The sequence below is a fragment of the Alosa sapidissima genome, chromosome 7, assembly GCF_018492685.1.
Source record: "Alosa sapidissima isolate fAloSap1 chromosome 7, fAloSap1.pri, whole genome shotgun sequence".
NCBI classification, from domain to species: Eukaryota; Metazoa; Chordata; class Actinopteri; order Clupeiformes; family Clupeidae; genus Alosa; species Alosa sapidissima.
Genome location: NC_055963.1, coordinates 18,280,414 through 18,352,502, shown reverse-complemented (window position 1 = coordinate 18,352,502; position 72,089 = coordinate 18,280,414). Strand labels below are relative to the sequence as shown.

Genomic DNA, 72,089 nt, shown 5'->3' with positions numbered 1-72,089 from the left:
CAAACTCGGATGGTGGTAGACTAAATCATGTCGTCGTGGTGATGGGCGGAGATGACGTAAGGGACCGTGTGAGGGGGACGTACCTCGGATGCCCTTGGAGCGCGTCCGCGTCCGCTTCTCGTCTGCATCCTGACTCATCTGCAACACAGACACAGTCAGAGACGTTACAAAAACAAAAAAAAATGTCTCAGTCTCTCCCTCCTGGCCTGCCTTGGTCTGCCCCTCCCTTAGCCACTCGATTCAGAATACAACTTTGAGACAGATGACATTGTATATTTCAATAAAACTTTGATATAAAGCCTTAGTTACATGGCAACTTCACTTGGTTTATGTAAATACAACGTCTTGATGAACCGACTGATTCTTCATCAGTCAATACTTGATTAGGTATGGTAGGTACTGTATATTGTAGCTATACCTTGTAGCTAAAACACACCTCCTTTATTTCTTCAGATGGTTCCTTCTGTGTGTCAACCACCAGTTTCTTACCTCATCTATTCTTAGTGCATTACATCCCTCTGTTTCTCCCTGCCCTTCCTCCTGTCTGTCTCTAACCTTTGTTTCATCTTCCTTTCATCTGTACATCTCCTCCTCTCTGCTTCTCATTCTCCTTCTCAAAGATCTCCCCATAAGTGGCTCCTCAGATACAATTGTTTTCACACCATCTGTACCATACTGTAACGCTCCGTAGCCATTTAAAAAAAAAACAGATGTTGGGATCCATCCCTTGCTGTTAAAAGGGAGGTATCTAATTGTTCTGTTCAGAGGAGCTTTCAAGCTCAAGTTACAGCTGATAAAGACACACTCCATCCTTCTAAATATGCTCTCAAACACCCCAATCAATACCAACCCACTGTACAGTTCCTTTTCAAAAGGAACTGAAGGAGGGACACATAGAGAGAGAGAGAGAGAGAGAGAGAGACAGAGAGACAGAGAGAGAGAGAGGGGGTGGGTCCTATAATGTCCAATAAGCACCATAGCACCATAAGCACTAATACTCTAATACAACATATGTACTCATGATAGTGCTACAGTCAAAATATAATGCAGGGCATTCACAACTTTCCTCCTGTAACAAAAGGCATTCTGTGTTATTTGTGTGAGTGTGTGTGTGTGTGTGTGTGTGTGTGTGTGTGTGTGTGTGTGTGTGTGTACGTGTGCGTCTATGTGTGTGTGTGCGTCTATGTGTGTGAGTGTGTGTGTGTGTGTATGTGTGTGTGTGTGTGTGTGTTGACTGAGAAGTGGAATTGTCCTCACTTTGCCTCTCCTCGTCCTTTTGGTCTCACAGCTGCTGTCTCTGTCTCCTCTCGTCCACCTCTGGTTCAGCAGCTGTCCTCTGAACTCATTTTCTGTAAGGGGGTACAGCAATTTGTTACTCCCATTGTCTTAACAGCCTTCACTATAATGGTATCCATTAATGGGAAACTCAGTTAGGATCAGACCTACAATATAGCAAATGTCTGGTCATGGAAATTGTGCCATTGTTCAAAACGATGATGAGAAAGAGTTTGGTAATGCAGGTCACTCATATAACCCAATTAAGGAGAACATTAGTACAGAACTGAAAGCACATTTCTCTCTCTCTCTCTCTCTCACACACAAACACACACACACACACACACACCACACACACACACACACACACACACACACACACACACAAATATAAACTAGTGGTCCACTAAAAAGAAGGCAAGCAAAGCAAGGCAGGGAGATACCCCAAGAGACACACATTCTGTTCTCTTCTCTAGTCTTTGAACACTATACATCATCATATGACACGACTTGCGTGCCTTCACCGTTCTGGTGTCGATTAGGACTCTCCAAAAGAGAGGAAAGCCGCGTCCCAGCTGTTTCACTCGATTGCTCATTACTGGCCGCCTAATACGTTCCAAGAAGCACCTGGTGCCCTGTCGCTGTCAAAACGGTTTCGCATGAGAAACCCCGGAGAAATATGATCAGTGAAATAAAACGTTTATTAGTGGAATAAACGAAGTTTATCACGGAAAACTTTCGTCAAATTAGATACATCTAAGATATGACTATCAATTAGATACATCTAGATATGACTATCTAAACCGATGAGCAAGGCAACCTTAGATCAAACAAACTTGATCAATAAAAAAATATGTAGCCTACTGTTCCACAAAGCGGTGAAAAACAGAATTCATCACAATTCAATATGGCTGAATGCAATATGCCGGAGGCACTAGTACAGTAGCCTAGTCCAAGACCATCTTGGACATTTATTTTTATGGATGGATGGAATAGCTTTTTCATGGAATTTTTACAATTAACCACAAATTGAGTATTTTTTGTAACAAAAGACATCATAATTGCAGAATTGGTACAATTTCATACAGAACACAATATTTATTAATCGAATATGTACGTCTGAAGTCTTTTGTTCCGTAGGCCCCGGCATCGAAAGCGCAGCATCCAATTGCACGTAACCATTCCTTTCACAGTTTGTACAGTACCACGCCTATGAGCGATTTCCATCAACCGAAAAGCAAAAAACCTTCCGCGGTGATAGAATAGGGGTGGACCTACAAATGCTAGTCTTTTGATCGGTTCGCTTTGATGGTTTCCCCTTTAGCGCTAGCGGAGAGCTACCTGTCATTCTAGCGTAGCCTGGACGCTTTGTTTACCCTGGGCCACAGGCTTCTTTGGGTCCCTAGCTAACATCAGAACAAGTTCTATCCATGCATGGTATCAAGCATAGATCATGCTGCAATATACACGAGAGCACCTGCTGCCAAACTCAGAAGCCTACCAGGCAGATCACTTCGGTAATGCAATAACGTTTTTTGTAGGCCTCGGCCGTGGTTCAGCAGAGTCGGTACTCCAATGAACACTGTAATGACAAAACATAGGCTTAAACTTGCGTTTAAAGACGCTGTCTGCTTCGACGGGTGTTTAGTTTGGCCAGACTTTCCCATGACGCACACATCCAAAGCGTCTCTAAAGGCTTCGACAGAGCGCCATACTTGATGCTTCCCACATAACAGTATTTCTTATAACTTGCATAACCATTTCAGTCGATAAAAGCCATCACAACAAATATTGTTTTTACACAAAGCAGTAGGCTACAACAACTTCAGACTATCAAGTGCTTCACACAGGATAGTTTTCTGTCGTTATATAGACAGGTTAGACCTTTGGCCGTCATAAAATGACCACACAGCTTTAATTTAGACCAAAAGGCCTTAGAAAACTGTTAATCTGCTAATAGATTATAATAAATATGAATATCAACTCTACACCTCTCTACGCCTTCAGTAACTGTCATTCAATATGCCAGTCAACACACTTAAAAGGCTTCTGGTAATGAATTGCATCCCCATCATACAGCTAGACCGTGTATTATAGTGAAATGACAATGGAGAATGAAATAGTAATATACACACAAAAGCTACGAGCAACTGCTTCTTTAAGAGATTACTAGCCGGGCGTCCATTAGGTTACAAAAAACAGCAATGGTGGGTCCGTTAACGCACCGAGGTATAAAATGAATATAAACGCACAATGAGAAAAACTACATTTCTGCAACATATGGTGATGTAGACTATATACCATATTCCACAGTGTTCCATAGAATCCTTTATCAAAGAGATGGCCTTTTTGATCCAACTTCAGTGTTGAACACCGTCTTTAGCGCTTCGGTAAGTCGCTGTCTGACGTTCAAAAACTCAGACGTCTCGATCACATCCAAACCACAACGTCTCCACGGTATAGATAATGTTATTCACCTATTCTAAATCGGAATGTTACAAATGAATACCGATTCCATCGTCTCCATTGCTTTGTCGACGAGAATAATATAACTTACCTACCGTTCACGGGCCATTGTTCACCCCTCCTCTCCCCTCTTATGTTGTGACATCATCATAGTAAAACCTACAGCATAAGATGGGCAGGGCTTCTGATATCGCCTTGCACCCCCACTATCGTATCACACAACACACAACGGCTCTATCCTTTGAACATAATTCTTATGCATATACTTGGATTTGCTGATATCAGACCCACAAAAGAGATAAGGGTAACAACCATTGCAAGCGTGCAAAATCGCAAAATACTATGCTCTATAATTTTTGAAGTGCCATTTGTAGGCCTATCATTTGCAGTTAACAGTTAACTTTTGGCATCCGCGATCGCATTACAGAAGAGGGAATCTGTTACAGTTGTCATTTGAGAACCCCCATCGTTATACACAATGGTACTGCCCAACCATTTCAATACATCAACACCGAAAGGACACGAAAAGAGTTTGGGCAAAAGCATGTTTGCCACTTATTTTACATTCATACTTGTAATATAGAACACCAACTATTAAACCTAAAGTTTATGAATGCGATCAGCAATATAAAGTCGTCCTCCTCTGTAATGAGAGATTTTGTTAAGATTCCAGGAACAATGAATTCATGTCGGTGCTCGAAGTGAACGATGTAGCTCTACGGAAATTCAGGACCCAAGACAGCGCGAGCAGTGATTTCATTTCAGTACCATGGACAGAAACGCACATTGCTCTGCGCAGCCGGTCAAAACGGTCTGTTCTGATCCACTGTGCTCCTAATAATATTCGTGCTGTTACCTATGCCACATGGCCTCTGATCTGGACTGTTTAGGCCTTTATGTTTATCGAAAAGAAACATGTGCCGTGTTGCCTACACGTGTGAGCAGAAATGTTAACTACGATTTAATATAGCCTAGGTTTATTTCGGTGCGTTGTTTTCCGTAGACCTTCCAATTTATGATTTCTGTTGCCTGGGTTTTATGAATATTGGTTTACGTTTACACATGGCGAATGTCGTTTTTTAACAAAGAACTACTTTGTTCTGCGCAGTAATACCGTGGAATGAAATAGGTCTGCTGCGGAATAGACGAACGACAGTTATCTAGCTGGGTTGTAATGACTTCCATTTTCAGCATTTTGCAACTCATTGCCTGAGTGCAGAACTTGCCATAGGCTAGTTATTTCAGCATGACTTAAAATATTATTTAGTTATTAATAAACAGGGTATAATAATTATTTGTTGAAGGCTATCATATATGTTGTTTTAAACATACACTTGTTGTTATTAATTAGTCATAATGTTAAATTGAAGTTGTAGAAAGTGTAGAAAAGTTTGGCATAAAGTCTGGTGAGGTTGTTGTCAAAAGCAACTCTGAAAGACTTTTTGAATATTTAATGAGGCTCAACTTCTACGATTACCAGCTGGGACTTTTTTTCTACTCGGCCACTTCGTAAAGCTCATCACAGATGGACAGCCCTGTTGCAGTCGCATACAATTAAAGCTGCGGGCTGCTACTACGGGTCTGAGTAGGAGTATAAATATTGCATACGGTGCGGCTGAATGAATAGGATGAGGGAACCCCCGACTCACCCAAGTCCCCTCCCATCAGAGACAGATGGAGTGATCTGCCAAGCCGGCTGGCCCTCCCTCCTCCTTCCTCCACTCCACCCCACCCCTTCAACGCACACACACACGAACTTTTAATACGCCGGAGGACTGACTTCGTCCCTATAGAGTTTGAAACACATATCCTCGAGGGAACAAAAGTTGCCTTTGTCTGAAAACTGTCTGGACTGCTTTGAGTTTGGGGAGTTTTGCCCAGCACAAAGAGCCCCGGGTCAGCTGCTGATTTAGCACAAGTGTTTCATTGTAGAAAAAATATATCATCGTGTTAGGTTGACCGTGCCACCAGACAAGTTACCATCGAAATAGTTATGACAGAAATCTGAACGAGTGTTAATCGACAAGGGCAATAGTTCTGTAGAATTGTTAAACTAATAAAAAGGCTGATAACAACGCCACTATGTCATCACATCGTTATGATAATAGAAACGTAGGCCTATGTATACATAGTGGAAACAACAAATAAACATCTTTAAATAAGACCATTTTAAGTTGGTACAAAAGCTGAACAGGCCTACCTAAATACAGAAACTAAAGTTTAACAACTTTCAGATTAGACCATCTGTTTCTAGCGTCTAGTTATGACACGCCGAAGAAACATTTAGAAAAAAACAGAGTACTGACCTAGAAAACTTCCGCACAGCTTCATCTTTGCGGTGATTTTATCGTCCCTCACACCGCCCTCAAACTCTGAAAACTTACTTCACTCCAGAGAAAGTTACAAAGGGTAAACTTACAAGACTGGGCGGGGATATCACCAAACTCTGCGCCTCCACCAATCAGAGCCTCACTGGCGATTTATTGTCTACTTTGTCGGCCTATCAGAGCTGAGAGCTCTGTCAGTGTCTCAAAACAATGACCATTGAAAACGAAAACAAAAGGTTAGTAGTGTCTCCTGCAAGTCATATGGCAAATCCAACGACTTCCTTTTTCTTTCATCACGATTCCCATCAGCTGCCTCTGCATAAGTCAACCAGAGTTTTCACTTGTAATGTAAGTTCTCGAAATATGTAGGCCTACGTGTAAAGAACTTTTTGTCCTCACTGATTAAAGCTGTATGCCCTTGTGGGCCAGTTTTAGCAAGTCATGCCTTCTTTTATGCTTTATGTATATGTATACAGTATTTATCACACACACAAGGTCGAGGATATCTTCCATTCTGTTTGCTAGCATGATGAAAAGAGTAGGCCCTACACTGGGATAAATAAATAAATAAATAAATAAATACATAAATAAATATGTAAATAAATAAATAAACGAATAAATAAACAGTAAAATAAGTCCACATCAAATAGAAGAGAAAAAGAAGGTAAATAAATAAGTTACCAGTAGGACAGTTTCTAAATGTATCAATGGATAAATATTAACACACATAGTCATATCAAGGAAAGAAAACAGATGAACCAACATATGGGTGACAGTTGTGAAAATGGGGAACTTCTGTTTAATTCTGGTGTCATGTTATTTGGAGGCTGCAGGGCGTGATGCTATCCTTCTTTTGCCCCTGGCCTGGAAGACTCCCCTAGTTCACTCAGTTCATCAAGAGTCCAATCAATCAATTACCCAGTATATCAATAGGCATCCTATCACTGACAGACAGCCATCCGCAACCACTCTCTCTCTCTCTTTCTAAAATCTATTTACCCTCTCTCTCTCTCTGTCTCTCTCTTACACCCACACCATCTCCATCTGACCAAACTAAAATCTGCTACTCTCTCTCTCTCTCTCTCTCTCTCTCTCTCTTTTTCTATCTCTCTCCTCCACTCCACCCTTCCACCTCTTGGCACTCTGCGAGCAGGGCTGTGCAGTACAGAGGGGAGCAGCATATGCCCCTAGTTAAAGCTGGAGCTCTCTCCAGTATGGGAGTTGAGCTGAGACTGACGACCCTGATGACAGATGGCTCTGCTGATAATGATGGCTGGGTGCCCCCTCCATTCTGTTACCATGGTAAGTCAGCAGAGGGGGAGGTTGGGGGGTCCAGGATGAAGGATGAGGATGGGGGGGGGGGCAATGCTTATTATTGAGGCATTCCCTACTGAATGCACCACAGGCCTAAAGAAAGTGTGCCAAACTTTAAGAGGCTGTTCGCAGCTTAGCAGAATGTACAGGAGAGATAGCACTCGGTGTGTGTGTGTGTGTGTGAGTGTACAGGGGTTTGTGTGTGTACGGGGGTGTGTTTGGCGGCTAATGCGAAATAGCTTGCTGCTCTTCACCAAGCGCTTCGCTGATATCACGCTACAGGAAGCCACTTGAAAACATGGGTGTTGTAAAAGTGTTTGTGTTGCCATGGGGATTGCATTTTGTCGGTGTTCCATAAAACTATTAATAAAGTCTTTAAAGCTCAGTGTGCTGCTGACACATATTTGGCAGTGTGTATGATGCGTATAACCCCAGTCTTTCATTAAACATGTATGATGTGGGCCTGGGACAGAGACTCTTGGGAGACACCAAAGATAAAATCAGTTTCCCCTCATCACATCACCCACACAGATTTGTCTCCAAATGACGTGTAGCAACAGAAGTTAGGTTCACTGGGTAGATGAATGGAGAATAGCTTAATTATTAGGTAAATTAATAATTTCAATAATTAAGCTTTCAATGATTCTATTGGTGCAACTGATATAATCAGTGAAGTTTAATATACCTGATTTACTGAAGCACATCAGTTTAAAACTAGACAACACCACCTCAACACAAACAAAAAAATAATAGCACATAGTAAAATTCTGATCGTGGAAATACCTTTAGTCAGAGCTTTCATGCACACATACAAGGACACACACACACACACACACACACACACACACACACACACTCAGAACATACAAAGCAACACACTCGTCTCATCCCCCTCCTGTCTGGCACACAGCCCTGATTAGAATAACAAAGAGTGCCCACACTTTGGGGCGGAGCTTAGAGCCAGATTTCCAGCCCAGTGAATGAGGGGGCTCTTATAATGAGCTTTGTGTGTGTGTGTGTGTGTGTGTGTGTATGTGTGTGCGTGTGTGTGTACGTGTGTGTGTGAAAAAGGGCTCCTCGCTACAGCTGTCAGCCGGGAGAGTGATATCAGGGCCGAGCAGCTCCCTCTTTTTGTAAGATTAGGGTGAGAAAAAGAGGGAGGGGGGGCATGGCACAAAAACATATAGCCAAGCAATTATATCAGTCTGCTCAGAGGAGTAAAAGTCTGCCTGACTAAAGTGCGTCTGCAGTGATTTTTAAACTTTAGTCTTGAAATGTTTATACATTCACAAAATACGTTTAGGAACAAAAATGGATTACTGATTTGAACTAATTTGATTTTTTTTTCTTTAAAAAGTCAAATGAAAACAAGAAACAAACAAACATAAATTAAATTTGGAATTAAGTTTAAAACAACAATGAATTAAGTAACAGCCATAAAAGAGAGTAAAGAGATTACTTCAACACAGAAATCAAATACTTTTTTAAGGCTCTACATTTATCATACAATTCCTCTTTAGAATATATATTTGATTCATTTCAAATTTCAGCAATCAGCAGGAAAGTTTTTTTTTCTGCTAGGTTAACAAAGAATCTCAACAATAATTCATATGTTACAACATTGCTGCACTGGCAAAATGCCCAAAAAAGTTCTTCATAGCAGTTACGGTCAAATTTGTCAGCACACTCCCTCATTTCAGAGTTGTAGAAAACTGCAAAGTTTCAACAAAGTTTTCAGGCCACAAAGATGAGTGTCTCAACTTTTCTGTTCAGTCCTTTGTGTCCAGCAGGCCTGCCGTCCAGAGACGGGAAAATGGGCCAGCAGATGTCCTCTGGCATCAGGTTTTTCTTGTCTTGAAGTCTGAATAAGACAAAAGTGAAGGAGAAGGGGACAAAGTCCATTCATTCCTTTCAACCCCCATGCAACCCCCCCCCTAGTCACCGCACCAGTTTTTAGTCCCTTCAATAAGACAATCTCACTTCATCTCACACACCCACCTGCCCTCACACACACACACACCACGCACCACACACCACACCACGCACCCCCATCTCACTAATTAAACACACTCACTTTCTAGACAGTAGGCAAGCCTTGATTGGTCAGCAACCCCCTCCCCCTCCCCCTCCTCCTGCCTTACTGCTAATATGCCCCCCCTCCTCTTTTTTTCAAATGGCAGTCCCCACTCATTCTGATTGAGCCCTGCTATTACATAACCCTACATTACTTGCCCCCACTTTAAACATTTGAAAAGTTTAATTGCTATTTTTTTTTTTTGGGGGGGGGGGGGGGGGCATAAAAGTAGTCCCACTCATAGCCCCCCTCCGAATATCCTCGGTAATTTAGTTGCCACCTGTGCCTTTCCAGTGATCAGAGTTTAGTCACCATGGAGCTGGAAAGTATGGCTGAAATTATGGGCTAGCTCGGCAAATCCTATGGGCCACGTTGCCAAGGACGCGGGGGTAGGTACCTCCCCAGCCTTTTCTCTGCCAAAGTGGCGGCTGTGTCTGCATCTGTATGCAAATAGTCTGAATGGTATAGAAAGTATGTATGGTGAGATTGCACAGAGTCCTCTCACCAGGGGACATCATAGCTAAATTGGATAATTTTGGAAGCAATTTTGTGGGCAGTAAGCTGTTGACCGGCTGTTATGGGAGACACTCATTCAGATGTCTGTGCCCGAAAGTGCCATCTGCAACAGTTCAAAGAATGTTAATGCTTCAAAATGAGTGTACTCTTTGCCTGCATGGCACATGTGGCATTCTGGGAAATTCTGGCATTCAGCTTTCTTCTTGTTGATGCAGTACATGTTATAGATAGATAGATAGATAGATAGATAGATACTTTATTGATCCCCCAAGGAGAAATTCAAGGTCCCAGTAGCTTAAGACATCACACACAACATACACATACAACATAAACAGTAAACGGTATGATAAAATAACAAATCCACATGAATAATATGGACAGTAAAATATACTAAATCAAAGATCCACATGAATGTACTAAGGGATGTATAAGCATGAGGCGCTTGCAGTGATAGGGCAGGGACTGGCCCTGTGATTCAGTATGGTAAGGTGCTCTTGAAGTGTGTGTCATGGTGGTAGTGCAAATAAGTCTAACAGTGCAACAGTGTAGGGACAAAGTCCAGCAAGAGACCAGCATTAAATATGGACAATATAAGAGAAACATGTAGACATAGTTATATAAGAACTACAGCAGTACAAGTATACGTTTGAAGTAATAGGGTAACGGTCATTGGTCAAGTAGGCCACAGTCCAGACTGGGGGATGGAGGGAGGGGTTGTGCATATGGGCTAATATAGCCAGTAAACAGTGTAGACAGTGTAAGCAGTAAACAGTGGGCCAGTGGACAATCAGTACACAAACATTCTTATAGGTCAGGAGGTAGTGGAAGTGGAGGAGTAGGTGGAGAGGCAGACAGACTATGCAGAGAAGTCTATCTCTAGTCTTCCCTTTAGTGAAGCATTGAAGAGTTGTATGGCCCTGGGGGCAAATTACTTCCTCTTTCTGACCCTCAGTTACCAGTTGCATGGGTCAAAATTAAGCTAGGTTTTGTGTTTTACCATAAAAGAAGCTTTCAAATGATATCAATAATATTGACCAACAAACTACAGAGATAGACATAACATAGACAAGTTATGTTTGTACATGTGACAAAAAGTCAGGAATAATGCCTGTGAAGTTTACTAGTGGTGAGATGCTATCTGCCTTTTTGTTTGAGTGTTACTATGATTACATGTCAATGGACTTGCATTCACTGTCAGAAACGTCATGTAATGTCTGCTGCCATTATGTACTTTTAAAAAGCAAACAAAATGTCGCCATCATGCCAGTTTTGATCAGTTTGTCAAGTGCAAATAAAGTGATTACTAGAACTCTGGCCAAACTAATCCAGTCTATTAGCTATAACATTAGCGGTAATTCATCATGTCTAGCATGCATTTATGACTGAAATAATGGTAGACTTGACTTGATACATAGATATATCTGAAAGTGGACGATAATGGTAATCAGACAATTTTGAATAGATGACTAGTATGTTAAGATGTTTATCATCATTAAGCTGTGTTAGGTCAGCTGGCATGCAAAGTGATGTTAGATGCGGTTTTGAACACATTGTTATATATAGGTGTAATATATGCATAATATATAGGTGTAATATATGTATAATATTAAATTATATAAAGACAAAACTCAATTCCAACAACCACAATGTTCTCTCACTGCACTTTAGTGCAAGGGAGGCACTTCCGGGTTGTGTTCCAGTAAAGCACGATAGAAGCACTCGCTGGTCATTGTTTGACCCCTGACCACCTGGAGGTGCATGGAACACAAGGGTCATGACCCAAAGTGACCTTTCTCTTCATCTCCTCAGAGGAGCAGGTGCTGCACATGCAATGACCCCAGAGGGAAGCTGGAGCTGAGGCATCAAGAGAGCTTCTGATTCCCTGGGTTTAATATGCCACACGTGCCATTCTCCCAGGAGGCTGCAGCACATATAACATTTCAATTACGATGTAATGATTGCAGGGGTGAGAGTGTGGTCACTGCATCACTCCTGAATTCCTATTTTAACCATACTGACCAGGAACAAAACATACGTTGCATGGGCCCTCCACAAGGGCATCACATGTACCATACATATAAGGGATAATGTATAGAACGCTGGTCATTATGGGGAAAATATGTCCCGACAGGGCGAACCGGACCCTGACACGCCAGCGGAGGGGTCTTGTTTCGCCCTGAAGGGACTTATTTTCCCATAATGACCGGCGTTCTATACATTATCCCGCTTATTATACGGCTACTTGCCAAAACGAAAAAATAAACTCCACGATATGTCTCTTTACACTTAATTGTTACCGTTTCGTCGTGGCTTTTGCTGAGAAACAAATAGTTTGCAACACACGCTGAACTTGAATCAAACATTCTTTATAACACAGCTGATCAACCGTCTGCTTTCACTTTTGAATGAAGTTCCAATGCAAGAAGTGACCGGAATACTTGCGGAGTGATATGATCAGCAGCACAAACCCCGTTGCCATTGACAGCGGTAATTATAGACCCTTTCAAGAGAGTTCCATTATCAGCAGCATAGTTGGCCCCACAAGACTTCCTTTTAGATAGATAGATAGATAGATAGATACTTTATTGATCCCCAGGGGAAATTCAAGGTCTCAGCAGCATACATACAACACAAACACATTTTTTAACATTCCATATGTTATCTTAATGCAGAGGAAGTAGATTGGGGCCCAAATAGAACGTTCAAGCATTGTTTTTGTTTTTATTGTTGAAAGGGTCAATATGTTTGCAGAGGTAATTACATGAATTTATTTTACCGTAGAACGTTGGGAAATCCCATTCAAGTCAATGGAGCATTCTACTAGCATTGTGAAGAGCCGTATAATAAATATTGATCATATATGTGTGTGTATGTATTTAATTAATGATTGACCTAATGATAGTGCTCATTGTTCTAGTGATAGTTTTGGGATCTTCTGAAAACATCTAAAGACTTATATGTTTATCTAGTTTCTAACTAAATCATTTTCCTTACAGACTCCAGGTTTGTACAGTATGTTTATGGTTATTGTTATTATTTGTTTCATTCTGTGAAGTTTCTATTAATAATTTTACAGATATTTTTTAGACTCTCTATTTAGAGTAGACCATATGACATAACTATAAACTGATCATTTTAATGTAATTGTAATGTTTATTGATTTGTCATTGTAAGTCGCTTTGGATGAAAGTGTCTGCCAACACTAAGACTAAATGCATGAACATAAACATGTAACATACACACACATACACATTTTAATTATCTTAAATACTTACACAGACTTTTGATTAAATTGTTCTCTCTTATTTCTGTCTCTCTTTTTATCTCTCTCTCACATACTGTATACATGCACTCACACGCTGTCTTTCTCTTTCTCCCTGCCTCTCTCACTCTATCTCTCTCTCTCTCTGTCTGTCTCTCTCTCTCTAACTGTCCCTGAGTTGCAGAGATAAGACTGCTTTATGACTGTAAATCTGTGCCGGTCACAACAGAGCCAGGAAGCCAGGAGTGAGAGGCTGGTGTGTGTGTGTGTGTGTATGAGAGAGAGTGAGGAGTGTGTGTGTGTGTGTGTGTGTGTGTGTGTGTGTGCCCGTGTGTGTGTGCATGCTTGTGTGTGTGTGTGTGTATATGTGTGTGAAAGAGTAAGGAATGTGTGTGTGTGTGTGTGTGTGTGTGTGTGTGTGTGTGTGTGTGTGTGTGTGTGTGTGTGTGTACGTGTATGTGTGTGAGTGTGTGTATGTGTGTGTGTACATGCATGTGTGTGTGTGAGTCTGTGTGTGTGTGTGTGTGTGTGTGTGTGTGTGTGTGTGTGTGTGTGTGTGTGTGTGTGTGTGCATGCTTGTGTGTTTGTGTGTGTGTGTGTGTGTGTGTGTGTGTGTGTATGTGTGTTTGAGAAAGTAAGGAGTCTGTGTGTGTGTGTGTGTGTGTGTGAGTGTGTGTGTGTGTGTGTGCGTGTGTGTGTGTGTGTGTGTGTGTGTGTGTGTGTGTTGGAGGTGGAGGGTGTGGGGGGAGGGGGTGGGGGTGGTAGGGGTAGATCATGAGGAGAGGACCACCCGAGGTAAACTCATTAAGAGCCCCATAAAAACCTTCTGCTCGGACGGCAGGACTCTCACAGATACTCCAGCAACAATGCGGCCAATAACAGCAGTGGCAAACAATACGGCCTTCTAATTAGCGGAGCACTTCCCTGTGACATATGCTCCTGGGCTCTGAGAGAAGGATGAGAGAAAGATGGAGAGAGAGAAAAGGAACATAGAGGAGAAGAGAAGAGAAAAGGGGCAAGAGGAGGAACGGCCTCGGGCGCACAGACAGCAGGGCAACCACTGTGAAAGAGTTTGGCCCCCATAAATACATCGCAACACAAAAGCACACAAGAGCCAGTGCAACTTTATCCTTGAGATAAGAGGAGACTCATTTTTTATCTGTTCCATTTTCTCTCCCTTCAATGGGAGAAAAGACAAGGTCCCATTCTCTCTCTAACCTTGAGCAACATAGAATTAAGGGCGAGCGGGCAGTGCGTTAACAGAGTTTGACATTTTAAATTTAGAATCAATTATTCAAGAAATGCCTGGAAATAGCCTTACTGGTGACAAGTGGACAGGACCTTGAGTACAAAGTAGTGAAAAAAGCTAATTCTGTAAGTGCAGGTCAGGGCGGAACCATTCTCGACATAGACCCAGCAGAAACTCCATTTCCTTGCCAGATATGAGGTTTACTGTAGCTGCAGGTCAGTAACGTCCGCTCCTGTGCCTCTTGCCCCCTCCCATTCTCTCATTTACACATGCAATTTCACCCTTCCTGTTCACTCTATTTTCACTCGCTCACCACTTCCACTCTCCCCGGTGTGAACACGTAATGAGATTTTGCTTGAAAAAAAGGAGTTTTTCCCGGAGTGATCACACAAGGGATCTTGCTTTTCTAAGACCCTTAAGCCTCTGTCTGATGCTGCAGTAACACATTTATGAACATGAGGCCTGCAGAATACAATACATTTTTATAGTTATCTGACATCCAAACTATTGCGATTTTTCTCAGTTTTGACCTGAAATGCTATCATCGTTTGGAGGAACAGCTCATATTTGAATCCTTCTTTTTTCCAAGGATGTCAAACACAGTACTTCCAAACAGTCCAGGGCATTTTACAGCTTCAACAATGTATAATAGGAAGTCAATCATCTGGAAATGAAACCACTGCAATAAATGAAAAGATATATTTTGTTAGAGGCATTTTATTCGTATTGTCAAGTACCTAAGAATTCACAGTGCCAATTCTCATAGTCAGCATTTGCTCAGACAATGTCAGGTCACCCTTCGCAATCAATCATGCAAAACTCGGTACTGGAAACCCCAGCATCAAACCCACATGCCCACACCCCCTACATGGTGTGAACTCCCTCTAGCTCTCTCACACTGCTGACCTTTGATCCCTGTGCTGACATGACCCTGTCCCCAAAAGGTCAAAGATCCCCAGGCTCATGAAGTAATATGTTGCACACAAGTCTTCATAAAGGCCAGAGCAAAAGTACAGATCCGAGGGTGGACATCTGACCTCCGCCACAATACAGGAGCACCTCAAAGCACCGGCACATTTCATGATTTATGAAAGTGTCTTATAAATGACATGTGGTGAAGTCCCTTTATGTCATATAGCACAAGAATTGACAACTGAAAGTGGAATTCAATAGGGATTACATTACACACCTGACTGTAATAGTATAGGGATATGATGTGATATCATTCTAAGCCACTGGGTTGTGTTGTTGAGTTGTTCTATATTGTGCATAAAAGTCAACAGACATCCAAGCTCTGTACTACAATGAGTAACGTTTACTTAAAAGAATTTAAAGAACTTTAAAGTTCCGTCCCTCTTTGTCTCTGTCCTGAACCAAACTTCAGACTCTACTAAGACGAGTCCCAGCTGTGCAACTCACACCTGAATGGAGTTGCCCTATAGTTGACAAATACAATATCCTGAACTTGAGCCTGATTAATGGTTGTATTTTCAGTGTTTGATTGTTGTTAGTCTGCTTAGATGCAGTGCTGGTGCTCTAAGTAATCCTTTAATGTGGGGGTAATATTTCAGAATAACACTGAGGTCACACAATCAATCACAAATTGCTTGAAGGAATATATGCAAATGCCATGCAAAAACATGAATCATTATGCAACCAGTCTAGTAAGGCTAAATTATTCAGTGATTATCTTTTATGAATAAATTGCACTTCCTCTGAAACCATTCTGCATAATTTGTTGAATGAAATGAACATAGAAATGTTACCATTACACCATTTGTTGGTCACTGAAACTGTTTCTATGACAAAGTGCTGATTTTTATGGATGCATATATTATTAAATCAATCATGAAACCAATGTGAAAATCAAAGAGAGTTTATCAATGTTCTTAAAAATAACACAGATGGATGCAGCTGATGCTGCAATGCAACAAAATAACACAAAAGGATGTGTGTCCTGTAATTTCCTCCCCTTCTGGTGTCTGTTGCCTGTGCTCAGCAACATGGCTGTGTCCAGCTCAGCTCAGTCCTAATGTCTGACCCTGGGTGTGCTAAAAGCCGTTACCAGCTGCCCCCTACTGGTAGAAGAGCGAAATCACCTAGAATAGACAAGAGAAAGGCTCCCGTATTGACTACGTATGGTAAATGTGATTAAAATGCCTTCATATATTGCAGGTCTGTGTGTGTGCGTGTGTGTGTGTGTGTGTGTGTGTGTGTGTGTGGGTGGGTGTGTGTATCCATGTTACTGTGTTATGTGTTATGCATGTGTGTATGTGTGCAGGGATGTAGTGAAGGCAAAACACACGTAAACACCGTTTACGCACCTCTGTAAATTCGGAATAGCGTTTACTCAACTCTAAATTGCGTTTATCCACCTCTGAATACAGTACATACGGAAAGTATTCACAGCACTTCACTTTTTCCACATTTTGTTATGTTTCAGACTCATCTTAAAATGGGTTCAATTCATTTTTTTCTCATCAATCTCTACACACAATACTCCAACACTCTACAAAAAACAGGTGTTTTGTAAATTTATAAAAAAAGATAAAAGACTGAAATACTCAATTTACAAGTATTCAGACTTTGTTTGACGCTTGTAATTGAGCTCTGGTGCATCCTACTTGAGATGGTCCTTGAGATGCTTCTACAACTTGATTGGAGTCCACCTTTGCCTAAGTTAATTCACTGGACATTATTGGGAAAGGCACACATCTCTTTACGTTCTCATGGTTGATGGTGTATGTCAGAGTTAACCAAGCCACAAGGTCGAGAGAATTGTCCGTAGACCTGCAAGACAGGGTTGTGTGAAGACACAGATCTGGGGAAGGATACAAGAAAATGTCCAGAGTAGACCATTCATTCTTCATTATCAAATGAAGAATGAATCATTATCAAATAGAAAAGTTTAAAACCACCAACAGTCTTCCTAGATCTGGCCGCTCAGCCATACTGAGTAATCCGGGACGAATGGCCTTGGTCAGACAGGTAACCGGGACCCAATGGTCACCATGAATGAGATCCAGAGTTCCTTTTAGAGGATGAGAGAAGCGTAAAAAAGGACAAACATCAGTGCAGCTCTGTGCCTGGTTTCTTCCACACACACCGTTGGGAATTGTGGCCAAATAGTTCAGTCTTCGTTTCATCAGACCAGATTATTTTACTTCTCATGGTCTGAGAGTTGTTCAGGTGCTTTTTTGGGAAACTCCCGGCTCATCTGTCCACTCTACCATACTGTAAAGGCCTGATTGGTGGAGTGATGCACTGATGTTTGTCCTTCTTTACGCTTATGCACCAGAGCTCAATTACAAGCGTGATAACAAAGGGTCTGAATACTTATGTAAATGAAACATTTCAGTCTTTTATTTTTTATAAATGTATAAATGTTGTGGAGTGTTGTAGTACTGTGTGTAGATTTATGTAGTGTGGAATTGAATCCATTTTAAGATAAGTCATTCTACTCTATGTGCAAGCTTTCGGTCAGATGACCTTCTTCAGGCAGAGTAAAAACACATTAAGGCTACGTTTATACGGTGACGATGAAAAGAGAAGACGCAGAAGTGGCGTCTCGTCTTCATTTTTTTATTCGCGTTTAGACGAGCATTCTCAGGGGGAAACTAATTGTTTATATGAAGACGCAAGAGTATGTGATATTCGATTGGATATGCATTCCAGACCGCTGGGTGGTGGTGTGATAGAACCCCGGTACGTCACGCGCAGACATTCTAATTTGACAGTTTAGCCAGAGAGGTAATCAAGGATTTTTGGTTTAGCCGTTTAGACGGAGGCGCAACCCGGGTCGTCTTCAAAACTCTACACTCTGAAAGGAGTCTTCAGATTTTTGCGTCTTCAAGCCCCGATGGCGGGGTCGCCGTGTAAACGAAAGGCACTTATGATAAAATATTTTGTCGTCTTTCTTAGCAATCGTCCTCATATAAACGGCCCCTAAGTGAAACAGTGCATGAGGTTACATATAATCATTGATTCATGACACCTGTGTCAGTTTCAATGCATTCTAGGAATTGTAGTCTTTTACAGAGTCATGGCATCCAAAAAAGCATCATGGGAAATGCAGTCCATAGATAGATGATGAAGCTTATCTAAAAACAGGAAACAAGAAACAAATCAATGCAATGTGCACATCAGGCTTCAGCCGTCATAAAAACAAAGCATAAAAAACATTTCATTGTTTATAGGAATACACTCATATCAAAATCGTCATTTAGGCCCAAAGGTTGTAATGTCTCCAAAGTATGGATCCAAAAAAGCTCTCGTTGGCAGAGCTTTCTGTCAACATCACCCCCTCTATGTAAAAATACTTGCTCTATACCTTGGAATCTAAGGGAGGAAATAGGATGTGAACAATCATTAAAATGGCAAGCGACTGGATAATTTTCATCTCTCCGTCTAATTGAACTTTTGTGTTCACTTATTCTTTGTTTAAGTGGACGGGTAGTTTTACCAATGTACATTTTATCGCATGGACATTTTAACAAATAAATTACATTTTTTGTATTACATGTAATAACTCCCTTGATTTTAAATGTCTTTCCAGTTAGAGGATGTTTAAATGAATTTGTTTTCTCTGAATTATGACATTGGGCACAATTCCCGCAGGGATAGTTCCCAGGTTTGACTGGGGCTAGTAGTGCCTGTTTAGGGGGAGGCAAAATAGAGGCTTTAACAAGTTTGTTGCGTAGGTTAGGGCCTCTTTTATGAACAAAAAGAGGTGGATCCTGAAAGTTTTTGGACAGGGCTGGATCTGTGGCTAAAATGTGCCAATGTTTTTGAATGTTTTTTTTAATTATGTGAGCCTGAGGAGTATAGGTAGTGATACAAGAAACTGAAAAGTGCCTTTCCTTTACTTTTTTTCAAAAGGTCAGCTCTAGACTTAGAAAGTGCAACATCATAAGCTTCATCAACACACTGAGCTGTATAGCCTCTTTCTACGAAGCGCTGTTTCATTTCTACTGCTTTATTCATCAGAGTAGCATAGTCGGCGCAACCTGTAGTCTAGAGCTGAGCTGCAAATGCTACACCGATTTCTGAAGCGTCAAGACAGCATCCCTCCTGTCGATTATGCCAGAAAACGCCCAGATGGGAGTGAGCCCCAGAAACAATACAAAACTTTAGTTTTTTGAGGTTAAAGGTGCTCTAAGCGATGCCATGTGTTTTTTAGGCTAAAACATTTTATGTCACTTACACCAAACCATCACCAACCACTAGCTGTCTGTGTCCTGAATACACTGTAAAAAACGCAATCTCTGTGGACAGCCCAGGCTCCAAAAACGGCAACAAAAACAACCATAGAAGACGATCAAAGACGAGATGCGCGTTTAGGAGAGTTTCAATTGCACTTGAGGGAGGGGGAGGAAGTAACAAGCTAGCTCTCTGTTTTGTTTGAAAGTCAACAGAAGTGACGTTACCCAGCATCACATTTACAGTTTTTTCTGATTGCTTAAGCACATTTTTTGTAACTATGGCTTTTTTTGCAAAACTCTACACACAAATGGCAAAACCTCTCACCCAATCAGCAAAACATTGTAGTTCTCTTGCAAAAGCTAACACACCTTGCTTACAGTAACTCTTCACACCTTCGTAAAAATGGTGTTTTCGTATCTAACAGTAAACACAAGCAATCACAATAGTAAGCACACAATGTGCCAACAACACACTGATGGTATGAATAAAAAACACATTTGGCTTTTGCTTTCTCTGTGCACAAGGTAGACTATGTCAGTTTGAGGTCATACTTTTGTCATAGTTCTGTAAACATACAGGGATCCCAACTTCAAGTATTAGTGTTTATTTACACACATCAAAACAAACACAAGTGTGTTTTTCCAAGTCAAAACACAAAATAGCATTTCACTGAGACAAAACAAATCAGTCTACATCGGGTCGTCTCTCTCAAAATTCTGTCTACATCACATGCAATGTCCTAGTCCAAGGCACCGGGAAAAAATATATTCTGGAATGACGTATCCAGGCCTGACATGACAATATCCCCACATGTAGACAGTTTTTTTGTCTGTTTTTTTCTCTTCTCACTCTTCCTGCTCACTCCATCGTACCCATTGTACATTACCTGTGGCTTATTTATAGTGCTTAGGCTGATTGCAAAGTGAACTACAGTTTTTTCTGATTGCTTAAGCACATTTTTTGTAACTATGGATTTTTTTGCAAAACTCTACACACAAATGGCAAAACCTCTCACCCAATCAGCAAAACATCGTAGTTCTCTTGCAAAAGCCAACACACCTTGCTTAACTCTTCACACCTTCGTAAAAATGGTGTTTTCGTATCAAACAGTAAACACAAGCCATCACAATAATAAGCACACAATGTGCCAACTACACACTGATGGTCTGAATAAAAAACACATCTGGCTTTTGCTTTCTCTGTGCACAAGGCAGACTATGTCAGTTTGAGGTCATACTTTTGTCATAGTTCTGTAAACATACAGGGATCCAAACTTTACTGTAAGTATTGGTGTTTATTTACATACATCAAAACAAACACACGTCTGTTTTTCCAAGTCAAAACACAAAATAGCAATTTCACTGAGACAAAACAAATCAGTCTACATCGGGTCGTCTCTCTCAAAATTCTGTCTACATCACATGCAATGTCCTAGTCCAAGGCACCGGGAAAAATATATTCTGGAATGACGTATCCTGGCCTGAGATGACAATATCCCCACATGAGACTGTTTTTTTTGCTGTAAAAGGGCTATTTCTTTCTCTTCTCACTCTTCCTGTTCCCTCCATTGTACCCATTGTACATTACCTGTGGCTTATTTATAGTGCTTAGGCTGATTGCAAAGTGAACTAATTATCTAAAACAGTTTTCACATGAGAAAGTGTGCCAGAGAGTTGGCAAAATAGTGTAAGTGCAGTGAATTGTGCCTACAGTTGTGCAAAGTGTGTGTTACAAAATTGCAAACTGAGTGCAAAGCAGTGTTTGTGCTTTTAGTTTTGCAAACTCAGTGAGTAGTTTTGCTATAAGTATTAATAGTTTTAGAAATTGTGCTATAAGAATCACAGTTGTGTTTAAGCATTCAGAAAAAAACTGTAATAAGCATTCAGAAAAAACTGTAAGCCACTGGAAGCTATAGTGACAAACTCCCTTTGCTAGTAAGCTAGTTACAGTTTTTTCTGAATGCTTAAACACATTTTTTGTAACTATGGCTTTTTTTGCAAAACTCTACACACAAATGGCAAAACCACTCACTGAGTTCGCAAAACTAAAAGCACAAACACTGCTTTGCACTCAGTTTGCAATTTTGTAACACACACTTTGCACAACTGTAGGCACAATGGCTATTATTTACACTATTTTGCCAACTCTCTGGCACACTTTCTCATGTGAAAACTGTTTTAGATAATTATAATAATTATATATATTATAATATATAATATTATAATATTATAATATTATAATAATTAATAATAACTGCAGCTCCTCATGGTTTTTCTGCAGTGGCTTTGGCTGTGGGTCCAGGATGTGAGCACACTAGTCATTCAGTTTTTGTGGGTGGTGTGTGCGTGTTTCCTCCTTGTGCTTGTGATTGTTTTTGTGCTTTTTTGTTTGCATCTTTTTTATGCGTTTTTGTTTGCATCTTTTCAGCTATTTTCAGATTTATATATAGGTTAAGTCAGAGTTTTTTTATTTCGGATTTGTTTTTCCTTTAGTATTTTTGTCAACGACTCCTAGGACACTGAAAGACCAGGCTGCACAAGGACACGGAACCATTGATTTTCGTTTTGATCCATCCATGTTTTGTGGAATTCCGTTCATGGGGGGCTATACAATAAATTCATTTATGTGTACATTTAGTGACTGTACACCAATCGGCCTGTAAATGACCGGACAGTTTTCTGTTAATGTCTAAAGAAGTCATGGGCCTAGGATGACTTTTTTTTTTTGTATGTTGACCTCCAGGGGCCACGTTAACCCATCCCATATCCACTCTTTTGATGTATGGTGCCACCTAGTTAAATAAAAAATAAAAAAAATTCATGGAGGACCATACAATAAATTAATATATGTGTACATTTGGTGACTGTTCACTACGCACACACACACACTCATAAACACACACAAACACACACATAAAGGTACTTGCACACACATGCAGGCACACACACACACACACACACACACACACACACACACACACACACACACATAAGCACAGACACACTCACACACAGACACACAAGCACACACATACACACACATACACACATTAGACATGCCAGGGGGGTATTCCAGAAAGGAGGTTCAACAAACACTGAGATAAAACTTAACCTCTGGGTTGTCTGAACCTGTGGTGACTAAACCCGAGCTGTCGGTTCCAAAATACCGGTAACCAGTTAGTTCAATCGGTAACACCTTATAATAACTACACACAATTCATCATTTATTAAGCCTTTTATTAGTTAATGGTTTGTTCATCATTAGTCATTTCTTGTTCATACATAATTTATCATCAGTAAAGCATTTGTTCACACAGTTATAAATGGTTTGTTCATAGTAAATAAGCCTATTTCTAAAATATGTACATTATTGTTAATACTTAATAAATTATGCACTAATTTACCACTAATTTACCACTTCCTAATACTATAATTCATGATTAACTCAGGAGTGGTTAGTTAATGATATTTTGTGAGCTCATCTAAAGTGAGGACGTTTTATGCCTTGCAACACTTTTACAAATGTGTTATAAAGTACGAAAATATTTTAGATATAGGCTTATATCTAAATATTTTAGATATAGGCCTTTCTGACAAAAGGACCCTGAACAAACTGATCAACATCTTGGACAATGAGTGTCACCCACTCCACAGCACTATTGTTAAGCAGAAGAGCCTGATCAGCTGGAGACTTCGCTCACTGCCTTGCACAACTGACAGACTGAGAAAGTCATTTGTCCCCAGGGCCATTGAACTGTTCAATGCCTCACTTAAGGGAAGAGGAGAGATAGACTTCTCTGCATAGTCTGTCTGCCTCTTCACCCCCTCCATGTTTGGTACTGTCTGTCCACTAGCCACTTGTACCACTGTCTTTATGCCTCACTGTTTGCGTGCTATATTAGCACATTAGCACATATGCATAACCCCCCCTCCATGCAACAGCCGAACTGTGGCCACACTTACTTATACATTTTCTTGAATAGTTAAATATATAGATATATAGACTTTACTTTACTTTATTTCTGCATTGTTGCACTGTTGACTTACTCATTTGCACTATCACCATGACCACTATCACCATTGCACTACCACCATGACACTCATTCATTCATTCACACAGAGCACCTTAGAGCACCTTACCATACCTTACTATGCACAGAGAATCACAGGCTCAGTCCCTGCCTCAGTCATTGCAAGCGCCTCTGATTTATTAATCACCACTATGTGGATACAGTTTTTAGAATTGATTTAGATTAAGTGTTAGTATAATTTGTATTTTTGTAATTTGTATTTTAGTATATTTTTATATATTGTATTAAGTGTTAGTATAATTTGTATTTTAGTATATTGAGCTTAGTTGTGTTTTTATATTATATACTTTAATTACTCTTTCTGCTGTTAAAGAAAGAATGTGTTTGTGTTGTATGTATGCTGCTGCTGAGACCTTGAATTTCCCCTGGGGATCAATAAAGTATCTATCTATCTATCTATCTATCTATTCACTATGAACAAACCATTTATAACGGTGTGTACAAATACTTTATTTATGAGAATTAACAGGAGCAATGCTTTACAAATGATGAACAAAGCATTTTGTAATAGTTTGCAACTTGTTTATAATGGGAAACTTATTTCATTTATAAGTGGTTGTTTCATAATAAATCATAAATCTTAATGATGTACCCACCGTACCTAATTCTTTAGTTGATGTGTTGTTCATGCATGAGGTCATGAATGAGAGACTATGAACTCATGTCAATTCCTGATGGTTCATAAGATATAAAGGAATGAAGTAATAGTAATGCATAAATCGTGAATTAATTCATGCATGCATTCATGATCATTCATATTACCCTTACCGTAAAGTGTTACTGTGCTTTCTCTCCAAACATAGCATACTTCAGAAACTGAGGCAAGCCAGCGGATGCCTACCTACTGTACACACTCATATCAGTGCCCTCCACATCAAATTAGTGCTAGACAACAGCCAGCCAGAACTGTTCCAGGATCAGAGGTTATCTGAGCGTGGGCTTTTGGACATCAATAATTTCTCACGTCAGCCTGTCTCCCTGCAGAAGTTTTAAGGCAGTCCTTGGCTGTTCTTGTTCGCTGAAAAGATCACAGTTGCCCTTTGAGCTGGGTCCCCTGGTGCCTCTGAACATATTATTGCCACAGTTTATCTGTCAGGGACTCAGCTTTGCTTCTCTACCAAAGGACATGTTTACTTTAGAAAGCATCCATTTTTCCAGACTGAAACTCAATACTTCAAAGAACTTTTTTTTTTTTCAACAGAGGTAACCTTTAGCTAACGGTGAGACTGCTGTGCATTACTTAATTCGGGGCTAGCGCAATGTTCAATGTCTAGTAGTTATAATGTTCAAGGCAAAAGAAAGCCTTTTAAGACACTGAAAAGGCATAATCTATTCAATGCCCAAGGCAGAAAAATTACTTTGTATGTTCCTCATTTAGAGCTCTTTCCCAGTCTTTTTGGAAGTATAGCAAACACATTGCAATTGAAAGCTTTTAAATGCAGTTGTCTACTCAATTCCAAAAGAAAATCCATATTGTATAACACTGATGCTATCAGCGCAGCCATTGGTTGTACTGAACAGCACTGCTAACTCCACTGTCTGTGATCGTAAAAAGAAATTGCTAACAGATTCATCTAGGTTCACTCAGGCTACATTCAACTGTACTGAAGCTCAGTGTCTGTGAGTCTGCAGTTGATACTCAGCATGGCCTCTTATCTGTTACATAACGAACAACCAGTCAGCTTTGAGAACAGCCTTGAACAGCTAATACAAACATGAATATCGTCCTACTGTTATTCATTTTTTTTGTCATATTTTTTGCACCTGTATTAGTGTTACTGTATCCAATGGCATCAATGCACAGTAATCTTATACTAGTGGGATACGATAGCACAAAATATATTGCATGAAATTATTATTTTTTTAACTTTTCCAGGATGGAATATGAAAGCAACTTACATTTACATTCATCTGTGTATATTTCATGTTTTTGCAATCAAAGCTATTGATTTGCTATGAAATATTGAGAGTGACTGATTGCAATGTACATCAGAACAGCAAGGAATGTTCTCCACATGCCTAGACCAGTCTCAAGGCAAGGCATATAAACCGCTCCAGAGTCCAGATTCAGTGATGATTTAAGAGAGGTTACAGTCTATGAAATGGCGAGTAGTGATATTAGTGATATAAAAGGAGAATTCCAGTGATTATTCACATAATAGCTCTGTTTCTCGAGGTCACCGAGTACTGTCAGTACAGAAAACAAGGGATCTTCCTTTATATGATATTGAACACAGCCTAGAGCCAGCATGCAGCATATATTATAGCATGATGACATAATGCCTGTGGAATGGAAATGCATCTCATCGCTGGTATTGTAAAGCCGCCTCCTTCCCTGTGACCTATACATGAAGGTATCTGAAATGGATTATCTGAACAATGTCACTATCTCTGCGTATTGCCTTTCCACTGATCTACAGTAGGCTACAGTCTTAATTCGGGGCTAGCGCAATGTTCAATGCCTAGTGATCATAATGTTCAAGGCAAAAGCAAGCCTTTTAAGGCACTGAAAAGGCATAATCTATTCAATGCTCAAGGTAGGGAAATTGGTTTGTAGGCTTTCTATTTAGAGAAGCCTGGATAACACCAGACCGCTTCTCAAATCTCAATTAAGATTGGGTGTGGGGACCCTTCATTTGCTTCAGATTTCCAAAGAGCGTAACCAGCAATGAAATTAAACTTAAACTGGTACATTAAACTCTTACCCAGTCTTTTCGGAAGTATAGCAAACACATCTTTTTTTTAAACGAAGGCTTTAAATGCACGCTTTAAATGATGCTATCAGTGCAGCCATTGGTTGTACTGAACAGCACTGCTAACCGTACTCCACTGTCTGCGATCGTAAAAAAAACTGCAAACAGGTTCATCTAGGTTCACTCAGGCTACAGTACATTCAAAGAGTGCTGAAGCTCAGTGCTGTAAAGTGTCTATGCATCTGCAGTTGATACTCAGCATGGCCTCTTATCTGTTACATAACGAACAACCAGTCAGCTTTGAGAACAGCCTTGAACAGCTAACACGAATATCATCCTGTATTCATGTAACTTTTGTCCTCTACTAAAAAGGGTCATAGATGGTCGTAATGGTGAGTATTCCCAAGGTTCTGGTTGGGGAGGGAAGCACCATACAAAAATAAGTTGCAGCTCATGTCGTTCATAAAGCAGGTCATGAGAACATTGATCACTCGTATATTCATCTTCATTCAAGTTAGTATAGATAGATAGATATAGATAGATGGTACTTCATGTGATTAATTGTTTGCAGTTTTTTTGCCTCTGTGCTCTGTGCGCTTCTTGTTAAGCTCCACTGCTCTGTGTGTGTGGGGCTTGCAGTATGTCAGCAGAAGTGGACCCTTGAGCATCTCTCCTCTCCACCAACATGAATTTCAAAGAGAACTGTTGATGACCGCTACACAAAGTGTCATCCACTGTAGCTCACATCTCTCCCTAATGTGATGCGCATTGTGACCACAGTGACCCAGTCGGCTGAGGGTCCACTAAAGGTTATGTTTTATCCACTTTACCCAGCGGCCGCATCAGCCCTGAATGACTGCCTGAGCTTTCATATAAATCTCAAATATAACGACAGTGGCCTAATCGAATTACATGCGGCCAATTTCTCTCTTATTTGAGCAGTTTGTGCAGTTTGGCTCAGCGCGTGGCGAGTGACCATTTGGTTTGCTGACTGGCTGAGCAAATGTGTTCTCCTGGGGGGGGACTGGGCTTGGATCGGCCTGTATGTGTTTGGACTTCTTGGGCTCAGGGGGATTCTGTGTTTGGATTTGGGTCAGACCCTGTCTGTTCCCTTCACTGATTCCAGACACAAATTATCTGCAGTTTACCTAAAGCACACACACACACGCACGCCCAAACACACACATACTGCACATGCACACACACAGACACACAGAGAGAGAGAGAGAGAGAGAGAGAGAGAGAGAGAGAGAGAGAATCACAGCACACATGTTTAAGCATACATTACACTCTAGATAGACACATAAACACACACACACACACACACACACACACACACACACACACACACAAATAAACAAACAAGGCCATTGGCATCAAACACTGGGTCACTTCAATATACTATTATTGAATTATATTGCACAAATAGGCTGACACCAGACATAATTTCACTGCATTTCTTACTTCCAGTAACTATATGCATGTGACAATAAACTTCCTTGTATCCTTGTATCCTTATATAAGCCAAGTAAACATGCATAAAAATGTATGTGCACTTGGACCACAACACACTCACACACACAAAAACACACAGATGTGTGCACACAGTGAATCAGTGGAACTGCCACGGGCCTATGCATATGTATGAAAACAGTGTTTAATGCTGGTCTCTACCCAAATCATGAGACTTCTGGACAGCCGAGCAGTGAAACAAACTGCCCTAATGTATGAATCCATCAGTTTTATAGGGTCATCTGCTTAAGAATCCTATGTAGGATTATGTATTTTGAGTAGATCAAAATGTCTTGCTAGCTTGGTTGTCTAACTAAGTGTGTATTTGTAATTTAAATGTGTGTGTGTGGGGGGTGGGGGTCTGTGTGTGTGTGTATGTGTGTATGTGTGTGTGTGTGTGTGTGTGAGAGAGAGAGACAGAGCGAGAGAGAGAGAGAGAGAGAACACAATCTGACAGACAGTGCCTCAACTGTTAGCAAGGAAGGACACTGAACTGCACTTTCTGACAGCACACAAAAATATGAGGACATTAGGAGACTTTTCTAAAACAAGTCCTCCATGAGTTTCTGTTAGCCTGCGGTGAGGAGAGGCTTTAACTCCTCATCAGAGAAAATGAGAACTGTCTCATCCTTGTTGTACAGTACATAACTTCCTGCCATAAATAAAGGGAAAACATTTGTTTTTTACATTTGTGTCCCCTGAACCCATTCCCCTCAGAAGTATCTATTGTAGGCTACCTTGTGTCTCATCATCCTCCGATCTAAATGCTGTGAGAGATTATGGTCATGCCAATAAAGCCTCTTTTTCAACTTGAAATAGAGAGAGAGAAAAGAGAATGTGTTTGTGTCAGTGTATGTGTGTGTGTCATTTATCATACTCAATGTACTGATGTGTTTACTGCCAAGTAAAGGCACTCTGTCTCTCACTGTCTCATGCTACTCACACACACACACACACACACACACACACACAACCTCTGGATGCAAATTTGGATGTGTTGCATTATGTATGCACTTTGGTATATACCTGGGATGCATGGGCTCGGCAGCTGTTTTGTCTGAATACAGAAATTCTAGTATGAGTGGCTTGATATACTATAATGCAAAGTGCCACACTACTTAGGTTTTATATTAACATTTAGTCATGCAAATGTAAACTTTTGTGGTATTTTTATGGTTTTACTCCGAACATAATAGCCGGCATTTATTTAACATTAATATTAAACACAGTATGTGCATGTTTCTCTGTTCTTTTGTGATGTCCTTGTAGTTGTGAAAAACAATGTCTTTCCTTTAGCTTTCTATATAAAATAATAATGACAATTTAAAAATGAGCTCTCAGACCTCTGATGAAATAACTCCCAAATAAAATAGACCACAGGTCATCTACCCGGGTTGTACAGGACAATCTTTCACTCTCGCTCTTGGGCATGGGCATGTTGGGAATTCTTCTCTCACCCTGTCAAACTCTTTGTGAGATCAAAGATACCAGACCCTGGTGTGGTTTAGCCGTGAAGTGAATGCATTTTTTTCTAGAACACTCCATCAATCCAATTGTAGAATATGACAGAAACAAAATAGTGAGCCACACATCCATTGATTCTATAGCATATAACTCATTTTCTGTACATGGGCACTTTGACATGTGAGCCATATTTTTATGCCAGTAGCAATGAGGGAGTGACAGCCTTCTCATAAATCCTGCACGAAAACTACATTTTTGACCCAGTGTCACCTGCGTCCACTAACCTTGGCTGGGAAATGAATGGTCCAACTATGATCTATCTCTATCCGGTAAGGGCCATACATCAGTGGTCAAGGAGATGAGCCTACGTCCTGTGCTAGTAATTACTATACATCACAGGAACCCTGAACCTTATCAGTCTGAAAAACCTCTATAGCCACCAATGAAGAGACCTTCAAGATGATCAAGTAATCATGCATTTTATTTTAATCATATGTTTACACAGTACTCCTATGGAAGAAACCAACATATTTCTATAGTGGTGTTTTGTTTACCTAGAGGAACAGATACTGTAACACTTCATTATTGGTGTTGCGTAAGCACCATCATAGAAGTGACAAACTGTGCCTGTGTTACTGTACGAACCTGTATCTGAGAAGAAAGAGAATGTATGTGTCCATATTACAGTGACATACTGTGTAAAGATACTTAATTATTGTTGCAGCAAAGTTTGAGAATTAACAGGCAAGTCCCACCACTCTGCTGGGCTTCGGTCAGTTATTTTAGGCAGCTATTTTCCTATTCAAATGAATGGGAAGGCATACGTAACTCTAAATAGGGAGGTCGCTAAAACAAGGCTAAAAAACACATTATTCTTTACATTAACTTGTAGTGATGGGGACGAGACCGCCTATGCCGAGTCCGAGTCAAGACCGAGTCTTTGAAGGGTCGAGACCGAGTCGAGACCAAGTCTGTTGGTTTTCAAATACAGTCGAGTCCGAGTCAAGACCGAGTCTTTGAAGAAGCAAGTCCGAGTCGAGACCGAGTCCTTTAGGAGTCGAGACCGAGTCGAGACCAAGACCATAAAAAAATTTCAGTTTTAATATTCATAATTTAATATCACCCCAGTTAATAATCAACAGTTAGGCCTACAGACTAAGCTAGATTGGGAATTGTTTAGAGGAGCAGTCTTAACGTCTTAATATGGACTATGCTGACCTACAGACACTCACCGGCAGCAGAGCCATAGAGATAAATAAATGGCTCTGACGGCAGTATCTTTGCATTGCACCATGGGATGTCATTTTCAAATAATGCCAGTCAACATAGCATTTTATTATTATTGTTGTTATGTGTTGTCTGTTTTTTTTATATGAACATAAAAAATGCGTTGGTCTCGAGGACTCGGTCTGAAATTACGAGTCCTTCTCCTCCCACTGTGGTCCGAGACCGAGTCAAGACCGAGTCTTTGAAGGAACGAGTCCAAGACGAGACCGAGAAAGCAGAAATTGGTCTCGAGACCGGACTCGAGTCCGAGACCGGACTCAAGTACTACATCACTATTAACTTGCTCACTCTGCATGCACCAACACTCGCGGCATGGCTATAACCATGGTGATGGGAAAGTAAACAGAAGGCAAAACGTCAATCATGCCGTTTCCAACAATGCAGTTGGTTACTTTCTTTACAGGAAAGTGCAGGATACATGTAGACAACTGGCGTTACAAACTAAACTCATACATTTTTTATGGAGGATTCTTTGAGTGCTGTGTCTCTTCATTATAAAGTCTCTGATTAAGATTCAGGTGGAATTAGTGAGACAAGGATAGAAAATAATTCATTACTTGCCTGATAAAGAAATTTGTACTGAACTCTCGCAGTGTCAAAGTAATTGATTTGACCAAAGTTCTTTCCACATTAAGGGAGCCTGAAATTCTCAGATTAAATCAGATCTTTGCCTAACACACCATGTGCAAGCTACTATTTTCATATAAGGTTTACCCTGGGCATTATGTGTCAAAAACTGTGTGTTTACTAGCCCTATGAGATTTCCCTCAATAAGGTCTTATATGTCTCACACTCTCTCACTAAAATGAGTCATTACATCTAGATTAGGCTTTTAGCCCTTCCTCATCCTCCTGCTAATGGCACCCTTTCACACACTGAGTATTCATCTGGGAACTGTTATGCCAATTAAGTATCCTCATTCCCACTATCAAGGTCCACCAGCTGTTCAGACATCCAGACATCTCAGTCCAGACATCTGATTCAAGACATGACAACTAACATTCATAAGCCTGGGTCTTCAGGTCCAAGGTTATTGAAGCAAGGGTGCGTTTCTCTTTTTGCAGAATTCTGACTACGGGACTTTTAATTTCGGAAACCAACATGACTAGACACTGCAGGCACTGTGACCTCCAGTTTTGTCCATTCAATTGAACTGTTTAGCAGATTTAACTGATTTATCTGATTGAACTGTATAGCAGTAATAGCAGCCCCAGGGATGGATAGTGGGTAGGAATGTAACGGTATGAAAATTTAACCTCACGGTAGTGGCCAAAATTATCACGGTTTTCGGTATTATTACGGTATTTCTAAAAGTGTGTTCAATATGTTCAGAAAGCACTGATAGGCCTACACAAGCTGAAATAGTTTCAAAAAGTGTTCATGTTTAATTGGCTATGTGCTTATAGCTTAACTTACCCTACCATAACTTGGAGTTTGCTATTTCTGTTATTTTGATGCAATGAGTGAGACCAAAGTAAGCGTTCAAAATAAAACTTTAGGCTACTGTATTCTCCTGATAACGTGAGTGGAATGGATTTAATGTGGACGCAAACATAAAAAGATGCTGTGAGTGGCTACATGATACAGTGCACATTTTGCGGTGAAAAAGTTCCAGCTTTTAAAATCAGGTGTAGCCTAATTCAAATCGTAGTTAAAACCATCAATTAGACAACAGAATCAGTAGGATACCAGTTTTGTTTCATTGTACCAGGCCTACTGTATGTCAAAAGCAGGCTCGGATGAAGCTGGGAAGGATTAAACAAACGGTTTCCACACCGCGGTAATCAACAGTGATAATCATGATGTTTGAAATGAAAATGGTAATTATTATCGTCAACATTTTTATCGCGGTTTACCATTATACCGGTAATCGTTACATCCCTAATAGTGGGTATAATGTTCTTTCCTGCCAGACATCTGTGTATTACTGTGAATTTCTGGTCTCTGTCTTCTAAGAGATACTGTTTCAAAGTTAAATGATGCATGTCATTAACATGTTATGTGAGTGCTTCTGTTCCTGTTTTCAGAGAGACCTCTTAAAGTCTCTGCTTCATCAATAGCTGTAATAAATATTGTACAACTTATGTGCTGTCGGTAACAGCATGTATTTTTTAATTTACTTAAGTACTTTATTTATTTTAGAGAAAGCCTGTTTAAATTCAAATTGTCACAGATTCTCAATAGCATTTGAGTTATGGCCAATGTCTGCAATATCACCCTAGCCTACAGTGCTGCCATGCATCCACTCCTAAAAGGGTCATGTATCAGTAAATGATGACATCCACTTAAAGGAGATATGTGGCAATTTGTCGGTACAAAAAAAACCCGAACATGGCTTATAGACATGCCCCCAGTTTGTAGCACTTTAGCTGCCTGGAAGCTGTGGCTGTTGGCTGCAGCAACTCGAGCTTGGTAAAACCAATTGTTTTCATTTTTTCCCATCAGTACTCGGTGACCTTGAGAAACGGAGATCTGTATGTGAAAATTCCCTTTTAACAGTTCTCATTTACATTTATATGTATTGCTTTAGCAGACAGTTTTATCCAAAGCGACCTTTTATATGTCAATCATATTACAAGGGCCATTGTCCCTTGAGCCTTGCTCAAGGGCACAACGGTGGAAGCCGGGAACTGAACCCATAACCTTTCAGGCTACCTGACTACTTAGCCACTACGCTACCACCACTCCAGCTGCTCAACGCTTGATGGTCTTTTGGGCCCCCACCGTCGTCACCGTTGCAAACTCAATCATCTTCAACTTAACACTTCAAAGACCAAGGAGATGGTGGTGGATTTCCGCAGGTCTAAGCCCACTCTTCTACCAGCCCACATTGATGGGGTCAATGTGGAGGTGGTTAGCACCTACAAGTATCTGGGTCTCCACCTGGACAATAAACTGGACTGGTCAGCCAACACTGACGCACTCTACAAGAAAGGGCAGAGCAGGCTGTACTTCCTGAGGACGCTGCGGTCCTTCAATGTGTGCAGTAAGCTCCTCAGGATGTTCTACCAGTCTGTTGTTGCCAGCGTCCTCTTCTATGCAGTAGTATGCTGGGGAGGAAGCACAAGGAAGAAGGATGTGGGGCGAATTGACAGGCTGGTAAGGAAAGCTGGCTCTGTAGTTGGAGCTGAACTGGAGTGCATCACTTCACTATCTGACAAAAGGACCCTGAACAAACTGATCAACATCTTGGACAATGAGTGTCACCCACTCCACAGCACTATTGTTAAGCAGAAGAGCCTGATCAGCTGGAGACTTCGCTCACTGCCTTGCACAACTGACAGACTGAGAAAGTCATTTGTCCCCAGGGCCATTGAACTGTTCAATGCCTCACTTAAGGGAAGAGGAGAGATAGACTTCTCTGCATAGTCTGTCTGCCTCTTCACCCCCTCCATGTTTGGTACTGTCTGTCCACTAGCCACTTGTACCACTGTCTTTATGCCTCACTGTTTGCGTGCTATATTAGCACATCAGCACATATGCATAACCCACCCCCCTCCATGCCACAGCCGAACTGTGGCCACACTTATACATTTTCTTAAATAGTTAAATATATAGATATATAGACTTTACTTTACTTTATTTCTGCATTGTTGCACTGTTGACTTACTCATTTGCACTATCACCATGACCACTATCACCATTGCACTACCACCATGACACTCATTCACACAGAGCACCTTAGAGCACCTTACCATACCTTACTATGCACAGAGAATCACAGGCTCAGTCCCTGCCTCAGTCATTGCAAGCGCCTCTGATTTATTAATCACCACTATGTGGAGACTGTTTTTAGAATTGATTTAGATTAAGTGTTAGTATAATTTGTATTTTTGTAATTTGTATTTTAGTATATTTTTATATATTGTATTAAGTGTTAGTATAATTTGTATTTTAGTATATTTAGCATATTCTTTATCTTCTACTGTCCTTACTGCTTAGTTGTGTTTTTATATTATATACTTTAATTACTCTTTCTGCTGTTAAAGAATGTGTTTGTGTTGTATGTATGCTGCTGCTGAGACCTTGAATTTCCCCTGGGGATCAATAAAGTATCTATCTATCTATCTATCTTCAAAGGACCTAAACCTTAACCGTAACCATAATTCTTGCCTTACCCTAGCGCCTTCCAGGGAGTGCTGCCTTGAGGTCGATGGTGGGGTCCCAAAAGACCATATATTTTACTCAACTCATAGATGAAGAAATATTATGGTACATAGATAATCATACAAGAAAATACTGATGAGAATCTTGCCAGTCACATACAGTACAATCCAAGCTTGAAATAACGGATCAAAGGGTGTTTTTCAAAGGCATTGCATCAAAGGCAGTGCATTGCCCTGACAAATATTACAGTCAGAATATTGAACAAAAATCAAACCAGGAAATATTGTATAATTCTAGTTGGAGAAGCAAAGACCTGTTGGAAAGTAGGTTCCTAAATGTAGGCTACCTCAGGGACATATTCACATTTAAATGACATTGACAAAATTACATTTTGGAGCCTTGGCACCATCAATTTCCAAAAAATGGAAAAGAAGCATAGAACTCCACTGTGCTCCTGTTCACTCAATCTTTGCCTGCAGATGACACATTCACACTCTGTATGGTAGAGAAAGTAGAAAGGAATACAAACTCCAAAAGTGGAGTTCTCACACTGAACTTTAAAACAGGCTATTGATGTCTTTCATTTTTGTCATCATTCTCTTAATTTCTATATAGGCAACAGAGATATTTTAAGATGAAGCGTGTGAGGATGTTGCTATACACAATTTCAAACTGCTTCTCCCTGGTGTCCTTATTGTCTGAGAAAATAATTTTGGCCACTTTTGGCCACTAGAAACAACTGATATTTTCATTCATCCGGCAAATCTCCAGAGCACCAGGTTGGGTTGTGTGTGCGGAACTAATGTTTAGAATATCATGCAAATGAGGGAAAGAAGAAGAATGTTTCACAAACCTTTGTAGTATGCGGTGAAAGATGGCATCACTCAAATGAAATCTTTCTTAGATGGGGGAGTGAATCAAATCAAATGACAAATGACTAAGTGAAAAACAACACATCTCTGCAGTGCAGAAGATGTGTGTGATCCACTGTAGAGGCTAATGCTGGGAACATTTTGTAATACCCTCATTGTAATATCCTCACCCCTGATATCCTCATCCCTTCTATGCCCAGCAACCACCGCCAACCCCCTGAATGTTTCAAATCATTGCCCTACTAAACGCTAACATTTGCATAACCAAGCACTTGGCAAATCAAGGCAGCGTTGAACTTTGTGGTTCATTACTCCGCATATTCTGTGTGGCCCCCTAACCAGCACTTATGAATCCCACACGTCCATGTCCTTCACCGTGCTGGACAGAGGGCAGTAAGTAATAATAATTATATACTCTCATCTCAGTCATTCTCCTTTTAATGTCGTCACCTTTATACTGGGACCAGTGCCCATGCAGGAACAAAATGAATTTTACATTTAATTTATCAGAAGAATCTCAAAGAACTTTTCTTGAACTTTACCTTGCAACCCAAGCAGAGATCATGTACCTGCAAGTTCAAGTTAAAGCTGGGCTTTGTTAAACCCATAACGCTATGGTGGTATATGTGGTAAACAAAATGGAATTGCATTTTATTGAATTTACCAATCAGCAATTGCGTTATCAAGTATGAACTCATCATTAGTTCATCATTAACACACTAAAGTAAATGGACATTGAAAAACTTGTTTGTGTGATATTTCAACATTCATCAGTAGCCTAATATACTTATATATGTCAGCAGTTCTTTGCGAGTTCAACTCAAGTAAACACTATGACTGTCTTACACACCCAGTGCACATTTTCTTTTCATTAAATGAGAGCATACTACAGATACACAACCACAAATATTGACACCTGCTCTCTCTCTATCTGTCTGTCTGTCTCTCTCTCTCTCTCTCTCTCTCTCTCTCTCTGACACACACAAATAGACACACTGAGAGCTGCTGTCTGATCCGCAGAAATTGTTTGCATTGTTTCCCACTCTTTGGTGAAAGACAGACGCACTCATCATTATTTTGTTTTGCTGGATCCAGGACACAAATAATCCATTTCAAAGTTTTGTTATTCAAATAAGAATGATTTACTTTCCAAGGCCTCAAATGTGATTCAGTTTTTTAAAGGTAGATGATAGTCCTATTTTGCCCAATTTTGATCCATGAAGGCAAATCCATTCACTTGATAATAAAGCAAGAGAGACTCATAAGTGTGAGCTAGGGAGATATTCAGCAGCACCCTGCAATTCAATGTGTGAGTCACCCTAGCTTCCACCTAATTTTATATCCACATGCTTCCTACGCAGGCAGCAATATGCTATTAAAATGAATGAAATGAAATAAAGTGAAGAGCTTCCATTGTTACGATTGCTCTGAACTTTTGAATCTTTCTAATCTTTGTCAATTTAATTTGGCCTTTTTTTTTTACAATAATTTACAAAAATCCCTTCTTTAATGTCAAAGTGAAAGCAAATTTTTACAAAGAAAATGAATATGACAAATGTGCAAATCTGCCTAGCAGGCCGTCACTAGAAACTGAGTGACCATTCAAGAAGAATAATGGTGGTAGGGGTGGGGGTCACCAAGGCACCTATGACAACTCTGATGAAGCTAAAAGTTTCAGCAGCTGAGATGGGAGAAACTCTGCATACAGCAACATTTTAATTCTTCACCAGTCAAAGCTCTATACAGTAGGTGAGTGGCAAAGCTCTTATTAAATCTCGACTAAAATTTGTGAATGACAGAAGGGCATCACTGATAGAAAGACACTAATAGAAGGTTTGTTGGTCTGAGACCAAAATTGAGCTTTTTGGCCATCAGACTAGATGCTATTTTTGGCAGACACCAAACACTGCACATCACCAAAAAGCACCATTCCTAATTTGAAACATGGTGGTGGTAGCATCATGCTGTGGGGATACTTCTCGAGCTGCAGGTCCAGAAAGAATTGTAAAGGTAAAAGTAACGAGAACTACGACTTGGAAGAAGATTTACTGCTGTAGCAGGAAGCTCACTGCGTCGGGATTAGTGTGTGCTTCACCTCACTGTGTGTTTACTGTGCTGAGTGTGTTTCACTAATTCACGGACTGGGATAAATGCAGAGACCAAATTTCCCTAATGGAATCAAAAGAGTATATATACTAATTAGTTCAAGCATAATTGCAAAAACAAAATCTTTACAAAAAGGTCCTAGACATTTTAACATCATTGGTTTAAAATAAGTCTGGCATGAAACTACAGAGCTACTACAAGCTTGGATGCAGGCTTTAACATGTCTTTCTAATGGTGCTTATCGTAGTCATAAATTACCTTGACCTTCAAGTGCTTTTTATTAGCAGTACTTAAAATTATACTTAAAAGTGACAGAGTGATCATAGATTTATTGGTGATATTCCAAACTAGTCTGTATCCCTCTCATCCCTGTCATTGCCTCTCAGTCTGATCCAATACATCTCTGGGCACAATCAGATCAGGTGCCCAGAGATGTATGACATGTTGGGCAGGACATGGCAGTACTCTCAGGAAACATTACTGTCTGATCTAACGTCAATACCATTTGCCAAAAAGTCTCTGTTTGATGTTTGCAGCAAAATGTTCTGTCATTTTAAAGTACTGTCACTTTTAATTAGCCACTTTATATTTGAATGTCTGGTTTGATTTGCACTATTCATAGAGTTAGGGTTATGACTAGGGTGAAAGGTCTGGATAAACCAATGCTGGGGATGTGTGAGGTGAAGGGTAAGATGAATTAGTTGACAGATTTATGGGTAAAACTACTTAGATAATTCGTCCACAGATATTGAACAGATCATCTGTTAAGATTCCAATTCAGTATGTACAAAAATGGTTTAACAATTACTGAACATCACCTTGACCAAATCTAACCCTTAACCTTAAACCCTAACCTTAACCGAGGTAGTAGGTAATTGTGAGGCACATAATACAGTGCATATGTCACATTTGGTAAATACTGTGCATAATGTCATCATTATGACTGCACAAAATCCTACCTATCGCCACCTACTTGAAATGGTGTAGGTTTTTGAACATTCTAAGTTCCGCAACAATTGAAGGTTCTAAAATTCTATGTTGAATTCAATGAACCCAGATATTCTTTAGAACGTTCATTTCCCAACATTCCCGTCACACCGGTGTGACGGTACCAGAGACGGTTGATAAAGCTAACTTAAGTTAAAAGTTAAAGTTAACTATAGAATCTTTGACGGTACTCCTTTAAGGGTTAAAATTGGTTGATTTCATTGGAAGAGTAAAAGGTACGGTAAGAGGCAAAGCATGAGGTGGAGCTACATGACAGTCAATTCTGAGCTGTCGTTTTGTGATTACCGTATGATGATGGATTGTTACTATATATCTCATAGGCACTTTAATCCAAGCTGGGAAGATTGAAATTCAACCCGATAATAAATTCAACCGATGTAAAACTGAACTGCTGATACGGCATGAAACGCCAAGGTTTATCATATAGGAATAAAAACTGACTTCATATTCAATATAATGTTATCATTTTATTAATTTTAATTACTTTATTTAATTAGTGCTATTCAATGCAGGCTTGATGCAAACTGTTAAGTTTAAGAGGTTTGGCTTTGAAAAAGTAATTGGAAAAAGTCACATTTCTGAGCGGTCTGTGTATCCAAACCATTCAGTATGAGCACACCAAAGTTACCACCTGAATGAGTTTTTGCAGCTTTTCTCTAATGAGTGAATAGTAGCTCAAGGTCAAAGTCATTTACATTCATTTCTGCAGGCTAAATGAGCTCATTTGGGAACTGTTTTTAGCATTTGAAACGTATTCTTCCTGACAAATTAAACAGGTCTAGTCGGTCCTTTTGCATATCTTAAAAAGCTTGACCTTCATTTCTCGTCTCAGACATGCTGACTAATCCATGTGCCATCTGACGTGATGGAACTGGGTCTCATGATGGCACATCATCACCCCATATCACCGCAGTGATATATATGTAAGACAAATCAATGTAAAACACCATCAAATTAGGATGTTTTTATTAAAAACATAGACATAACCGATGCTTTAAGCCCGGAATGATAATTCTACTCTATGTACAACTTGAAATAATGAGTGTTACAGTATAATGGGTAAGTAGATTACAGGACTGTTTTGAACAGCTTAATAAATTGCATTGGCCTTCTTAAACTCTATGTATTTAATTAACATGAAGCTATTGAAACAAGTTTTTACCAGCAATTGTAAGCCCACACTCTCCTTCTTATCACATGTCAATCATGTCACCACAAAACTTCACCTTATTTTACCTCCGCAACATTGCACTCTTCCGCCCCTCCCTGACCGCAGCTGAAACATTTATCCATGCCCTCATCACCTCCAGGATGGACTACGGCAACAGCATTATCTACGGACTACCTAACAAAAATTCAATATGTCCAGAACTCAGCCGCCCACCTTCTCACCTCCACCCATAGTCGGGGACTACATCACCCCTGTCCTCCACAACCTCCCAGTCAAACACAGGATCAACTTCAAAATACTTCTCCTCACATACAAAGCTCTCAATAACCATGCCCCCCCATACCTCTCCTACCTCCTCATCCACTACACAACCACCCTCTGCCTCAGGTCTGTTGATGCGAACACACTCAAGACCACCAGGACTAAGCTCCAGACCTGGGGCGCCAGGACCTTTTCAGCTGCTGCACTCTCCCTCAGGAACGCCCACTCTGACCACATAAACAGTCGAACACCCTACCATCCTTCAAACAGGCCCTAAAAACTCACCTCTTCAAACCTGCCTTTTCCTGTTAATTGACTTCCAGCTTTTCTCTTCTCATTGCCCACATCTGTAGTTTTGTCCAGGTCTGCTTTGTTCTGGTACTTGTGTTTTTTCTCTCCATGTACCTTGTGTTGTTGTTAAAACTATAAAGCGTATTTGAGCATCTTTATAGCGCTATACAAATTAAATGTATTATAATGATTGTGATTATTAAGGTTCTTATTATTGTTGTTATCATAATGATTATTGTTATTATTATTATTATTATTATTCATTGCATTCAAGAACAATGTCATGTAGGTGACCAATAAATCTGCTCCAATAAAGAGCATGTGAAGTATGTGTGAAGCATTCATTGAAACTTACATGAAGACAGACCCTGAAATCACTGCTCCAACTGCACATTTGGCACAGAATCTCAATTAGGAGGTAAGAGTAAAGCTAGCGGGATACTGATTGACAGCATGAAAATAACTTGGGGAAAGGGAAGATAAGCACATCACATAAAATGAAGGGAGAGTATGCAAAATGGGAAAGGATTTCAAAAATCATGAGGATGTTACATGTGGAGAAAAAGAGAGAAATTTGGGAGTGATGAGGAGTGTGATGAGGAAAATGGAGTCAACGGAGTAGGATAAGGAAGCCACAGTATATGATTAAGTGGCTTCTGTGAGGAATGTTAAGTATAATACAGCTTGCATCAACCTATCATTACAAAATGCATCAACCTATCATTTTAAGAGCTTAACAAAACAAAGGAAAAAAAGAAAAGCAGTTTAAATGCAGGATGTAGGAGGAAACATCATTTTTAATTCAGCAGAAATGTTCGGATAGAGGACATCGTTTCCAATGTTTTTTATGTTACTAAAAAGAGCGACAAAACTTTATAGTCATTTTCCCCCCAAAAGCACTCCTTTTATTCAAACATCCCGGTTGTCCACAATGTCTCCTTCTCAAAGCAACTTTACCCATAACAAACGTAGTCCTGACAAGAAACAGATCAAGATCTATCGGAGGGTTAGGAAACATCTGCTCACAACTTCCCATCAAAGTTCCCATCACAACTTCTCAAACTGCGGGTCTTTTAAAAACTTAAATGGATGGATGAATGGATGCCACTGTTCCTGGCCGGGTTGTCTGATGGTTGCCGCGCATCTTCCTCTTCCTGCCGCGGCCTCTCCTAGGAGGAGCCCTGTTTTTGCCACCGGTGGTGTCCTGGCCATTGCAGTTCTCTGCATGCAGGGCCATGGTGTTCTGGAACGAGACAGGCACCATGATGACTCGGTGTGCTTACTCAGCTATACTGTAGATCGGTTCAATCATCAGATCAATGAAGTAGATACACATTCATACTGACAGGGCAACACTGTTTAAACCTGCCTGTTAAGCAAACTTCCTACATATCAAGCTATTGCTTATATGGGCCACTGACACACGGGTGTCTGAAACATCTCACAGAATAACTCATTACTTCCAGCGCATCCAATATCAAGAAACCCATCCAAATGGCAAAGTAACCAATCAATTAATCCATGACACTGGTCAGTGGAGGAGAGCCCTATTCTTACCCTGCGGGTGAAAGTTTTGCCACACTTGGTGCACACAAAGGAGGTGGGCACAAAGTTGGGGTCGTGGTAGCGGCGGAAGTGCACGTCCAGAGGCTGTTTCTGCCTGAAGGTCTTCTCACAGTGGCTGCAGGCGTACGGCTTCTCACCGGTGTGGGTGCGCTTATGCCTCACCATGTGACACTTCTGTTCACAAAAGAACGCAAGTTAAAATCACGTGTCAAATGGAAGTACAGTATGTGTAGGTTTCTATATCAAATGTGATATCATTATTGCTTTTGTGTCTTCCTATCCAATATGAATGTGAGCGTGGAGAGAGGGAGGAGCAAATCTGACCTGTCGGCATGCGTAATCGCACTGGTCGCACTTGAAGCGCTTCTCGTTCTTGTGGGACTTCTGGTGCTGGGTGAGGGCATAGCGCACGTGGAAGACGGCCTCACAGTAGCGACATTTCCGGCCCTGCTCGATGTACGAGTGCTGCTCACGCAGATGAACATCTGAGGGGGTGGAAAGGTGTGTTGGCTAAAGAGCAGGGTAAGGGTTCCACCAATGAGAAATGTGCTCAAAGAAATTGATAGATATATAGATAGATAGATACTTTATTGATCCCCAAGGGGAAATTCAGGAAATTCAGGCTGAATTTCAGACCAAAGGGCTAACAAGAGGGAATCCTTTGTTGACCAGTAATTTATGAGTGGACTGAGCCAACAGCTACAGCACACAAACTACTGCATTTACAGGACGTATAAACTTTGACTTTGCATTCTATAGTAAAAGTACAAAGATGGTGAATTCTTACTAAAGTGCCTCTTGTGGACAATGACTGTGTCGCAGTGTGGGCAGTGGAACTTGGCCACGTTCTCAGTGTGTTTCTGCAAGATGTGCACCTTCATAGTGCCACTCTGGGTGAAGCGAGCGTGGCAGATGTAACACTCATATGGTTTCTCCCCTGTTCGGATGAGGAGAGGACAGTCAGATACCACTCACAGGCAATAATTAATTACAGGAGATAAGAGACACACAAAACATCAGAGAGACAGATAGAGAGCGAGACAGAGAGATATGGTGAACAGAGAGGTACGGTTACCGACCGTCTCACAGTAATGACAGTTGGAGCGAGCGAGAGAGAAAGACAGAGCGACGTTGAAGACCGAGAGTTGGTGCTGCTGGCAGGCTCACCTGAATGTACGGTCATGTGTCTCTTCAGCTTGTATGTGTCAGTGGAGGTATAGCTGCACAAGCTGCACTGGAAGGGGCGCTCTCTGGTGTGGGAGCGGATGTGGCACTTCATCTTACTCACCTGGGGGACAACCAGGGTTGGGTCAGATTACTTTGAAATGTAATCCATTACTGACTACAAATTACATGGCAATTTTTGTAATCAGTAACGTAACCAGTTGGATTACCAAAAACATGTAACATAATCTGATTACTTTAGGATTACTTTTAGAATTACTTCAATAAATATGTCCCTTAAGTAAAAGACACCACCACTGAATTGATGAAAGAATTCTCATTCTATTTTTCTCTTTATTATTTTATTGCATCTAAGAAATCTCTTTGCTCTGAGTAAAGCATTCCTGTGTGAATGAACTGATCTTTTCCTCCAAAAGTATTACCATTTACTTTGAGGTCACCAGGTCCCATTGTCTGAAAAACACCCACAACTAATATATTTCTATAGCTATTCTCCACTTTGGGGGTGGTGTTTTGGTGGTTGAAATGTTCACCCCATCCAAAAATTGATCACTTAGTCATCATGGATGTGATCATGGATCACTATTCTCCAAACATGCACAACTCAGCTTAACCTTTATAAGGGCACACCTGGACAATGAATTTAGCTTTCGTTGGATTTTTTTGACCCAGGGACATGGCCTGAGATCGGAATAAAAAAGGAAGCATTAAACCCAAATGACACCATGTCAATTTCAATTGTGGGGGTGAGAAAATTATTCCTTTGGGATGTTTTTCAACCAGAGGGACCTGGTGACTTTCTCAAAGTAAACAGTAACACTAAAACAAGAGGCTACATTAAGATTAGGAGGAAAAGATCAGGCAGTGTGCCGAGAGACCTGCCCCAATAGTAAATAAGTTAGTAAGTATAGATACTCTTTTGATCCTTGTGAGGGAAATTTGGTCTCCCAATCCGTGAATTAGTGAAGCACACAGAGCACACAGTGAACACACAGTGAGATGAAGCACACAATGAGCACACAGTGAGGTGAAGCCCACACCAACCCGGAGTAGTGAGCTGTCTGCTACAGCGGCGCTCGGGGATCAGTGAGGGGTTAGGTGCCTTACTCAAGGGCACTTCAGCCGTGGATGTGGGTCATGGCAGAGCAGAGCTCAACCACTTCCCCCACTCACATTTTTTCTACTGCTCGGGAATCAAACCGACAAGCCCAAAGCTTGTCAAATTAAAAGATAGCTAGACTATCATAAAAAAGTTGCATTGTTTGCATGATAAAATGGAATCAGGTAATCCTCAACAATGTAACTGTAATCTGATTACACATTTTTTTATTGTAATCTGGGCTGATTATAGTTACTTGATTTTTGTAATCTGATTACGTAATCTAGATTACATGTAATCCGTTACTACCCAACCCTGGGGACAACCAACAAATCGTCAGGGACAATGTCACACAATAGATCACAGAGGGATACATGAAAGAATGAATGAATGAATGAATGAATGCAACAGGAATGACAATTCACCTCCACACTGGCGTAATCACACAGAGAGCACTTGTAGGGCTTCTCGTGGGTGTGCTTGTAACGTTGGTGCCTAACAAGTTCTTCACTGGTTACAAACGCCATCTCACAGTCCGTGCACTTGTTTGGTCTGGTGCCTGGCCAAGAAAAACACAAAGAGCCATCAAACACATCCTGACACATCCAATTAAAAAAAAAATGTATGCCTCTTCATTTTCATCTTGGGTCATGAAAGCTGCATGTGTTGTGTACCTGTGTGTGTGTTCAGGTGGTTTCTCAGCATAGTGACTGTCCTGAAAGCGCGGTCGCACAGGTAACATTGGTGGGGCCTCTCGTTTGTGTGGCTCTTCATGTGGCGGTCCAGGTTGGAGAGGCGGGGGCTGGTGTAGCTGCACAGCTCGCACTGGAATGTTTTCTTCACACCTACATGACACATTTGGGTTAGGCAGGAGTCTTTTCATAAGAAAATTACCCATCATCATTTATGACTAAGATCAAGGGGGATGACATTTCAGTTACTCAGTGACTTCCCCAATTCATGCTACACGCATTCTACTTTAGCACGTTCTAAAACAGCATGCCACTTAAAGATGGCTGTATTTTAGTAGCTCACCCTTCTTTTTGATTTTGGTGGGTTTGGGTGGATTAATGTTGCCAAACACCTTCTCTGTGTTGACCTCCGAGAGCAGGCCCTCCTGCTGCTCCTCCTCAAAGACGTGCCCAGACACGTCCATGTCCTTCTCGCCCTTTATGTTGTAGCGCAGCTTGCTCTTCTTTGTCTTCTTGGCAGGGGGCTGGTAGTCAGGGTCTTTGGCCCAGGTGGGGTCCTCGTTCTGTGGTTCGGTGATAATTTCCTCACCCTCCTCCTGAACTTGGGGTTCCTCCAGTGGTTGGAGCTCGTCCTGCTCCAGTTGTTGATCATACAAGTCTGCTTAGAGGGTTAAACATTCTGTCCATCAACATCCATCAAAATGATCTGCCTATCAACATCCATTAAACTTTCTGATTATTAACATCCATTAAACTATCTACATTCAACTTTTAAACCATCAAAATGTATTAAACTGTGTATCAACATCCACTAAACTATCAGCCTATCAACATCCATTAAACTGTCTATCAGCAACTATTAAACTATCTGTGTATCAACATGCATTAAACTATCCGTCTATCAACATCTTTTAAACTATCTACATTCAATTTTTAAACTATCAACATTCATTAAACTATGTATGTCAACTATGGCGACACAACAGTGCCATAAAGCACACGCACGATAAAACATGCATTCGGGCGTATTATATTATTTCACACTTGTAGATATTAATTGCGAGCATGCAAATTCTCTCTGCGCACCCACTCAGAGGAACTGTTCCCCACTAATGCAAGAAAACATCTACAAAGAGCCTATTATCAACAGCAGCTTTGGGTCTAAGCACCATTTACACCCAAGCCACCTTGATCTTAAATGCAGATGCTTATTGTCACGAGGCTTGCCGACCAGCAGATGGCGACTGAGAGCACTTCCAGGGGGACCAAGAGGAAGTAACCTGGAAATGCCCGTATTTGGTCCTTCCTGACCCCAGAGAATCACCTGGAACTGATGACTGGAGTGATTGTGTTTGTGTTGATGTTTCTCACCTGTGTTTAGTCGTTAACCTTTATTAGTTGGAGTACTTAAGTACCTCTGTTAACAGTGCCTCTTGCTGAGTCTTGAATGTTTATTCTTGAGACTGTGGTTCTCTGTCATTTCTAAGTTTTCAAGTAAAAGCCTTGGACCTCCCTCGACTGTTCTTTGACTCTGCATTTTGGGGTTTTCCTGGTAGACCATCAGCTTCAGCTAGAGACCGACCGATCGATCGGCCAGCCTTCTGCTATTTTTTAATCAATCGGCATTGGCCGATTTTATTATTTGGCCGCGCCGATTTTAAGTCAGGCATATCTGCGGGCAGCTACTTGGAACACAGCGCGAGGTTTTAAGAGACGGTCTATTTAGAACTAAGAAAATCTTTGGTTTCAAGAAGGAGTAAGACTGTCTACAGGTAAGGCATCAAATTTTACATTCCAGTGTCCCAAAGTCGTATATTTTCTCTTATGGTTGTAATCTGTGATGTTGCTTCATTTACCGAAAGTGCATTGGGAATGCGCCAGCAAGCCCCCTCAATGCTGGAACCCGTTTCTCGAAAGCATTGTTGCTAACCAGTTAGCAACTTAGTAGGTTGCCTATGGGAAATTGCATTGCAACCAGAGAATGTCTAATAAGGGGAGAACTGCCACTCTCTGAAAACTTCGGTTTCTGAACTGGTTGCAGTTCCTCCTGTGGTTCCACATGAGGGCGCTCGTCCACGAGTGCAGAATGCATGGAGGTCTTTTCTCTTTTTCACTTTTCTCGGGTTATCATTTTTTTTCAAGTAATTTGAACATTGTATTCGAAAGGGGAGGCAAAGAAAATACACTTGGTTGAGTATTATATTTTTTAAAGTCACTTAATTGTTCTAAAAAGCCTTTCAAACGTGTCAATGACTTCATTCATTAGCACAATGCTAGCGTGTTATGGGCAACAACGACCCAACCTGTAAGAAATCAAAAGGACATAAGTACTCGTTCATTTAACTTATGACCTATAACCCATGTTGAAGTTATACAAACTACAATCAAATCTGAGATTTGTCAACGACAATCAGGTGAGAGACAAATTTAGCCATCTAGCTCCATTGACTCCCATTTATTCTGCACTCATGGCGATCGCCCCAGTGGAACTCTGGTAGAACTGCAAACAAAATTCGGTACAATGGGACTTAATATAGAGTGGCCAGGCTCTCCGTAGACGGGCTGATTACAACCAAGTAAGTTGCTAACTTAGTTAGCAACGACACTGTCGAGAAACACACCCCTGGTGACCAGCGTGATGTTTCGATCTAAACTATAGTAACGGACAATCTAAGTGAAAATTTAAGAAAAAGAGGACTCAAATCTAACGTGAACGCTTTATAACACTGTCATCCCATGTCCATTCGTTTTCAACTGCATCGGAGTTGAAGAAGAAATGAAAGTTGCTTAGAGTTGTGGCTACGAGTGCGTTGGGAATGCGCCGACTATGCAAGCCCCCGCCCTCAACGCTGGTGACTGCTGTTACGATCTAAACTTAAGTAACGGACAATCTAAGTGAAATGTTAACAAAAAGTGGACGCACAAATAACAAGTGAACGTTTTAAAACAGTCATCCCGTGTCAATTTGTTTTCGCGATGTATACATGTTTGATTTGATTGCGAATTTGAGAAGTATCAAACGGATGTTCTCTAGTTCCTATTTCCGGTTTCCTGCACAGCATGCTGGGAGACGGAGTTTTATATTGTTGAAACCTAGGTCTGTGGTAAGGCATGGTAGCCTAGAAATCTAGACTGCCAGGGCTAGTCTAGCAACTCTGTTGGCTTGTGAGCTCCAGAAATCGAAACTTAATCAGGCCAATGAAATCGTGTATAGAGTCGTTAGGTGGGCTTAACATAATGATTGATGGCAGAGTTGCAACGGTTTGACTTGAATTCCCTGCTACTTGAAAACAAATGAGATGGATGTTGCTGCTGGCTAACAGTGTGACACGAGTTAAGCTTTTATTAAGTTGGCAAACGTTTGAACTAGCCAACTAGCTCCGCTGGTGGGAAACGCATGGGACTCATAGCGCTGCCGCTGTCCTATTGCGTGTAGAGGGAATTTGAAAGACAACTGATTATCCCGCCCTTCGGACTGAGCACTGCGAACGGTGAGTGCCCAGACCCTACATTTTAATGTGGGTCTGGCTCGTCAGGCTAAAGGCATGGAAGTTCCACAGTGAAACTGTATAACCTGAACATGTATTTTGCCGTTTTGAAGTAACTATCTGAAGTTGTCACATCATGGAAGTCTTCTTGCACTCTGTTAAACATATTAAAATGAATAATTAATAGACTAACAGACTGCAAGTTGGTATTTATTTATTTATTTTATATTTAATTCATATGTATGTCATTTTTTTAATGTTCAATTTTCAATAAATCGTGTGAAGTTTACAAGTGTTGTGCCTCCTCTTACTAGTATGATTTTTAGCATGCCAATTAAGGATAATACGATAGCAAATCGGCCCAAAAAATCGGCAGGTCACATCGGCCATCGGCTGACTCCGACCGCTAAAAATCAGTATCGGCATTGGCTTTAGAAAAACCCAAATCAGTCAGTCTCTAGCTTCGGCTACAGTGAATATAGCCTCTGGTGGTCGAACTCCCAATCTGCCGTGATGGCAAGACTCTGCCATCAACATGAACCCCGCGGAGTCACCAGCACCCCCCTCGGAGGCCGAGCAGAACCGAACAGCTCTGACGAACCAAGGAGCAATGTTGGGCGCACACCAGGACCAGCTACGGCACCGCACCGACTCAGTTGGACAACTCCTTGACTCTGTGCAACGTCTGGAGAATCGTCTGCCAGGACCCTCACCAGCCCCGACACGAGCTGCTCCACCTGGGCCACAGCGAGACCTCCAGACACCAGGCCATGAACCCAAGATCCCTGCACCTCAACGCTATGATGGTCGCTCTGGTGGGTGCAAGCCATTTCTGACCCAGTGCTCACTGATATTCCAGCTCCAGCCCTATTCCTTTGCCACAGAGGCCTCCAGGGTCGCCTATATAATTACCTTACTGTCTGATAGAGCTCTACAGTGGGCCACAGCCTTAGTGGAGAAGGAATCCCCAATTATCGAAAGTCTAGATGTGTTCACCCCTAATCTCCATGTCCAACAGGTCCGAGAGGTCCTGAAGAGACTGTACGAAAATGGCCTGTTTGTGAAGAGGGAGAAGTGTGAATTCCATGTCACCCAGGCCTCCTTCCTGGGGTTTGTCATATCTCAGGAGGGTGTTCACATGGATCCCACTAAAGTCATACCTGCAAACTCAGAAGGGCTGAAAGGTGACATATTTCCGAAAGACCCCCCCCCCCCCTGCAGAAGATTTGAAAAAGATTTTACATTTTAAAGAAGCCCTATGCAGGTCTGGTTATTCCTTCGCTGTTTCTGGGTTTTCGCCTGATTTGGGCTCGCATTTTTCACGACATAGCTCCCCCTGCAGCTTCGGTAGCAAGTGACTGCTACGCTAAACCCCCACTAGCTAGGGAAGCTAGCCATCAATAAACCAAGCTAAACACATAGGGCTCACAATAAAACGGTCGAGCAAACACATTGTTCAAGAGACTATCAAATCACATTACAAAAACGAAGTTCACCCAAGGGTAGGCTACTTACAATTTCAACAGCAAAAAAGCCAAGTCAGAGTCCGTTTTGCAGTCTTAGAAACTACAATCTGACTACATTTTCGAGTATTTCCGCCGAGTTACATCCGGATGTGTTCGGACCGCAACCAGAAAGTTGCATATTTGTTTTTTTCCACACTAGGGGAGAAGAAACACCCACCAAATGACCCAAAAAGTGTTCATCCATCACAACGACTCTCAACCTGCATAATTAAGGTCATTTTTGCTAAAATTGTTGCATAGGGCCTCTTTAACACGTAAATGAAGGGATATCGGGATTAACCGACATTTCCATTACATGCACATGGGTAGACCTGCAGTAATAAATATATTGAATATTATCATATTATATTATAATAAACGTGCAGTAAGCAGAATTTAAATATGGCTGCATTTGACACTTTTACATATTAAAATGACAGTCCTAACAGGCCTACCAGCTGTTTTTAGTTAAGGCCATGTTTAGCCTAATTGAATAACTTTATGATGGAGAAGAGATTTTTAGACCTGCCATCCTTGAACAAATGTCAGTATTACCTCAAACCAGGGAAAACACATTTCCCACCTTGGCCTTCCTTGAAATGTTGACAATCTGTTTTAAAGCCTAATCCTTATCTATAAAAATCACTTGTGTTGATAGAAAGGGACTGTGGATATCCATTTTCTGGTATCTGTTCTAGCATGTCTGGTTTATTAGTACCTCTTTTTCAATCCATTATTATTTTATATTTTTTTGTGAAGAAATACATCTATCCCTTATGTTATGTTGGTGTCTTTCTGCTCCTCTTGTGTCTACTGAGGCTGCAATGATCACATTCCGACTAAAGGGGTGGGTCTCAGCAATAGGTGTGTTATGTCAGTCTACTCTAGAAGCCTACAGTAGGTCTTGCTTCTTTGCGCGATAATTATCAAGAATTATTATCTATATGCTACACATAAAACAAACAAATTAAACACCTATCACTGAGCAAGTCAAAATATTTTGCTAGGTCCTCTTTCAGATTTGTTGCAAATAACTACATTTGGCCTTGGAAAGGTCTGCGCTCCCTGAGAACGTCATGTCTAACCATCATCGACACATGGAAAATATAATGCTTGATGAAATAACTCTAACAAGCAATAACTTTCCAAGACCATATTAAACTATTAAGCCGAGCTAAATTCACAATCGCACTCAGTGCAGAGTCGTTTTGTTTCGCAAAGCAATTCAAAACGGCCAGCTGCGAGAATGTGAATTTGCAAGAGTAAACACTTGTTAACCTCACCTCAGCAAGTCTTTCATTTAACCCACCGAGGGCAAGAGAAAAGTATCCTAACAATATGATGTTTTACCTTGAGTTTATAGTCAGAGAGAGTGTAGCATGTGGCCCGTGTTTGTTAGCTAACATTTTCTTTTTTTCATTGGTCATATCGCTGCTGCAGGCCATAGCAGGCAGGCTATGTGTAACAAAGTGAGAGATAAAGCCCGCCCTCAGAAACAACTGATAGGTTGGTCTTCAAAAATAGCACAAGGAGAGGCCTATCACTTGCCTATCAATCTCGCATGAAATTGACGATAGTCTCACTCCAGACTATGGGAAGTTGACCCCGCCCCCCCGCCAAAAAAACTCTTCGGATCTACACGATTCACGTGAATTACATATTTTGATTCATAAACGCCGTTTTTTTCGCCGAAAGGTGACTAGTTTGCAGGTATGTAAAGTGCAAGCCATTTTGGCCTGGGCCCAACCAGCAACCCTAAAGCAGGTGCAGCGTTTTCTGGGCTTCGCTAACTTTTATCGCCGCTTTATTAGGAGCTTCAGTTCGGTGGCGGCGCCACTCACTGCACTTACCAAGGGGTCCCCAGCGAGGATCAAATGGACGGCAGAGGCACAGATAGCATTCGACATGTTAAAGAAGCACTTTGTGACTGCTCCAATTCTACGCCATCCAGACCCGGCCCAGCCGTTTGTGGTGGAAGTGGACGCTTCTGATGTCTGAGTGGGAGCTGTTCTTTCCCAGGTGTCAGGGGACGATGGAAGGCTTCACCCATGTGCCTTTTTCTCACGCCGCTTGACCTCATCGGAAATAAATTACGCGGTAGGAGACAGGGAGCTACTGGCTGTCAAGCTGGCACTTGAGGAATGGCGTCACTGGTTGGAGGGAGCGGAACACCCCTTTCAGGTCTGGACAGACCACAAGAACCTGTCCTTTATATCCAAGAGACAAAACGACTGAACCCAAGGCAAGCAAGGTGGGCACTATTCTTTAGCCGTTTTAACTTTGTGCTCTCTTACAGGCCTGGGTCGAAGAACACAAAAGCGGATGCCCTCTCCTGGCAATTTGACCTCTCTGAAAGGGATCGAACTCCAGAGCCCATCCTTCCAGCCTCCTGGATCGTGGCGCCAGTACAGTTTGCCACTGAGGACTTGGTCCGCCAGGCCCTCGAATCTGAGACTTGTCTCCCAGAGGGCTGTCTCTTTTGGTTCTGGTGGCCTAGGATGCGAGGGGATGTCAAGTCCTTTGTGAATGCATGCCAGTCTGTGCACAACACAAGCCCAGTACCCAACGACCTGCAGGTCTTCTACTGCCACTGCCCATTCCACGGCGACCATGGTCCCATGTCTCCATGGATTTTGTAACAGGCCTGCCAACCTCCAGGGGAAATAAGGTAATCCTTGTAGTAGTTGACCGATTCTCGAAGGCGGTGCATTTCATAGCTCTTCCCAAGCTGCCATCTGCTTGTGAGACCGCCGACCTCGTCCTGCAGCATGTGGTGAAAATACATGGCGTTCCTTCGGACATCGTCTCGGACCGTGGGCCTCAGTTTGCAGCTCGATTTTTGGAAGGCCCTCTGGTCTCTTTGATGCCTCTGTCAGCCTCTCTTCGGGGTTTCATCCACAATCGAATGGTCAAACTGAGCATGTGAATCAGGATCTTGAAAAGTACTTAAGATGTTTTGTGTCTTCTTACCCAGACAGATGGAGCCAATTTCTGATGTGGGCAGAGCTGTCATACAACACTCTTCAGCGGTCGTCCACTGGTATGTCTCCATTTGAATGTCAATTTGGCTTTAAACCTCCTCTGTTCCCCAGTCAGCAGGTTTCTTTGGCGGTCCCATCTGCTGAGGTATTCGTGTCCTGCTGCAGGAGAGTCTGAAAACGGGCTCGCATTGCCTTAAGCCAGTCAACAATCGACACAGGTGACCTGTCTTTAGGTGTGCTTTTTAGACCTGGTCAACGAGTATGGTTGTCTGGTAAGGACCTCCCATTGCAAGTGGATTCTCGGAAGCTGGCTCCGCGTTATATTGAACCATTCCGCATCATTCAGAGAGTGAATCCAGTCACATACCGGCTGCAGCTCCCAAGATCCATGAAGGTGAATCCAGTGTTTCATGTATCCTTACTGAAGCCAGTGGTTACCTCCCCTCTGTCTCCCCCCGTGTGTTCCCCCCCTCCTCCACCCAGTCTCATAGGTGGAGGTCTGACTTATTCCGTCAAGCGGCTGTTGGACTCTAGACGTGTTGGACGGGGACTGCAATACCTTGTCGACTGGGAAGGCTATGGCCCAGAAGAGAGGAGTTGGGTCCCATCCCGACACGTCCTGCATCGAGGCCTTATTGAAGAATTTCATCAGTCGACCAGATCGCCCTGGGCCGCCGGAAGTCGGCCGTAGAGGAGGGGGTCCTGTCACGAGGCTTGCCAACCAGCAGATGGCGACTGAGAGCACTTCCAGGGGGACCAAGAGGAAGTAACCTGGAAATGCCCATATTTGGTCCTTCCTGCCCCAGAGAATCACCTGGAACTGATGACTGGAGTGATTGTGTTTGTGTTCATGTTTCTCACCTGTGTTTAGTCGTTAACCTTTATTAGTTGGAGTACTTAAGTACCTCTTAACAGTGCCTCTTGCTGAGTCTTGAATGTGTCATTTCTAAGTTTTCAAGTAAAAGCCTTGGACCTCCCTCGACTGTTCTTTGACTCTGCATTTTGGGGTTTTCCTGGTAGACCATCAGCTTCGGCTACAGTGAATATAGCCTCTGGTGGTTGAACTCTCAATCTGCCGTGACTGCTTATAGTTTTGTAAGAAAGGGCAGTTTATTAGTCCCTGAGATTGTAATATCAAAACCTGAAGGTTTGCCAGATCCCTGGTTGTGTGGCAAGTGTGCACACAAGAATGGGTGTCCCTGTTGGGTAGCTGGTATCCGTTGTTGCAAGTACTGCAAATGCAAGGGAGGCAATAGTTGTATAGCCTACCACTTGTTTTTCCATTTTATATTTCATTTCCAAAATAGAATAATGAATGAACGCAAAAGTACATGGACCAGATCTGTATCAACAACGTTTAAACTATCTACATTCAACTTTTAAACTGTCTATTTTTACACTATCAACTTTCATTAAACTATGCAACCACCATGTCTATCCTAGCAACACCTTAGTAATCATTTCTGTTTTTAAGTATATTTTTGGGGATTTTTTGCCTTTATTTTGACAGGACAGTGTAGAGTGACAGGAAGCAAGTGGGAGAGAGAGATGGGGTGGGATCGAGAAATAACCACAAGTCTGATTCAAACCGTATATGGTACGGGCGCTGTAGCCTGCTGGGCCACCGCATTTCTTTTTTAACTATGATATTTTACATCACAATTTTGGGGGTAACTAATTTAGTTAATTTATTGGGTAACAAAGTAAGGTAACGCATTAGTTTGTTCGCTCATTCCTGAATTACTCACAATATTTCTAATATATTGACTTATTATTTCCATAGCAGCACAGTGGTTGCTTATTTAAAATATAGATTAGCCTAAATACATTATTTCATTGTAGAGATGTGCACAAGGTAGAGCACGCATTCTCTCCCTGCACTGCCCTCTCTCAAACAGGTTGGCTTCAGCCTGCACCTCCCCTACTTGGGGTGTGTGTGTGTGTGTGTGTGGGGGGGGGGGGGGGGGGGGGGGGTGATTTTAAGGGCCCAGCACTGACAGGGGCCCCCAGAGCGCCCCCCTGATAATACTAAGCTATATAATATCGGGGGCCCATAACTATTTTCTGTCGTAGGGCCCAAATTTTCTAGCAGCGCCCCTGTGTAGCCTACACAACTTTGTTCAAAATTGATGCATTCAAGTTAACTTTGCAAAGTTTGTATGGCCGTCCTATCACAACGTTGTCAATCGCAAACACTAATTTATTCAAACGTCTCTCTACAAAACTACCTGTACCTTAATTTGCGGCGGACAAACATAAAGTAGCCGTTTAATAAATGAGCCAGTAATGGCGAAATAACCTTTAAGAAATAATCTATACTGCAAAAATCAATGTTGTTTGGGATTTAAATTACCCTATCTAGCGGACGTTTAATAAGGCTACAAGCAATAGAGGCTTAGCAACCGTATGGCCCACATTCAGGTTCGTTAATTAATTCCCCCTAGTTCCTAAGTCTGGCCTATCACCAGACCAAGCTCCCCGGCAGATCGGGCTGGGTTTACCTAGTCTAACTACTTCCAACTCTTGACTGCACTGTAGCCAATTGACTGCTTGACAGTAGGTTATTTATATTTTTCTGTAGGCTACAATAAACAAATGTATTTGTTCAACTATGCAAACTTTCCAACATTTACAATGTCAAAATGCAGCAACAGCATGTTACATGCAAGGATGATATGGGTCCTCTCAAACTCTACTATGCAGCAGATCTAATTTGAACCTTATGCTAGGCCTATTCTTTGAATGCTGCACCCTGGTTAGAGACCAACTCAAAAGTAAAGTAATAAAGTTACTTTCCAAAATGACAAATGAGTAAAGTAGTTTCATTTATACAATTTAAAGAAGTAACTAGTAACTAGAAAAGCATTTCCTGAAGGAAATACAGTGCATGAAAATGCAAAAATATGATGTAAAATATCATACAGAGTAAAAACAAACTATATTGGTTGCTAGGTAGATGAGGTTTAATATAGTTGGAATGACTGAACAGTTAAATAAGTGGATAGTTTAAATGGTTAAATTATTTAGGTAGATAGTTGACGATAACTGACACTTGGAATGGCTCTAATGTTTGCTAGCAGTTATGCTAACTATATTAACAAAGATAATAATGCTAACCAAGTTACTATGCTAACTAGCATGCTAACAATGTTAAAATGCTAAGTATGCTAACCATGTGACTTAGCTAACTTAGTTAATCATTTTTAGCAGTTATGCTAACTATGCTAACTAACATGCTAACAATGTTAACCATGTTACTTAGCTGACTTAGCTCATCATTTTAAGCAGTTTTGCTAAAAATGCTAACTAACATGCTAGCATGCTAACCATGTGACTTAGCTAACTTAGCTAATCATTTTAAGCAGTTTTGCTATAAATGCTAACTAGCATGCTAACATGCTAGCATGCTAACTATGCTAACCATGTGACTTAGCTAACTTAGCTAATCATTTTTAGCAGTTTTGCTAAAAATGCTAACTAGCATGCTAACATGCTTGCATGCTAACTATGCTAACCATATGACTTAGCTAACTTAGCTAATCATTTTTAGCAGTTTTGCTAAAAATGCTAACTAGCATGCTAACATGCTAGCATGCTAACATGCTAGCATGCTAACTATGCTAACCATGTGACTTAGCTAACTTAGCTAATCATTTTAAGCAGTTTTGTTAAAAATGCTAACTAGCATGCTAACATGCTAGCATGCTAACTATGCTAACCATGTGACTTAGCTAACTTAGCTAATCATTTTAAGCAGTTTTGCTAAAAATGCTAACTAGCATGCTAACATGCTAGCATGCTAACTATGCTAACCATGTTACTTAGCTAACTTAGCTAACTAGCTACAGTGGGTAGGAGTCATAGTTGATGACAAGTAACAGTTACAATGGCTGAACAGTTAAAAAGTTCAGTAGTTTAAAGGGTTGAATTGTTTAACAGTAAAATATTATAGTGAGGACTTTTATTTTGAAACAGTTTTTGGCAGAGGAAGCAGTTGAACAGGATGTGTAGTCTTAATAGGGCCAGTTTGTATGCTTAAAGCCTGAGACTGGCAGTTGGTCCAGGTGGCCCGAACACCTGCCATAGGATTCTAATTGCTTAACGGCTCTATTGTGATGTCATCAGCCCATGTTAAGTCTATGGGGAAATTTTGAGTAGTTTTTAATTAATAGTTTAAAAAGTATAAAAGTTACAAAGCTGAAAAATACATAGCCCACATGTCCTAAGTAAGACCTACGTAACATAGTTTGAATAAAGTTTCTACGTTAAACGGTTTAAGCTGCATTAACTGCGTTAGAAGAAGAAGAAGAAGAAGAAGAAGAAGAAGAAAAAGCCTTGGAATAACAGTACAGTGCATTTTCATGCACTGTAATTAGTAATGACCCCAACACTGATTTTCATGCACTGCTAATTCCTTGGAATTGATTTCTAGTTACTTAGTTAATCACTGATATAGCTGTTGTGTCGTCTTAATCCAATGTGGTATCTGATATTAATCATCATGACAAGTAGCCCAAGTAACTTTAAGGTAATGTCACGTTAACTCATGTTAGCCATAAGCTTAGCCAGGATATAACTATGTTAATGTTAGCTACCATTGCTCCATTAACTACTGGTGGTTTTGCTAACAAAGTTATCGCAAGCCATAGGGTCGATGCTAGTTGTCTGTTGCCCTCATTAGCTGCCCTGTGTCTCACCTGGTTACTCGTTGCCGGTGTTGTGTGCCTTCTGGTTTCTCCCAGAGCCATAGAATAAGTTTTCCACCGTTCTGGTTTCTCCTTGACGTGCATGCGCTGTGCTCAGTGCTGCCGCTACCACCACGCGCATCACGCACTGTGCATAGGGCACCAAGTAGTCCACAGTTTAGCCCACATATACCGCTAAGTAGCTTTACTTCAAACTTTCCAACATTTACAATGTCAAAATGCAACAACAGCATGTTACATGCAAGGATGGTATGGGTCCTCTCAAACTCCGCTATGCAGCAGATTTAATGTGATCCTTATGCATAGTTCGAATTACAGGGGTACTGGGGGGTACTATACCCCCCAATAAAGACCCAGTACCCCCCAAAGAGACAGAAATATCAATTTTGGGGGGGTCAGATAATTTTTCTGATATTGTGAAAAAATATCATTACAGTTACAATACAAGTCAACTCCTATTTTCACTGTAGGAACATTTTAATGTAAAGCGATTTCAGAAACCCCTATTGTGGACCGTACCATTTTTAACCACCGTGGCGCTAGAAGCAACTGAGCAAGTGTCAACATTGAATGACAAAACGCTAGGTAAATTCATCCAGTAGGCAAAATTCGGTTTGCTGCTGACGTGCATGGGTAAATGTAAGTTGCTAACTGACGTCTAGCTTGTTGAAAATGTGTTATTTTACAACCTTCATTTATAAACGTGTTTGTTCTTTCATAGCTCATGTCACCTCGTCTTCATACATTGAATTACTGGCTACTTACCTGCTACTTACTTACCCACTGAGGCTAGTAAAGTGGACCTTGGTTAGTTACCAAGGTTAGTTACCAAGGTAATTCTCTATTTAAATAAACCTTTAGCCTACATTGTGGTGAGGTAAAATCAATTGTCATTTCCAAGATGAACTCCATAGCCTAGGTGTCCATTCTTATTATATCTTGAATAAATTATTGTGCCCTTTTGAAATTAGTTTGGCAGAAATCCTGTGTTTTTATATTACCGGTATGCACAAGAGGGTCTGATGTAGCTAAGCCTATAATATCAGTGAAACCTGTGGAAACATAAAAAGACCCAAGTAGCCTAGGCTAAATATCTGCTAGTATTTGAATTTGTTTTTAATTGGTTGGTATTGTTTTTACATTATATTATTTCATATTTTTAGTTTGATAAATGTAGTTTCATCTGAGAACCCTGATACTATCTTAATGAAACTATTTTATTTTATTCAAAGAGACACTATGAGGAAAAGGAAAGGGCACACAGACATCAGGCACTTTTTTGGTGCTAAAAGAGTAAGCAGGAAATATTAACACTAAGATCTACAAACAATTACATTAAAAGTGTAGGTGCAGTTAGCTTTTATACACTGTTCATATGTGTTAAGGAAAGGGGTACCCAGCAGACAGGAGAGGCACAGGATAAAAGCCGTGAGCAGGCCGCAGGGAGACGACACGATGAGGGCAGAGGGCAGAGTTGATCAAAACAGTTCTCTTTGGATATACAGTATAAGAACGATGAGAGATTCTGTAGCCTACTGATTATCAGTTTGTCGCATGTTTAGACCGTGTGTTGCACAACACGTTGCACTTGGCGATCACGGTGGGGATTGATATGGTAATAGACCATGATGGTCAGAAGAAGTGAAGGAGCAGTACCCCCCAATTATGGTGGGGTAATTCGCACTCTGTCCTTATGCTAGGCCTACTCTTATTTATTTGGGAACGCATCTTGAGCGCCACGAGAGAGGGAGAGAGAAAGAGGGGGGTAGGTTCCAACTGCCTTGTCATTGTTAATAATTGATATCCCCTTTTTGATATAAGAAACTTTTTAAAGGAAATCACGAAGGCAACAAAGAGAAGGCTAGGGGAGATTTCTGAGTTATCTGGTTCCCACTACTGACCATTTATAAACAGCAAGAGGGCACTTTAACAGGCTACACTCACTGTGATTTGGAAAATGGACAAGGATATGAAGAGGGGCCTTTGCCTTTGTGTAATGGTGTTCTTCAATAATTCGTTTCCCTAAGCATTTACATGAATCACACGATATAAGGATTCCACTCAGACAGGCTATATTTGAATGGAGCTGGCAACAAGGACTTAAAGTATGCCCTTAAAGTATGTGACTGCAACATTTAAACAAGATAAACAGTATCAAACTAGTTGCATTTTAATAGTAGTATTTTTCTTAAGAAATATACTATTATAAAGGGGCAGTTCTGCAGTTCTGCTTAGGGCAGTGTTTACCATCCTTTTTTGTGCCACGGCACACTTTTGACACTTAAAATGTCCCACGGCACACTAACATCCTGTGTGAAGAAAAAATAAACATACCATAGCCTAAAATTTCAAATAATCACAGTTCACAGATATCACAGATATGGCCTTATTATGGCTTCTATGCAAGAACTGTTCAATAAAACAAGCGCCCTCTGTTTCATTTGTAGGTGACTATGTCTAATTTAATTGTTGTTATGAACTGGATATGTGATGATTCTGTGAATACTGGATATGGGGCTCCGTTGTACAATGTCTACCACAAATAGTGCAATACAATTGTGGTTATAAATTATTTGATGCAACAGTTGCTTTTCTGGACCAGTGAGTGACATTTGGGTAATTTTCTGCGGCACATCTTAGGGCACTCAAATGGCCAGCAGCGGCACTGGCGCAAACTATGACTTCACACAATCTCACTCCAGCCAAACATGCGATGTTGACAAGCCTACAACCAAATACTGTACGCAAAACAGAACGGTGACATTATCAGCTAAGTTGCAACTACCTTTGTTTGTTCGGTGCGTTTATATGTCATGAGAACAATGTTTAAAAGCAGTTTAAACCATCGGAGGCAGCACGAAGTAAACACGTGGGCCAATATTTCCCCGCCTTCACATGTGCGTAAAACACACGGCACGCTGAAGTCTGGCTGCGGTACCCTACCAAAAAACTCTCACAACAACTCTCAGACACCTAACGGATCAGGCGACCTTCGTGCTTCATCAAGTGGTAAGGTAATACATGTTATTTTCCTGTAATAACCAACAAGGATGCATGCAAAAATTGAGAGAGCATTTGCAATTCCATGTCTCCCCGTCTCCATGCCTGTAACTTAGCGAACTTTAGAATATGTCTCTATTAATTTGCACTTCAATGGAAATACTTCTGTAGTTTGTGTTGGTATTCTCTTCATTTCGCAAACATTTAGGCTACTTTTTAACTTTTAAATCTTAATTTCCCCCACTTTTTATAGGAGCTTCAGCTAAATAACTAAAGTATGGAAGATATGAATGGAGACAGTAATGGCAACTGCAATTTCTCCGTGGAAACCTATATACACAGCAATCAAACCAACCTCAACTGCTCTTCTCAGCCTCGGTCCCTCTATCCTGACTTCTACATCGCTTTACCTATTGTGTACTCAGTTATTTGTGCGGTTGGACTAACGGGAAACACAGCAGTCATCTACGTTATTTTAAAAGCACCTAACATGAAAACAGTCACAAATGTGTTCATATTAAATCTGGCGATAGCGGATGATCTTTTTACGCTGGTTTTACCGATAAATATCGCCGAACACTTGCTGACCAACTGGCCCTTTGGTGGGGTGCTGTGCAAACTTATTCTCTCGATTGACCACTGCAACATATTCTCTAGTATATATTTCCTCACTGTGATGAGTATTGACCGTTACTTGGTGGTGCTGGCCACTGTGCGCTCACAACGGATGCCTTACCGGACCTACAGATTCGCTAAAATTGTCAGTCTCAGCGTTTGGGTCTTGGTGTTCATAATCGTTTTGCCGTTCACTGTCTTCGCCAGTATCTATGTCAGTCCTGGCGATGCGGGGAAGAGGACGAGCTGTGTCCTAAACTTCCCAAGTCCGGAGCTACTGTGGTTCAAAGCTAGCCGGATTTACACCTTGGTCCTCGGCTTCATCATCCCTGTGTCCACAACTTGTGTGCTGTACAGTGTCATGCTATACAAGCTGAGGAACATGCAGCTCAGCTCAAACGGCAAAGCGCTGGATAAAGCCAAGAAGAAGGCAACTATGATGGTGTTTATAGTTTTGGCGCTCTGTTTGTTCTGTTGGACGCCGTTCCACCTGAGCACCGTGGTCGCTCTCACCACAGACCTGTCCCCAACCCCAGTCGTAATAGGAATCTCCTATTTTATCACATGTCTAAGCTACGCCAATTCCTGCCTCAACCCTTTCCTGTATGCGTTCTTTGATGATAGTTTTAGAAAGGCATTTAGGAAAATGTTGGAATGTGGACCTAGTGGCATATAAAAATTGCCTACTGTTTCACAACAGATGCACGCCAGTAGAGCCTTAATGTCCAAGAGTCTTACCGTTCTGTTCTGTCCAGCTACTTGGAGAGTATTTAAATTGTGCCATTGAGTGCAGGACGTGCGGAATTTACGTCCACTGCCAATGTGTGCAGGACGTGTGGAATGTATAGCCTACTGTTTATTGCAGAAATTGATCTGGCTACTGACATGTGTGTTAGTTAATATTTGAGTTAAATGATGTTGAAGATGATGGCTATGATGATGATTACGCTTATGGATGTACACATTGTTATAGCAGTTAACGAACAAGTAGCCCAAAATATCGGATTGTCGGGGAGGGTAAATCAGATTGTGGATAGGCTAATAATGATTATGGATACCACAATGATTATGGATATAGGAACGGTGATAGACATTATGAGGTGGTATATTTCAAAATATAATTTAGGATGCAACTGAGCTAGTTTGTTGATAAAGTAGTTACAATGTATAATACATTCAACATATAAATATGCACACATCCTGTTTCTAGTTGCAAACAGGAGTTCTCGTGTTCAAAACACCATTGCAAATATATATTTTGTCTGGTAGATAATGGTGTGTCCATCCATTCGTTAGTAGTTGACGTGCGTCACTTCGTGATTAAGTGCAGTGACGGGCAGATGTCAAATCTGATGATGAAGATCAGGTCCAGTATGACAGCCACTGCATACTTCGTCCCTTAGATTACTAATGATAGATAACCTTTAAACCGTCCTTAAGCATACCGTCCTTAACATTTTGCTTCGCTTTCTCTGTACAATATGCAGCGCAAGTTTCATGAAACTTTAGAAGGCTAATCAATGCAGACGCATGTTGAATCTGTCAAAAAAAAGTAGAAATATGTGTAATGTGCAGATGTATATGTGTAAATAATGTGCAGTGTAGGTTTTCCTTGAACTTCTGGGTGATGGTGAACGAAATTGTTGCGGTTGTTGCAATTTGTAGCCAATAGAGGGCAGCAAAGTATTTCAACAGGCCCGGGCTTAACACGGTTTGGTACATATGAGCACCTGATACAGTATTGTGTGGGTAGTTTCCGATTCTACAATGTATGCATGCAAATTTAATAGTCCATGTACAATCATCATACTTTGAAATAAATAACCTGTTTGCATTCTGTCCAAACAATGGTTCTGTGTTGTGGAAGTGTATCTCAATTTCATCTTCCCTTGAAATTGCATATTGTTCAGTTATACCATGCCTACTTGGATCAGGGGGAGTACAAGCAATGTAACACTACAATATTATCTATAAGATCTATAGATGTTGTTTATCTAGCCTGAAGGCAGTTATCATCCAGTATAAAACGTTTCACAATACTCTGAGAGGCAGTTCAGACGAGTAAAGGGAGTGGAACTTAGCAGATGATGTCATTTAAACCAGATACTTTCTAGTGAGGAGACACAGCACTCAAAAATCCTCCATAGAAATGCATGGGGTTAGTTTGTAACACCAATATGGCAGTTGTCTACACATATCCCACCCCTTCCCAGGCAAAATGTCGACATGTGAATACATTTAGCCAATCATGTTGTGTTGTGAATACATTTAGCCAATCATGTGGTGTGTTGTGACGACACCGTGCCAATCGTGTGTTGTGATCTCGCCGCTGGAGCAAGATTGGTGTCGTGAAGCCTTGCGCACGTGCATTTCTGCCGAAATAGATGCCCGATAAGTCCCCAAAAAGCGTTGCCATATGGCCGCTGAGTGGAGGGACTTGCCTAAAAGGACTTTCTTTGTTTAAACTAGGCAAATAGTCAAGACAGTTCAGAGTCTGGTAAATAGGTTTGCTTTTATGTGACACATGAAATTAGGCAATAAATATGTAATCAATACATGTGATCATGTTATAAGTATCAGAGCAAAAAGACAACTATCAGCACAAATATTTTACTGTCCAATAATGTCTTTAGCACAAACAGATTTACTGATGATGGCTTTGCCACTAGTCATGTAGGTGGAATTGAGAGATGTCTCAGAAATAATGGAGAAGACATCGTCATTGTGATAAAGTCCAACAGTACCAACAATTTAGCATTTTTATAAAGACAAAGACTGATGTGATGTTGCTTAATGGTCCAGCTATGCTAGTCCATCATAAATGTATGGCCTTAATAATGGTGTTAATTGCTTCTGCAGCAAAGACTGCTGAGTCAGTATGAGAGCTGCTTTGGATTTGTGTCCTCCTTGGTGATTCATGGCAGACTTAATGCTGCTGAGGCAGTCAGATCTGTTCTATGGTTCTATTAAGGAGGTGAAATATATATTTTTTTAAGAAAACACCACATGCTGAAAAACCAAAGCCCGTCTCTTGCCTTCATTACACCAATATACCACACACACACACACACACACACAGAGAAAGAAACAAACAAACACACACACATGCTCAAAGTCAGTCGAGACACACTCCCTATTGCTCTCTCACCCTCAGTGCCCCCCACAGGCCCACACACACACACACATACAGTATACACACACAAACGTAGGAGGCACAGGAAGGAAGTCTCTCTTTGCTTTCTTTACAATAACAATCACAGCTGCTTTTATCACAAACAAACAAACACACATACCACAGAATACATTTTGTCAATATGTTATTCGTATGATTCACTTAGTTCTTTAGATTAGATTAGACATTAATAATGTACAGTGTATAGTTGGATAAATACAGGTTTTTCATATGACATGTCTACAGAGATATTTATGTTGAGTATAAATAGGCATTCTATATAACAAATATATATATATATATACATACATGTAATATATATCTACATTACTATATCTACAGTAGTAACAGTAGCACAGGTTTATGGGCAGGCTATGGAATATAATATATATATATATATATATATATATATATATATATATATATATATATAATTTTTATACATATATATAATATTTATACATATATATATGTATAAATATAAAAAATATATTAAAATATATATATATATATAAATATAATGTATAGTATGGGGTGTTAACAGTGCAAGGTCATTCAGTGTAGTAGTCAGACAGTGTAGGAGTAAATGTAAACAGAAATGTAGTGCAATACAGTCAATGTAAACAGGTAAACAGTGCAGTAGTAAAAATTAATCAGGTAAACTAATAACAGCTAAAGTGTGAATGCTAGACAGGAGGTGTAGTTTTGTTCAGCAGTGTTAACAGCCTCTGGAAAGAAGCTGTGCCTGAGCCTGCTGGTGCGGGAGCGCAGGCTCCTGTATCGCCTGCTAGATGGGAGTAGACTGAAAAGACAATGGTTTGGGTGGGTGGCATCCTTGACAATGGATTTGGCTTTGTTTTTACAGCGTTTATGATATGTGTCATGGATGGAGGGGAGTTGGGAGCCAATAGTCCTTTGGGCGGATTTCACTACTCTTTGTAGTGCCTTGTGATCAGCAGCGTTGCAGTTGCCGTACCATACAGAGATGCAGTTAGTGAGTATGCTCTCAATGGTACAACGGTAGAAGTCTGTTAGAATCCTAGGACATAGGTGTGCTTTCTTCAGGGTTCGTAGAAAGTGAAGGCGCTGATGCCAAGAAAGATTTTCAGTGATGTGTACCGCAAGGAACTTAAAGCTAGACACACGATCCACCTCAGCACCTCTGATGTGGAGAGGGATGTGTGCCCTGCTCTTGGCTCTCCTGAAATCCACAATGATCTCCTTGGTCTTCTGGGTATTGAGTGCCAGGTTATTGTTTTTGCACCAAAGGTGCTGAACCTCCTCTCTATATGCTGTTTCATCCTCCTCTCTGATCAGGCCCACCACTGTGGTGTCATCTGCGAACTTAATTATGGCATTGGAACCATAAACAGGGGTGCAGTCGTGGGTAGCAGAGTAGAGTAGAGCAGAGGGCTCAACACACATCCCTGTGGCACGCCAGTGTTCAGGGTGATGGTGGAGGAGGAGAGACTTCCTAATTTAACAGCCTGCTCCTTATTTCATAACAGAGTATCTCCTCTCCTTCTTTACAGATCCACATATTTCTGCATCCCCATCCCATGGGCAACTGTGTGTGTGCGTGTGTGTGTGTGTGTGTGTGTGTGTGTGTGTGTGTGTGTGTGTGTGTGTCACCACCAAAAACTATAAGGCTGAGGAAGGATGCTCTCACATTACACTGTGTTCTCCAGCAGGGATGTGATCTGCCCCATTAATCATTCTTTGGAGTCGCTAGCTCCGTGCACAGCCTTGTAAACACCCAGTGGCCTTACCGTAAAAGCCAGTAATAAATATCCACAACCCTGTGCTCTCCATCTCTCAGTCCACATCCTCTTCTTTCTTTCTTTCTTTCTCATCTTTCTGTGTCTCTTCATCTCTCCTCATCTCTATCTACCTTCTTTCTCTCTCTTTCGTGCCATCCAATATTGAGTTATTGAGGCTCAGTTTCTACGGCCCACAGACATAGTGGTTAAACAAGGGGACAGATGTCTCCGGTGGGTGTCGTGAAGGAGACATTCCAAATCCTGACTGAAGAACTAGGGATCTATTCTTACACTCTCAAGGGATCACCTAGCAGTGGCTAAAACGGAGATGTGAAGCACAGTGACTGATGATAGACAACAAGTCTGTGTCAGGATTCTCAGAGGTGTTTGTTGGGTTAGCGGGGGTGGGGTGGGGTGGGGGGGCACACCCACAAGTTTATATTTGAAAACAAAGTCACAGTTCACGCAAGAGTGCAGCACTCCCTCGTGTCACACCCCCTTTCCTCTGCACTGCAGATACTTAAATCCCAATCTCTTTCTTTTACAGCTGTATAAAACGATGGCTATGCCTGGAGGAGCAGTTATACTTTATGCTCTCCTGGCCCTTCAGAAGTGAGACGTGATGGAGCAGTCAGTTGGCTCTGTATCTGTGTTACGATGCCACCGGGCGCAGGGTGGGCTTGAGCTCGGACGACGTCGTGGGTCCATTAATCAGCCCGCCTGCATGCGTGCTTGCCCTTGAGAAAAGTGCTTTGTCACACACACGGGCGAGCACGCAGAGACATGCTGTCACAACTACTGACATGCACAACATAAACACACGCGTGGATGCAAACAAACACTTGGATGCAAACAAACACACACACACACAAACGCACACACACAAACACACACACACACACACACAGCATACACACAACACACACATACAGCATACACACAAAACACACACACAGCATACACACAACACACACACACACACATACACATACACACAAAACACACACACAGTATACACACAACACAGACTCACACTTATTAACACTAACACATGCAGACTCATGACATAACATAAGCACACCTGAATCACATGCACAAAGGATGTATGCACATACACACAGTCATCAACCCATACACAAATACTCCCACACGTACACACACACATGCACACACACACAGAGATGTATACTCACAAATATATCTCCCAACCCTACTTTCACTCATCTAAATAGACCCAAAGTTAGATTGTTTGAGTGTAAGCTAAGTGGATGAATGGGGTATAAAGCACATCTCAGTTTCTTGCTCAGTAGGCAACAAGAAACTCAGATTTTCTATCTACTGCTGTTTACAACATGCTTAGTAAAGTCCTTTATTTACAGATATTACTGATATAACAGTTTCAAAGCTGCTGTGTTCAGAGTAGGCACATGCTGTAAAATGATGTGATGGAACAGGCTGTAAAGATACAGGCATGGTCACATAGAGATGGAACACATAGAATAGAAGCACGCATGACAAATTAGCCATAAAATATCTTGCCTAATTTGTATTCTGTATGTATGCCACCTAGTTTAACCTTGTTTCCAGAAATCTACCATATGAGCGAGTGGGCGTGTGTGTCTGAAATGGAAGAGAGGGAGAAAGAGAGAGAGAGAGATGTCTTAAACTGCTCTCCCTCCTCGCCTAATAAAATTCTGCGGTCCATTAGAGGTTCTGAGGTGCGGTATACGTACCCTGTTTCAGCACGCGATTTGCCATGATAACAACTGGACAAAGTGACCATATGGAACCGGCCATCGACAACGTTCCTCTTAGTTAGTTTATCTTTAAGAGTCTGCAAGTTAGTGGGTGGACATTACCACAGTTTTGCGTTTCCATTTGGATGAACTATGTTTTCTTTGACAAACGGTTAGGTTGTTGGCCACACATTCGGCTTCTTAGTAGCCTGTCTGTTTTACATATACACAATGGAGTTCATCGAAGAAAGCATAAGTTTATACAACGAATCATTCGATCAAACCAACTCAACTGACCTCGACGATGGGGATGAAGTTCTTCCTACCGGCGTGAAGATCACCATAGCAGTGGTGTACATGATAGTATGTGTAGTTGGTCTCATCGGCAATAGTTTGGTGATGTACGTGATAATCAGGTAAGGGTATCTTTTTCCTTGTAAATGGCACTTCATGTACTGTAGGCTACATTATTTAGATAAATAAATATGGCTACCAGATGCATATTCGCCTACAGACAACATTATTTTCGTTATTTTCGAGTTGTAGCGCCTATAGTGCAGCATTGAGGAAAATGTTTTAATTAACGTTATTGTACTTGACCAAATAAGCATCTACATGGATTATTGCACAAGGCCAACTGCCACTTTTATTTGATAAGTCTACGTGGAGAAAAAAACAATGTTATTAATTGTTGATGCCATCTTTTGAGGTTGATAGATGCAAATGCATTCAACAAGATAGATAGGTTTAATGCATTTGCATCTATCCAAATAAGGCATGAATAATTAAAAACATTGTTTTCATCTATCCATATCTGTCTGTCTGTCTGTCTTTTTGGTGGTTTGTAGTACCTGAGTAGGCAAGAAGGTCTCTGGCTTGGTAGGTAGCCTGGGGGGGGGGGGGGGGGAGCAATAGTCTGCAGTACCTACAGTATACGCACAGTGGATATGGAATTAAGGAACCTCATACAGGGCTGCCTCATTACTTCATTGGAACCTCTCTTATGTCTCACATATACTTAATTTTTTCACTTTGCCACAATGACAGGGCATCAATAAGTGCATTTTGGTGTTCTGGAAAAAAATATCCATAGGCATTTAGCATTTCTAGCCCTGAGGATTTATGTAGAGTGTGTCATTTCTGATGAATTCTCTGCACCTCCCCTGCAAAATCTGCTGATGCTCGTTAGGGGTTTTGCAACCCTGCCAAATGCAGGACAGCCTGATGTAAATTAAGGCTTTGTTAGCCTCTCAGCTAGCTGCTTGACAAGAAGTCGTGTGGCCTCTCTGTGCATGGCTGTGCATTTGTGAGTTTAAGGGTATAATTACTCAAGAGTTCCGTCTTTGTACTTGCATGAAATAATGATGTACTGAAATGATTGCTGTACAATTATGTGTAGGTGGATGTGGAAGAAATAGGTGGATGTATGTGTGTGTGTGTTCGTGTGTGTGTGTGTTTGTGTGTGTGTGTGTGAGAGAGAGAGAGAGAGAGAGAGAGAGTGTGTGTGTGGTAAAAGTGAGAGAGGATGGCAAAGAGAGTCTAAGAAAGCTTTGCCAATTCCAATACACTCTGAGAAGTTGTCTCACATTCTCTGTCTATCAAGTGATCACATGTCAGATCATAGGCCTACATCAGATGCTGCGTTTCTCCATAAAGCAGTATAGACCCTTTCAACAATAAAAACAAACACAATGCTTGAACATTCTATTTGGGCCCCAATCTACTTCCTCTGCATTAAGATAACATATGGAATGTTAAAAAGGAAGTCTTGTGGGGCCAACTATGATGCTGATAATGGAACTCTCTTGAAAGGGTCTATAGCACTTTCCCCTTACATTACAGGTACACCAAAATGAACAGCGCCACATACATCTACATCTTCAACCTGGCCTTGGCAGACTTCCTGGTGCTGGCAACTCTTCCATTCCAGGGCACCGATGTCCTACTGGACTTTTGGCCCTTCGGCCTGAGTCTCTGTAAGATAGTGGTCAGCATTGACTATTACAACATGTTCACCAGCGTCTTCACACTGACTGTGATGAGCATGGACCGATACATCGCCGTGTGCCACCCTGTACGTTCACTCGTGGTGCGCACCACCTCAAAGGCCAAAGTGGTCAACGTAGGGGTGTGGGCACTCGCCTCTGCCATAGGAGTGCCAGTTATGGTGATGGGGCAGCTGGAAGTGGAACCCAATGGTAGTCCCTTCTCCTTCATAATGTTTATTTTATTATTCCTGTTTCTTACTGTAAACATGCCATTTTGATTACAAGAACATTGCTTCACCCTTTTTTTGCATTGATAGTCTTTGATATACTGTAGCATCTTTATAATGTTTAGTATGTATATACAGTATCAAGTAAGATTACAGTATGGAGATTACATTAATGGCCTACTTCTTGGTTCCAGGTATTGAGTGCATGGTGGTTCTGCCCAGACCTCACCGGTACTGGGAGCCTGTCTTCGGCATGTGTGTGTTCCTCTTCTCGTTCATCGTGCCCGTGGCCATCATTAGCGTGTGCTACGGGCTGATGGTGCGGCGTCTGCACAGCGTGCGCCTTCTCTCTGGCTCCCGGGAGAAGGACCGCTACCTGCGCCGGATCACGCGCATGGTCCTGGCCGTGGTGCTGGCCTTCGTGGTGTGCTGGGCGCCGGTGCAAGTGCTGGCCCTGGTCCAGGCGCTGGGCAGCGTGGACCTGGGCGGCAGCGAGGCCCGCATGGTGGCCATGCACTTCTGCATCGCGCTAGGCTACGCTAACAGCAGCCTCAATCCCCTCCTCTACGCCTTCCTGGACGAAAACTTCAAGCGGTGCTTCCGCTCCTCCTGCCCGCACCGCGGCCTGGGGGGCGGCACGGACGCGTCAGGGAGGAAGTCGTCGAGGAGGAGCAAGTGGTTCGGTGGGGAGGAGCACAAAAACGGCATCGCGCATGGAGAGATGGAAATGGCTGAGGGAAATCATAGGCAGTAGTGAGAATAGGCCTTGAAGAGGAGCACTTCACAGTCATCAGGCCAGTGGTAGGCTAGCGGTGTGGCTAAGGAGCTGAGCTAGAAAAATTGTGCTCCATTACTGCCACCGATGTGCCCTTGAGCAAGGCACTTAACCCTGAGCTGCTCTGCTCTGGGGAGAATGATGTGTAGAATTGTGAGTTGCTTCCCCAGCTGTGGCGCACCTGGCTGGGGCACCTGCACTGTACGCCGGCGGCGACCCGGGTTTGATTCCCGCCCTGTGGTCCTTTCCGGATCCCACCCCGACCTTCTCTCCCACTCGCTTCCTGTCACTCTCCACTGTCCTGTCACATTAAAGGCATAAAAAGCCCAAAAATATACTTTTTTTTAAAGAAAAGAATTGTGAGTCGCTGACGGGCGCTTTACCACAACCGGCTACAGCGTCCATACCATGCTCGGGTCCAAGTGCCCATGGTTTCGAATCTGACCTATGGTCATTTACCGATCCCACCCCATCTCTCTCTTCCACTTACTTCACTGCCCTATCAAAATAAAGGCAGAAGCCCAAAAAATATACTTAAAAAAAAAAAAAGAATTGTAAGTCGCTTTGGATAAAAGCGACAGCCAAATGAATGATAAGTGATAAGAAGATTGGTCATCAACAGACCAGGGCAGTCAGTCACTCCAAGAACTCTGCCAATGGAACAAAAGAACTCTGCCAATGGAACAAAAGGGCTCCATCATATTACCATATTCCTTCACCACACTGAGGAGGAAATGTGTATTATTCTGGAGGAATGTCATTAATTAATGCATGGGGAAAGTATTACCGAGCTGAAAATCATTATAATCTGTCTTGGCTTTTGTTCTCAAAGCTTTAGTCTTGTGTGGAGTGTGTGATTATGAAGTTTCTAAAAAACAACCAATACACACGCATGCACACACACACACATACAAGAAAGAGAGAGATAGAGAGAGATGTTTGGCACTACTGAAACATTTTCATAAGTTGAGTTTAACATATCATAGCAGTGTTATGAGGGGCCTTTGTATGAAACTGGCACAATTGGGACAGTGCTGTTTTAGAAGT

General features: G+C 41.4%; 4 protein-coding genes and 1 long non-coding RNA gene across 11 annotated transcripts in view; 3 read left to right on the top strand and 2 right to left on the bottom strand.

Moving 5' to 3' along the window:
- Positions 1 to 6,109, bottom strand: part of myt1a (myelin transcription factor 1a) — a 19,102-nt gene extending 12,993 nt beyond the window's left edge. For 2 of the 5 annotated variants that reach the window (XM_042099272.1, XM_042099273.1), the window contains exons 1-3: positions 6,048 to 6,109; positions 1,258 to 1,349; positions 84 to 138 (exon numbers count right to left, since the gene is read on the bottom strand). In XM_042099272.1, the coding sequence (XP_041955206.1) occupies positions 84 to 138; positions 1,258 to 1,349; positions 6,048 to 6,072 (172 nt within the window). In that variant the 5' untranslated portion in view covers positions 6,073 to 6,109. The other 3 variants (XM_042099274.1, XM_042099276.1, XM_042099275.1) reach the window with 3 other exon arrangements.
- Positions 6,110 to 22,746: 16,637 nt separating this feature from the next.
- LOC121714081 lies at positions 22,747 to 46,378 on the top strand. Its single transcript, XR_006033021.1, has 4 exons — positions 22,747 to 22,873; positions 29,472 to 29,477; positions 39,868 to 39,874; positions 46,366 to 46,378. It is a non-coding gene; the product is annotated as an uncharacterized LOC121714081 (long non-coding RNA).
- LOC121714080 (transcriptional repressor CTCF-like) lies at positions 41,325 to 57,994 on the bottom strand. 3 transcript variants are annotated; one of them, XM_042099248.1, is made up of 9 exons: positions 57,761 to 57,994; positions 45,433 to 45,721; positions 45,072 to 45,242; positions 44,823 to 44,956; positions 43,281 to 43,401; positions 42,901 to 43,050; positions 42,438 to 42,598; positions 42,105 to 42,287; positions 41,325 to 41,790 (listed from the first exon to the last, which is right to left on the bottom strand). In XM_042099248.1, the coding sequence occupies exons 1-9, from the start codon at positions 57,851 to 57,853 to the stop codon at positions 41,629 to 41,631; spliced, it is 1,464 nt and encodes a 487-aa protein (XP_041955182.1). In that variant the 5' UTR covers positions 57,854 to 57,994; the 3' UTR covers positions 41,325 to 41,628. The 3 variants fall into 3 exon arrangements, with proteins under 3 accessions (XP_041955182.1, XP_041955183.1, XP_041955184.1); XM_042099249.1 differs by having other exon boundaries at positions 45,433 to 45,750; positions 57,761 to 57,991; XM_042099250.1 differs by having other exon boundaries at positions 45,433 to 45,747; positions 57,761 to 57,991.
- A 3,061-nt stretch (positions 57,995 to 61,055) lies between these two features.
- LOC121713341 (neuropeptides B/W receptor type 2) lies at positions 61,056 to 62,083 on the top strand. The gene has a single exon (XM_042097875.1). It carries the CDS (start codon positions 61,056 to 61,058, stop codon positions 62,058 to 62,060), a length of 1,005 nt encoding a protein of 334 aa, XP_041953809.1. The 3' UTR covers positions 62,061 to 62,083.
- A 6,200-nt stretch (positions 62,084 to 68,283) lies between these two features.
- LOC121713446 (delta-type opioid receptor) lies at positions 68,284 to 71,178 on the top strand. The gene is made up of 3 exons (XM_042098034.1): positions 68,284 to 68,468; positions 69,895 to 70,253; positions 70,462 to 71,178. Exons 1-3 carry the CDS (start codon positions 68,284 to 68,286, stop codon positions 71,019 to 71,021), a joined length of 1,104 nt encoding a protein of 367 aa, XP_041953968.1. The 3' UTR covers positions 71,022 to 71,178.
- Positions 71,179 to 72,089: the final 911 nt, after the last annotated feature.

Coding starts and splice junctions, on each gene's coding strand:
- LOC121714080 (XM_042099248.1), bottom strand. CDS start 57,853: ATGCACGTCAAGGAGAAACCAGAACGGTGGAAAACTTATTCTATGGCT. Junction 43,402..44,822: donor GTGATTACGCCAGTGTGGAG/GTGAATTGTCAT, acceptor GTTGTCCCCCAG/GTGAGTAAGATGAAGTGCCA. Junction 43,051..43,280: donor ACACATGACCGTACATTCAG/GTGAGCCTGCCA, acceptor TCATCCGAACAG/GGGAGAAACCATATGAGTGT.
- LOC121713341 (XM_042097875.1), top strand. CDS start 61,056: ATGAATGGAGACAGTAATGGCAACTGCAATTTCTCCGTGGAAACCTAT.
- LOC121713446 (XM_042098034.1), top strand. CDS start 68,284: ATGGAGTTCATCGAAGAAAGCATAAGTTTATACAACGAATCATTCGAT. Junction 68,469..69,894: donor GTGATGTACGTGATAATCAG/GTAAGGGTATCT, acceptor CTTACATTACAG/GTACACCAAAATGAACAGCG. Junction 70,254..70,461: donor GGAAGTGGAACCCAATGGTA/GTCCCTTCTCCT, acceptor TCTTGGTTCCAG/GTATTGAGTGCATGGTGGTT.